Source organism: Miscanthus floridulus, chromosome 2 (genome assembly GCF_019320115.1).
Source record: "Miscanthus floridulus cultivar M001 chromosome 2, ASM1932011v1, whole genome shotgun sequence".
NCBI lineage: Eukaryota > Viridiplantae > Streptophyta > Magnoliopsida > Poales > Poaceae > Miscanthus > Miscanthus floridulus.
The window spans coordinates 158340112-158412200 of NC_089581.1; the positions used below are offsets into that span (position 1 = coordinate 158340112).

A 72089-nucleotide genomic window follows, 5' to 3' on the forward strand; every position below is an offset into this window, starting at 1 on the left:
AGGATTAGTCATTCACTTGCCATGCCACTCGATCCTAGCAACAATGCAAAGTTAGATCACTCGAGTGGCACTAGATGACCGATATGCAAATAAGTTTGCCCCTCTTGATAGTATGACCATCTATCCTAAACCTGGTCATAAACTTCACTACACACCTATGACTAGTGAAATGGAATGCCCTATGGGTCATACCTTTGCCTTGCGCATTCCATTCCATCTCCTCTAATGTCGATGCAACATATGCACCAACACGATCAATAATGAAATGATCCACTTCATATGATCATATGACCTTATTGGTTCATTGATCTTGACCTCACTTGCTCTTCACTGTTGCATCGATCCATCGGCTCCAAGTCTTTGCTCAAGCATCTTGCCACATAGTACAGCACTTCAAAGCCTCTAACTTGCCCTTCACTCTTGCAACCAGTCCATCAAGCCAAGCCTTATCTTGATCTTCTCCACCTTAGTCACATGACTCTATATCATGTCACAGATGCAATGAGCTCCTTCATTACATATTCATCTATGGGCTAATCTCCTGTGTATTCTCACATAACCATATATTAGTCCACCTAGGTTGTCACTCAATTATCAAAACCAAACAAGGACCTTTCACCACTCCAAATCGTATCCATAACGCAATCTCGCCAGATATATGTTATGTGTTTCTGGCCGTCCGATAGGGGGACACATGCCCCTTGGGACATTACATCCACGTTGAATAGAGGTGGTGATGGTGTGTGTCTGGCGCATTTGGCAGTGGTGGCACCTTGTGCGTGTCCAGCGCATTCGGCAGTGGTGGTGGTGGCACCGCTTGAACCACCACAACTCCCTAACGCATAGTAGAATCACCATCATTATACCAAAAGAAACTCTAGCTATAAGTGTGTAAATGTCATCCAACATGACCTTGGGGATGTGCATGTTCTAGCGTGGTAGAATCGAAGGTGACGGTGGCTACGGCAGGGTCAGCGGTGGCGGTGGTTGTAACACCCTCGGTGTTACACCCTAAATCATTAACTAAAACCCATCATGAGCATCATACTTATGGGGTAATGCATGTGATGAAATGAATAGGTGAAGCATTTCAACTAAAATGATCAATAAGAATGCAAAACAAAAAGTTACTCCACGATTCATACAATTATCAAGTATGGTTGTAAAGCAATTTTTGTTGAGTAAAATTACTAGGAGTGTGAACTTTGTAGAAGATGATGAAATACTTGCTGTTGAAAAATAACCTTGCTAGCTAATTGTCGGGGACCTAATACTAGGGGTACCCAATGAGATGGAGCTAATAACCATCAAGCGCTGATGCTCCCAATCAGACAAGAACATAGCTACACTTCTTGCCCAGAGGATTGAAGACTAGCTCCGCCTCACCCGATGGCTGAGGGCTGGCTCCACCTTGCCCAATAGCTGAGGGCTGGCTCTGCCTCGCCCGACGTCTACACCCTGCCCCCTCATGATGATGAGCATAGGGTAAGATAGGACACTCAGGTCAACCATAGTACCGAGGACCATGCCCTGCACACCTGTAAAAAGGTACCATTAGGATATGATGGGATGGGCGCTTTAAGCCCTCCCGGGCATGGTAGAACCTAAATAGTATTGTAGGCACCGACTTTTGTCCTACAGTGTTGTAGGCGCCGCCATCAGCCCTCGGCGCGGATACTAACACAGGCATACAACAACCACTATAGTATAGGAAAGAACTCACGTCATCTATAGTGATGGACGTATGGTCACTTCCCTGTCTACTCCCCGTAGGGTCACAGCTCAGCTCCCTGGCACACCGCACCATCTGCCGGTGTAGGATGGGATGTACCCACTTGCTAAATAACGTTAGGGCACGACCCTATGAGGATTAGTGAACATGCCATCCCTAGTATGGTCTGCCATGTCAGCAGGGTAGGCTCAAGGGAAAAGGAAGACCCAGCTCCTTCGAAGGATCTTCTCAACCCCTTATTTTTTCCTCTTTCATTCATCTGTAATCCCTGCTCCCTCTTGGTCTATAAAAGGGAGGGCAGGGCACTCTACTAAGGGGACGGATCGATTCCACACACAACACACACAGCTAAGCAGCAACTGAGCTCTTGGCATCCTTTTGACCTTTCCATTAGAGACTTGGGACCTGTCCCTCTCTCGACCATTTGTACCCTCTACTACGAACCTTTTTCGGTACTAATAACACGAGTAGCAGCAAATGGGACATAGGGACATTCTTCCTGAACCAGTATAAACCTTGTGTCCTTTAGTACACCATCCGAGCCTAACGCGTAACAAACATAAATTTACTAGTTGGTGTTTGTTTGAAACAACGATAGTTGGCGCGCCAGGTAGGGGCCTTTATGCATTGCAAATCAGGCCTTGGATGGCTAGCCACTCAATCAGCTAGGTCCCGGGCACACATGTGCATTTTGGTGACCTAGACTTCATTGTCACAGTGGGACGAGAGTTGGCATTGGCCCACGCCTCCATCCAATCTCTTCCCTCCATCAACTTCAACTACGGAAGGCTTAAGGGCTAGCCCGGTGCCTCCCTTAGACCCTAGCTATCCAGGGAGGACCCGCGCTGCCTCACCCTCTCTACAGAACACTCCACATGGAGCACCCTGATGGTGCTTCGGTTCGGTCTCCGCAACACCACGGCGATCATTAGCCACCTTGTGGCGTAGCGCATGATCCTGTCCCCTGTGAACAACAAGTTTGTGGGGATGATTGAAAGCATCATGGAATCCTTCCACGGCCTTCTCACGGAGGGGCCAGGGTTGGACTCTGGCTCTGACTCTAGTAGGGGGAGCATCACCCCTCCTAGGAATGTTTCAAGGTAGGTACCCCCTAGGGACACGTCGAAAGCGTCTCCGCAGAGGAGGCCACCCTGGCAGGCAACCTTGGTGATGGAACCGAAGGGGGGACAGCGGCCCCACCTCTTGTGGGGATGGAGCAGCTAAGAGCCCAAAAGTAGGAGATCGATGAAGCCAGACTCTAGCTTGTGCGGGAATACGTGGAGGTCGATCGGGAGATCGAACGGCGTGGAGACGGTGGGTGCGCATGCGCCATGGCCCATGATGTGAATTGTAGGATCATCACCGATGATGAAACCCTTCCTCACTTCTCTTGGGCAAGCCAAAACATTGCCGCTGCAATGGCCTTACTCCATGGCCTTCTAGAGGCTGCAACGCCCGAGGATCATCGGGCCCACCATGAGATTTGCACGCTGCTCGAGCATGTAGCGGCGCAGTAGGCGGAAAGCTCGTTGTCTCGGCGACGTGAGCTCGACACCAGCCAGTGCATGCCCTTGATGCATCCCGCTAGGGCCACATCAGTCCACTAGGCACCGCAAGGCATCAGGCAGCGTGCTACGATCTCGATACATCAACGTCTTGGCCACAATCATGATGCATGCAACACTCTCGACGCCCGTAGACACACCTACAGTGACCTGAGAGAAGGAGCCTGCCACAGCTATCATCCTTGTCACGGTGGATGCTACGACAGCAGTGAGGACCAGAGCCCAAGCCCTAGCCTACCAAGCCCTCAGGCCTTCAGCCGGCACATCCTCAACGCTGCTTTCCTACCAAGGTACCAACCACCTACCAATATCCCTAAGTACTCTAGGTAGGCAAATCCTAGACTTTGGCTTGAAGACTATTGGCTTGCCTATCAAGCTAGTGGTGCGGATAATGATGACTTCATTATCTGCAACCTTCCACTGTTCTTGGCTAATTTGGCACGAGCGTGGTTGGAACACCTACCATCCAACGTAATTCAGAGTTGGGCGGATCTAAAGGATATCTTTGTGGGAAACTTTCAGGGCACATACAAGCGCCCTAGGAACCCATGGAACCTCAAAAACTACCATCAAAAGGCCGGTGAGACCCTCCGTGGGTATATTTGGCGCTTCTCCCGATAGTGCAATGAGCTCCCTAATGTCGCCGAAACTGACGTGATACGAGCCTTCCTGTCTGGGAAGACCTACGAGTCCTTGGTTCATAAGCTAGGACGCAAGGGCCCATGAACCACCAAAGAACTCCTAGACATCACCACCATCCATGCCTCAGGAGAAGAAGTGGTCGAAGCGATCTTCGATCGCCTCAAGGGCAAGGCAAGGCAAGACGAGGGTGCCAGTGAAGGCACCTCTAATCGTTTTGCCAAAAGAAAGAATAAGAAGCAATGGCATGAGGACTCGCTCATGGACGCTGCTGACCGCAAGGGTGGTCAGAAGCCCATGGAGGGCACTTTGAACCACTTTGAAAAATTACTCGAGGGGCCATGCTCAAACCATGCCTTTCCTGTTAGGCATCTGCTCAAGGACTATGGCCTCATGCGGCGATTCTTATCTAGAGGCTCCAACAAAGGTGAGCAGGGGAAAGACCCTGCCCCCACTATGGATGACACCGAGGAGAAGGATGATGGCTTTCCAACACCGGATGGTTGCCTTATGATCTTTGTAGGATCAGCGGCCTATGACTCCAAACACCATTAGAAGGTCACACGCCACGAAGCCTACATGGCCTAACCGGCCACACCTCCCTTCCTTCGGTGGTCGGAGTCTGCCATAACCTTCGATTGGACCGATCATCCAGATACCGTCCCACACCTAGGGAGATATCCGCTTGTGGTCAACCCAATAGTCAGCCCAAAGAGACTCACCAAAGTACTGATGGACAGAGGCAGCGACCTCAACATCATCTACGCCAAGACGCTTGATGAGATAGGCATCGACCGGACATGCCTCTGCCCAACCCGAGCGCCTTTCCATGGCATCGTGCCTGAGAAGCAGGCCATGCCACTCCGGTAGATTGATCTACCCATTACCTTTAGGGATCAGTTCAATTACAGCACTGAGACCCTCACCTTCGAGGAGGTTGGGTTCCCCGGAACCTTCCATGCTATCCTGGGACGTCCATGCTATGTGAAGTTCATTGACATCCCCAACTATACATACCTCAAGCTGAAGATGTCAGGCCCCTATGGGGTCATCACCATCGGCACCTCCTTCTAGCGCACCTATGAGTGCGAGGTCGAGTCCTGTGGCCACGCCATGACAATCATCACCTCCAGAGAACTCGCTGCCCTCAAGGAGGAGGTCACCAAAGAAGCGCCTGATGCGAAGAAGTTGACTGGGTCGTTTGAATCGGTAGAGGGTTCAAACACCACCGGCGGTCGTCGATCAAGAGTACTGGACGATGTACTTCGACAGATCACTGATGAAGAAGGGCGCCGACGTGGGGCTAGTCTTCGTATCACCCCTCGGGGTTCGCATGAGGTACATGGTTCGTCTCTATTTTCCCTCATCCAATAATGTGGCTGAATATGAAGCGCTCATCAACGGCCTATGAATCACCGTCGAGTTGGGCATCAGATGCCTCGACATTCAGGGCGACTCCTAGCTGGTCGTTAACCAAGTCATGAAGGAGTTGAGCTATCATGATGCCAAGATGGCTGCATACTATCGAGAAGTCCGATGGCTAGATGACAAATTCGATGGCCTCAAACTCAATCACATCCCAAGGCACCTCAATGAGGCGGCCGACGTGCTTGCAAAAGCGACGTCTAGCCAAGAACCAGTGCCAACAGGAGTCTTTACCAGTGACCAACACAAACCCTTGATACGCTATGAAGGGTTGGAATAGGTCGACGATGGTCCGTCTGATCTAGCCTTGGGGCTAAGCAACCAACGACTCCGTCCAGCGACAGAGCCTGACCCTCTGGACAACTGGAGAACACTCTACCTCGACTACCTCCTCTATGACATGCTGTCGATGGACAAGACAGAAGCTCAATGGCTCGCACATCGTGCCAAGTCCTTCACTCTTGTGGAGGGTGAACTCTACAAACGAAGCCACATCGGGATCCTACAGCTCTATATTCCCGTCGAACAGGGAAGCATCTGCTGAGCGATATCCACGGTGGGGTCTATGGTCACCACACCATGCCTAGACCCTTGGTTGGGAACACATTCCGATAGGGCTTCTACTGGCCTACTGCAGTAGCTGATGCTGAGCAGATCGTATGCACCTACGAAGGGTGCTAGTACTATGCTCGGCAAACTCATGTCCTGGCCCAGGCACTCCAGATGATCCCGATCACGTGGCCCTTCATGGTCTAGAGGCTCGATCTAGTTGGGCCTCTCAAGAAGGCGCCCGAGGGCTACACCCACTTACTTATCACCATAGACAAGTTCACAAAATGGATCGAAACTCGGTCGATCTCCATGATCAAGTCCGAGCAAGCTATGCTATTCTTCCTCGACATCATCCATCGCTTTGGAGTACTGAACTCCATCATCATGGATAATGGCACATAGTTCATCGACAAGAAATTCCTTTGATTTTGCGATGAACAACACATCCGAGTCGATTGGGCCACCGTCGTGCACCCCCGAATGAACGGGTAGGTCGAGCGCGCAAACGGCATGCTCCTATAGGGTCTCAAACCTAGGATCTTCAACTGGTTGAACAAGTTTGGTGCATGCTATGTCGCTGAGCTCCCCATGGTGCTCTAGATCCTAAGGATAACTCCTAGCCAAGCCACTGGCTACACGCCTTTCTTCATGGTCTATGGTTCAGAGGCTGTCCTCCCAATCGACCTCCACTATGGAGCGCCAAGGATTAGAGCATACGATGAATAGGGAGCTGAGGCATCCCACGAAGACACCATGGACTAGCTAGACAAAGCTCGCGATGTCGCCCTCCTCCACGCAGCCAAGTACTAGTAGGCGCTGCATTAGTACAACAGCCGATGGGTGTAGGACTGAGCCTTCAATGTCGAGGTCCTAGTTCTCCACCTTGTGTAGAGCAACAAGGACCGTCACAAGCTCTCCTCACCCTGGGAGGGGCTATACATCATCGCGGAAGTACTCTGACCAGGCGCCTATAAGTTGAAAGCCATCGATGGCGAGGTCTTCACTAATGCCTAGAACATTGAGCAGTTACGTCGTTTTTACCCTTAAATAAACACATACTTTCTCTTATCAATTTTTGTCATCAAAATCCTTGACCTTTCATGACATCTGACCCCTACAAGTGCAAGGGGTCAGACCTCACTCGAGGGCTGGTATAAGTACATTTATCTTGCAAACACTCTTTGTGTTATCTTTGCAAACATTCTCTATGTTTTCCCTCTTTTCGCATAGCAAGTCCTAAGGGCTAGGATTTCAGGAACAAAATATGAGTATAATTGGTAGGACTATGGAAAACCCATGCCCTAGTGGCTATGACCTCCTTGCTCACTAGCATGATCAGAATTGGCTCACCCGCACTCTAAGTTTTTTGCGACCATAACTATGGGAAGGGTCGGAAGGCACCAAACCTCTTTTACAAAAAGAGGGAGAAGAGCTAAAAAGCTATTTGTCGTAACGAAAGTTGAAAACTTGTTCATTTTTTGCACAAATTCATCGCTTACAAAGTGATTTCATCATGACATAAACACAAAAGACTGTTCACATGAGGGCTCCCCCACAACTTATTCGATTATAGTTTCTGACTAGTTCTACTATAAGCACTACTACGGTTGCCATGCCATGATCTTCATCAGCGACGTCCTACCGCTCTATGGGATCCTTGAGGGCACCGTCATCTGCAATGTCGAGCACCATGTCGGTGACTATGGTGCCTTCGCTAGGCTGTCCAGGGACTATGTCATCGTGATCAGCCACAACCCTAACAATGGCACCTGGACGAGGGGCGCTCTTTGCCGAAGAAAGGCTACCATGGTTGATGGATGTCTCTGACATCTCATCAAGCTTCATGAACTGGCCGATCGGAGCAGCTACAAGGGTGCCACCCCCTACCGAAGTAGTCCTAGGTGCCTTCCCCACCAACAAGGCTCACCCAAAGAAAATTCATCGAAAGAAGTCCCCATATGGCTCCATTCCGACGAAGGCCTCACGGACAACGACATAGCTGACGATGCTCGGCACACTCTAGTGCGCCTCCTCCTTCGGTAGCAGTGGCCCCTTCTCGACAAAGGTCGATAGCGCCATCTCATCTATGTTGGATGACCTCTAGCTCGACATCACACTCTAGAATCATGAACGGATCTGTGAGTTCTCCTCTCCCTCACATTACCCTCTCTCACTTAGGAACCACTGCGACATGCGAACGCGCTCGGTGAGAATGAGAAAGGAGGAGAGGTAGTGGCTCAGGAACAGGCGAAGGAATGGGACGAGAACTCCCCTCTCCCTCCCTATTTAAAGAAGAGGCGCAGCAACTGAGGAAAGGCGAAAGGTTGGGATGAAAAACTCTCTCCCTTCCCCTATTCAATGCAGATGGGAATTCGATGCTGATGGGAATTTGAGGGGACACGCCTTGACCGATGGGACGCACCCTACTCAATGAGATAGCGCATGGTCGAACGAGACATGGCCTAGGCTTGGCCCACCACTACCACGCACCGGGCATGAGAAACAAGGCACACCCGCATACAGGTGACTCTCTGCTTCCCCAGACAGGACCTGGAAGGACCCAATGATGGAACCCCCATTAGGGGGAGCCCATCAGGCCTCCTAGGTTGATTGGATGGCCCAGGTAAAATGCCAAACGAACGGCCACCAAAAGATAAGCACCTTTGTTTGCTTACTTTGCGTGTTGATTCCATTACCGACCCTCCAACCCCAGCAACGGTAGGGGCACGAACATCGCTCGGGGGCTGTCGAGAGTGTCTACTTGTTTAGACATCCTCTTCGCCCAACCCCTCCTTATGTTTAAAACTGAAGGCGCAGTGTGCGGGTGTAAAACTTTGAGTAAATCTGGACGAACTCTAGACCCTATACCCCGGTGGCTATAGTGTTTTTGTTCACCAAAATAATCGAATTCACAGTTCCCTGCACCCTAAGCTTTAGCATCTGCCTTCTCGAGAAGGGTTTGGAGGGGTCCACCTGCAGAATCTCCTTCAAGGAGAAGCTATCAGGTCGACTAAAGTCAATCGAATGGCTCGGATCACCGCCGAGAGACAGAAATGAAAAATTGCAATGCTCATGCAGGTCATGCTGGCCCTGTCACAAACGTCCGACCCGAACCCTACATGGACATGCCTAGTAAGAGCTTCTCATCGCTCATGCCACCAAGGTAACATTACTGACCCCCACTTTCATTTTAATTAAGTCATACATTAATCCCATACATCCAAAATATTACATATGCAATTGCTGCATCTCAACGCTTCATGCCACGTCATGAAGCGATAGTCGCCTCATTTGATATGAGCGACAACTGACCAAGGTTCGAAGGCCAGCCCGCAAAGGGCTTGAGGCCGTCTTGCGTCAAATAGAGCCAGGGGAGAAAAACCAAGATGAGCCCCAATAGCCATGCTCGACCCCGCTCGGAAGCGGATGGGGACATCTCGACCTTTCTTGTTCGATTCTAACCTCGAGCCAAACCCATAGAATCTCCATCGAGGAGAGGCCAACGGGCCACCTGAGCCTATTGAACGACTTGGGCATCTACCAGGAGGTGGGTTAAGTAGTAGTGGAATGCCACCTAAGGGCTCTGCCGACCCCATCAGCAAATGATGGACCCGGATTCCACATGAACATGCCCATTAGCGAGCTCATTGAGCGCGACACTCGAGCCGCCAAGGCAAGTGTCGTCAGCTCAGCCCCTTTGGTTGTGGAAACTAAGGATAGGGTGACATGTGAAACATGGCCAACCCCTATCAGACCCCAAGGGGCTTGGGGGCTCAAGCCGCTTGATCTGAGATCGAGAGACCAAGGTTCGAAGGCTAAACCACGAAGGGTCCAAGGCCGCCTTGCGTCAAATAAGAGTTAGGGAAGAAAATGTAGATGAGCCTCAGTGGCCTTTGCCCAACCCGCATTGAGGCGGATAGAGTCATCTCAACCTTCTAGTTCAATCCAGCCTCTAGCCGAGCCCATGGAATCCCCATTGAGGAGGAATCTATTGGAAGGCAGGTCAAGGAGCAATGGAATGCCACCCGAGGGCTTTGCTGACCTTGTCACAAACCAACGGGATCAGATTTCATTCAAACATCTCCGTTAGCGAGCTCATCAAGCACGTCACTCGAGCTGTTGAGGCAGGTGACATCGCCTCGACCCCTCTAGTTGTGAAAACCATGGACAGGGCGATAGTCACAAAATGCGCTGACCCTTGACCGAATCTCCGCCACGCGTGGGAGCTCAAGGAAGGCCAGACTTGTGATGAGACCAAACACACAGTCGCAGAACGATAGCTAAAAAACTAAGTAAGGGGTACGTACGAATACAAGAGTAAGTTTGCTACCCTCACTTTGGTCTCCAGTAACATTTGGCCCCAACAATCACAAGGGTCAGATCTCACTCGGGGGGCTGATAAAGGTATGAATACCTGTTTTTTCTTTTGAAATAGTTGTTATGTCAGACCTCTTCCTCGTGTTAAGGTTAGCGACAAGGTTTGTGGGAATAGACAAATGAGCATGCCTGATAAGACTGCAAAAACCCATGCCCCGATGGCTATGGTAACCTTGCTCACCGGCGTAATCGAAATTTCCCCCTTATACACCTTGGGCCCTACATTCTTAATGAATGGAAGGATTAGATCACATAAACCTTTTTTCTCAAATACAAAAGGGATGAAAGTAAGTTCAGATAAACAAAAAAATTACGAAACAAAATTATGAATCTATTTTTGGACACAACAGCACCGACACTTGTCCATAGATTACAAATAAATGTTTATCACACTCATTCGACTAACTACTTCCTCAGAGGGAGAACTATGTCTTTTAGCCTATCTGCCAGGTTCCACGCGATAGGAGTCACCGCCTTCTCAATCTCATCTAGCTCAGAGTTTTCATAGCTAGGCGCGAAGCCAAGGCTCATTGCCTCCAAGTTAACTTCCTGATCATAATGAGAGCGGGCAACAACAAAGGCTTGGGTGATCCTAGTGTAAAAGGTGTTCTCTTCAAGCTAGTGCATCCGCGCCGTGATATCTATGGCACGAGCCACAAGTGAGCCGGTTTTCTTCGGCCACGCCACCCTAGGTCATAAAAAAAACCGATGGTAGTGCACAGGAGATCATGCTCATCACTCTCAGACTGAAGAATCCCCTGCACCTCGGCAAGCTCCATGCCTAGCCTGACAGAGATGCTCTTAGCCTCCATCCTTCGGGCCACCGCGGCTCCAAGATCCGCCCAGAGGGAGTTGACCCCCTGATGCACCTCATCGCACTCTCGGACGGCTTGATCGTGCTCCTCGTGGGCCATGTTGTGCTCCAAGTAGAGTCTTTCAACAGTTTGGAGTAGCACATCTCACTCCCTACGCAACTGAGCAATCACCTCGGCATCCAGATTTGCCCTCTATTGCCAGGCCACAGACCTGTCCTTGGCTTCTAGCTTGAGATCCTGCTCCGTCTCCAGCATAGCTAGGAGGTCGACGGCCCACTGGTAGGCCTCAGCATCCTTCTAGAGAAGCTCGTCTCGCTCCTTTCGAACCCTAGCGGCTGCCTCCTTGTCCTGCTGCACCCTCACCGACAGATCCTAGAATATCCTATGGATCTCCTCCGCGTCCCGATGTGCCTTAGCTTCTCGCTGTTGGGCGGCAGCAAGCTGGGCACTCACATCTTCATGCAGCAAAGGCCTCCTCGGTGAGGCGGTCCCATTCCACCTTCTGCTCATGGAGGAATTGGGATTTCTCTCGGCTACAAGCAATGAGGGACTGAAAAGAAGACCAGTGTCAAAAATGTAAAAATACATGGAGAAACAAGAAAGCGAGAGGGGAGATCAAGCGGATACCCAGCCATTGGGAACGATGATGTCATATAGGACACCCCTAGCCTGGTTTAGGACATCCATCATCGCCGAGATCCCTTCGTCGAGACTCGCCCGCTCTATGCTCTCGGTAGCATCATCGAGCGAGAAGAGAGTCGACGTTGGGTCTTGGGGATCCATCCACTGGAGCAGCGACTCACCCCACGTAGGTGAGTGGCTGCCCCCTGGTACTAGGGCCGAGGGCAACCACCCGCTGGTCCTCTCCACCACTACCATGATGCCTAGGGACCCTCCAGCCGTGTCCTCCTCCATCTAGTCTGCCTCGAACTCCGTCGCCTGGGCCGCCTATGGCACAGATCGTGCCGCTTCCTTAGACACCACCGTGTCTACGTCCGGCTACCCCTGGCTTGTCACGGTCGCAGCCACCTACGCTTGCAATGCTAGGGCCTTGGCTTGTGGTGCCATGCCCACCATAGAGGGTGCCACATGCATGGGCGGCAGCTCCATCTGCTCCGACGTAGGTGGCGGAATCACCTCCATCGTTGTTTGCTTGGTGACCCTCGAGGGAGCTCCTCCAACCTCGGTGTCTGCTTGACCTCGGCTGATGAGGCCGCAACATCAGCTCCGCTCCTGCCTAAAACAGGAGCAGCGTCAGGCGATGGCACCCATCCCGCCTAAAGAGCAACACTCTTCTTGGGCGCCAGCACCAAAGAACGGCCTCGTCTCAAGACTCTACAAAAGTTAAAAGGCACAAGGTCACATAGAAAAACAAAATAACAGGAAAAACAGAGGAATTAGTGACTTACGCTAGCGCTGTTGGGTGGTAGAAACATTTTGGGGACGAACCCCTAGATTCTAGCTCCAATTCATCTAGGCGGGACCGTTTCAAGCCTGTCCCCTGCTCCTAGGCTAAGGGGATCATCTCCCTTGCCTCCAAGGGCACGGCAGCGGAGCCACCCCTCTATGTTAGCACCTCAGGCATGGCGACAGATCCACCCGCCCCTATCAGCTTGTGGGGCATGGTAGTGGAGCCGCCCCCCTCCACCGGCACCTTGGGCATGGCGCCAGATCTGCTCGCCCCTATCAGCTCGTGTGGCGCGGTAGTGGAGTCACCCCCCTCCATCAGCACCCTAGACGCAGCAGTAGATCTGCCTACTCCCACTGGTCTTGAGGACGGGCCAATGGTTTGGCCTGTCTCTGTCAGCCTCACGAACTCACTTCCCCCCGCATGGAACGGGAAGGGTCCTTGCATGGATGAGTGGGTATCTGTCAGTGTATCCTTGTCCTCTAGGACATTCCACTCCACATTAGTAACTACCTCATCAAACTCCTCCTCATCATTGTCACTGTCTGTCTCCTCTCCTTGCTCCCGTGCTTGCTGCTTCTGTAGCATCTTCTTCCTCTTGAGCTCCTTCATCTTCCTATTCCACTCGGTCGCAATGCAATTCATTATCGCCATGAGCCGATCCTTCAGCAGCTGAGCCATGCTATCCATGAGGATGGGTCTCTTTGGCTGGTCCCGCTATCCCTAGGTCAGCATCAAGGGGCCGGGAATTCAAGTAAAAAGGAGGCATGGGGAAAGAGAACTTATGAAATGGATGAACCTCGGTTCCAACTGCATTGGGGGATGCTCCAACACTAGATACATGAAATCAAGGACAACGCTAGTGTTGTCCATCGAAGGCTCCATCGCCTCCTTGATGCGCTGCACCACTTCGATGGGAGGGAGCGCTTCGTCGACAAGTGCCATCCCATCAAGCGATGCCCCGGGCACCATCAGGTATAGAGGAAGCGTGTGGCTCATCAGCGGCGCCACCCTCCATGTATGGTAGGTGCCAATGATCCCCAATCCCTTCACACCTCTCTCCTTTAGAATTTGGAGGGTGGCGAGATGGTCCTTGATCTTATTCTTGTCTTTGTCTGGGACACCCCCACTTCCACGACCCTGGGACCTCTTCGATGATGCACTCAGAGAATGCTGGCAAGGGGGCGGCGGTGGTGTCACAGAACCGATCAATTTATAAGAGTACAAGTATAATAGCAGCCCGCAAGCGGTCGCACTGTCATACTTGAACCCATATAAACCCGGTAGTCCGTCGAGTACCACGATAGGTCTCGATAAACGATTTACAACAACCAAGATCGTACATAATTCAACATACATATCACATATTACATAAAGTTCACAGATACATTTTCATCACCAGAGTACGAAACCAAGTTATTACAAACCAAGTTGATAATCAAAAGCGGAAGCAAATTAAGTTTGAAAGTAAAGTTTTCAACATAGTTTAATACAGTGCCAAAATAGGATCATAGTCCACAAAGGCAAATAGAGGGATTAATAAAGAAGCCTGCCCAAGGCTTACTCCTCATCTACAGCGGGATAGAAGCAACTTTTGCAATAACCATGATACACAGTGCCATCTGCAACAATGGGAAATAAAACCCTAAGTACGAGAAGGTACTCAGCTAGACTTACCCATCATAAACTAGAAATAAAATGACTTCAAGGATCATGCAAGGTTGTATAAGTGGAGATAGCTTGACAACATTTTGCATAAAAGCGATTAACTCAGTTATACAATTATAGCTCCATTATCAAGTTAATTATAACTATCCATCTCTAAATTAGCAACTATCCTGTGCCAGACATGTAGTATATCATTTTAAAAGCATACAATAATAACCATAGCCGGTATTGTAATTCCATATTCATTCGAACCATCATGTTTCATAACACAGTTACTACGATGCTGGAGCTAGCCAAGTTTCTCACTATCCGGGAGAGACGATGATTCGAATCGATTTCAACCAGCTAGGAATTTATTCCTAACACAAACCCAAATAGACCAAATCATTAGTCACCTTAGGTCACCTTTGGTACAACTCAGATACACATTTCATGGGTTCGTACCGTGCCGCACAGTCGGGAACACCAAATGCCAGGACGTTCAGGACTACCCTGCCCTTGGGCTCAGTTTGGTTTCCTGCAAGGAGCGCACAACAGAATGGGGCCTGGCCTGAGTTGAGCTGCTCAGCTTCGCGGTCGGAACGAGTTATCCGGCCAGCTAAGTGATAGGCATGCGTTCAATCTTGTCAGAAGTTCCAACAATAGTACGATCCTTAACTGGCACAGACAGAATCACATGAGTCAGCCTACGCATAGACTCCACCCGACCTTGATTTCCATCACCCCATGGTTCTGTTCTATGATAGCAAATATAGCTAACCGTGCTCCGGTATCTACCTATATCTCGCAGGTGACAGAAAATCACCCGACTTCTACCAGTCTAAGCATGGCTAAGCATATGTTTGATCCTGGACCTACACAAGGTTAACTATGTATATATCTAGACAAGGGATTTATATGCATCAGGTGGTTCTATTCAATTCTTATAACCTAATGCATCAATCATAAGGACTTAAGTAATTATTTGTAAAATACTGGGAGACTTAGAATGCTCCGGGGCTTGCCTTTTAGAAAGGACATGGGGTAGTGATCAGGGCACTCTGGAAGCTCTTTAGGGTTCTGCTCCTCGCCTTCGGGAGCTGCGGCTTGAGGATTCTCCTGCTGGTCCCCTTCCTCTACTTCGTTGAATTCCAGCAATGTTATTTCTTCCTCCGATCCTCGATGCATGAATATGGCATAAGGTATTACGAATGCATATATGTTGACAAGTATAATATGATGATATGTGATGAATGCATTCTTGTACATATTCTTAATATCATGGTGCTGAAGTAATAACAAGTCTATTGTGTTTTTACTGAGTAGGTGCATATCTCTTCTTAATGATTCAATCAAACATTTCAGCAGTTCATGTACCACACTACAAAACAACAGCTACTTATATTACTCATAACTGCAGTTCTACTTATCCAAATGTGGTGATCTTGGACTTTCTGGAAAGCTTACAAAATTTCCCACAACTCTTATGTAATCACCAAAAGCTAATTCACAATTTATCTTAACCAAAAGAGACAAGCAACCCAGTGCTATCCAGAAATTCCAGAGATTAAGCAATTCGGAAATACTAACTTTGAACAGCCATAACTCCCAAACTATTTGGCCTATTGCTCTGAAATTTTAACACAAGATACATGGAGAAGTTTTCTACAACTTTATTATTAACCATTTTTACAGCAAATGCCATTTTTACCATGCAACACATCAAACTATAGAATCTATCCTAAATCCCGCTCAATTCGAATTATAAAGCAACATTACTTCTACTTCATATAAGTATTTAAATTTTTACAACACAAAGTCTACCAACAGTGCAAGCATACCAAATACACTCAAGAGAACATAATGGGAAAGCCCAAAATATTTATTTAAATGCCTTTATCATTTTATTTAGATACTTAGGTTAAATAATAAATCTATACTAAATGTGTAACATAAATTCTTAAAATTTTACAGTGCCTTACTAATGCTACCAAATGACTACTGTAAAAGTTTCATGCCCTTTTATCAAGTAGAACATTCTATATAAAAAAGACAAGACAGAAAGGCTTACAATAGCAAAAATAGAAAACCCTAGTGAAAAGTGTCAAGTAACAGATTTTATATTTTTCTTATCATCCATATATAACCCCCAACAAATTTCATGAATATTGGATTCATAAATAATTTATAAAAATTCATACAAGGATTACCTATTTATAAAAGAAAAAATCTATAACTACAAATCTATATATGCACTGATCCTCAAATTTTTATCAGAGCTCATACATGTCAAGAATAGCTTACCACAAATATTTCATAATTTTTGGAGCACAGAAACTCTAGATATAAAATAAACAAGTTTGCATGTATTCAAAAACACATTTCAAGTTTCAATTTAAATCTTCCAAAAATTCTACTGTAAGTGTCAATATTATATTTTTCCTAAATACTATACTTCCAAAGCAACACTACCAAATTTATTTCACAATTTTTGAAGCTACACAACTGGAGATATAAATATTACAAAATAGCATGAAATCTTGAATCAAATGAACTATCCTACTCTCTACTGCCGCTGACCGGTGGGACCCGCCTGACAGGGGACCCCACATGTCAGGGACACAGAACAGAGCAGCGGCGCTGCCGATGCTTGCGTGTCCAGAGCTCATCGCCGGCGGTGTCATCTACATGTCATGACCCCCACTACCTAGCGCATCGATTGGGTTACTTGGCTGGGCCTCTCGTCGGTGCTAGCGACGATGGCGGCGACCATGGTGGCTTGGAGGAGCTGGACGGCGGCGCTACGCTGGTGGAGACCATGGCGAAGCAATCTAAAGCGCGGATGAGCTTCTATGGACTTAGGTGAACCTAGCGCACAAGATTGCACGACCAATGGTGGAGGGAGGTGCTCCAGCCACGGTGACGGGCGCGGCGGTGATGCTCCGGCGAGCTCGTGCGCAGTGCTGGGGCTTACCGAGCACGGTTAGCGAGCACTGGTGGATGCGGTGAGTCATAGGGGTGCTGGTGGAGCAGCTGTGGTGGTGGAGAAGCGGTGAGGGCAAGCTGGCGTCGGCAATGGCGCCGGCGGCGCTCAGTGCTGAGGCGGCTGCTGCTGTGGGTGAAGGAGGCTGAGAAAAGCAAATGGCGTGCGTGGCTTAGTGTGGGCGGGTGCTGGCGATGATGTAGTGCGCATTGGCCTGCCTTGGCCATGCTGGGCAGGGCGCTGGTGACGCGCGGCCGTTGCTGCCTCCACGCGGCGCGCAAGGTCTGCTGGTGTCGGACACTGAATCGGTGTTGTTCAGTTCATTCAGTTAAGCTATGCAATGCCTGACAGCAGGTTTTGACAACGATTTAACTGCTAAACCGTAGCTCCATAGTGCAAATTACCTAAACGACTTTTGTAGACCTATGTACCAGCTCCATTTGTTCTTAAGGAATCATGCGCTAATTCACAACCAAAACTGAGTTACATCATCCCCAAAGTCAGCTTGTCAGTCTGTCAGTTCCAAATGACCTAGAAAAATTGTTAAGTGTTGAAAATGTTGTTTTGCTAATTTTTGTGAGCCAAATTCAAGCATGTTAAGAGCTAAACCAGTCAATGACCCAAAAATAAAAGTTGTTCCTCTTGTCAAACACTATGACTTTGCTTTAGTGACCACCTCCATGCAAGGTCTCTAGCACATAGTTCAAACTTGGTCAAACATGTTACATTCAAATGATGGTATACCTTCAAACTAGGGCTTAATGACCTATTTACCCCTAACCATGAATATCAAAGTTGTTCATAATGATACTCTAAACATGTTTAAGCTAATTGCAAGGTCACACCATCATTTCATGTATTAGTCACACATAGGGCTATCCAGGTCAACACATGTAACATTACTTAAGTGCTGGATCATGAAAGGTGACATTCATGAACCATGTTCTCTTTGCTAACCTAAGTGCTGCTAATATGCTTTTGTGACTCATATCAACTAATTACCTATATACACTCATGATCATATGCATATACACATGAAAACATGAAATAATAAGAAATGTTGCATATGTTTCAATCGAATGTTTCAAGTGTAAATGCTTATATATGAATGCTTGATGATCATGCTCATGCTATGCAAGTCAAGTTATGCAAGGCTAACACCTAGGGTGTTATAGGTGTCATCCTTGACATAAAACCAATGCGAATGCCACCCCTTGTTGGAGGTCGATAGACGCATCGATGGGTATTCATTCACTCGGTTGTTGTGGAGATGAATGTCGGTGCATCCCACCGGCACGCTCAGCTCTTGCTTCCCGACCCATTTCTTCAAAAGGTTGATGACAAAGAGATACTGCCATAGGTCGAAGTGGGGACTAATCCCCAAGAACCCCTCACATAGGGCGATGAATGTCGTAATGTGTTGAACCCCATTGGGAGTAAGGTGTTGCAACTTCACCTTGTAGTAATCCAATAGCCCACGAAGAAACTTTTGGGCAGGTATGGTGAATCCCCGCTCGTGGAAGTGAGTGAAGGACATGGCATACCCTTCAGGCGGCGATAGCTCATCCTCATTACCGGGCAGCCGCCACTCCTCGGTGGTGGTCAGAGGGCAAAGGAGGCCACGGCGAACGAGGCCCTCCAGGCGCTGAGGGGTGATGTTAGATCCACACCATGGCTCCATTAAACGATTGAGAGCAGGGTGGATGTGAGCTTGACGGCGGCTATGATGCGGATGCGAGCTTGATGGTGGCTGCGATGCGGGTGCGGGAGGCTTAGGCAATTGGCGGTGGAGGTTGTAGATGCAAAGGCGAGGAGGCAAAGTACGGAACCCTAGGAGCGAACCCCTTAGTTTTATAGGGGCGACGGGTGCGAGAAGAGCAACCACCGGCCTAGGTCTCTGAGCCTACCATGATACGCCACCACGTCACGTCATGGGATATGCGTCCACGATCCCTATCCTTTCCCACCAAAATCACACCAGATGTTTCACCTTCCCAAGCAAACTAGGACTCTTTTCCCATAGAGGGAATACGGGTCAAAAAGTATTTCTTTGGCCCACCTAGGCCTAGGACTTCGAGGGCTGGCCCAATAGTTTCGACGGTCATCCCAACGAGGGATGGGCCCATGAGCAGCCAAAACCCAGGCGCACGAGCCTCAAAGGAGTCTCGATCCACAATCAAGTCTCAACTAGGCTGACCCTGGACGAATCCCCATGAACAGGATACCAGGGTTCCCTTTAAACTGTCTAGTTGACAAAAACCAAATCTCACAGCCATACCCACGAAGGGTCCAAAATTATCCCCCGGACAATTCTATCTGAATCACCCGGGGGCTCAGGGGCTACACCCGACGGGTGTGCTCGTGCGCACCCTCTGGCAAATCAAAATACCCCTCGAGCAATTCTACCCAAATCACACGGGGGCTCAGGGGCTACACCTGTCGTGTGCGCTCATGTCCACCTTCTAGAGAATCAAAATACCCCTCGGGCGATTCTATCTGAATCACCTAGGGGCTCAGGGGCTACACCCGTCGGGTGCACTCGCGCGCACCCTCGGGCAAGTCAAATCACTCCTCGAGCGATTCTATCCAAATCGCCTAGGGGCTCGGGGGCTACTATCGAGGACCTAATACTAGGGTACCCAATGAGATGGAGCTAACGACCATCAAGCGTTGATGCTCCCAATCAGACAAGAACGTAGCTACACTTCTTGCCCGGAGGACTGAAGATTGGCTTTGCCTCACCTAACGGCTGAGGGCTAGCTCCGCCTCGCCCGATGGCTGAGGGCTAGAACCGCCTCGCCCAACGGCTGAGGGCTGGCTCTGCCTCGCCCGACGGCTGAGGGCTGGCTTTGCCTCGCCCGACGACTAAGGGCTGGCTCTACCTTATCCGACGTCTACACCCTGCCCCCTCATGATGATGAGCACAGGGTAAGATAGGACACTCAGGTCAACCACAGTACCGAGGGCCATGCCCTATGCACCTATAAGAAGGTACCGTCAGGATACGACGAGACAGGCACTTTAAGCCCTCCTAGGCATGGCAGAGCCAAAATAGTGTTGTAGGCGTCGACTTTTGTCCTATAGTTTTGTAGGCATCGCCACCAGCCCTCAAGCGTGGATACTAACATAGGCATATGACAACCACTATAGTCCAGGAAAGAACTCATGTCATCTATAGTGACAGACGTATGGTCACTTCCCCACCTACTTCCCATAGGGTCATAGCTCGACTCCCTGGCACGCCTCACCGTCCACCGGTGTAGGATGGGACGTACCCACTTGCTGAATGAGGCCAAGGCACGACCCTATGAGGATCAGCGAACATGCCATCCCTGGCATAGTCTACCATGTCAGCAGGGTAGGCTCAAGGGAAAAGAAAGACTCGGCTCTTTTGAAGGACCTTCTCAACCCCTGGTTTTTTCCTCTTTTATCCATCTGTAATCCATGCTCCTACTTGGTCTATAAAAGGGAGGGCAGGGCACTCTACTAAGGGGACGGATCGATTCCACACACAACACACACAGCCAAGCAGCAACTGAGCTCTTGGCATCATTTTGACCTTTCCATTAGAGACTTGGGATATGTCCCTCTCTCGACCATTTGTACCCCCTACTACGAACCTTTTTCGATACTAATAACATGAGCAGCAGCAAACTGGATGTAGGGACATTCTGCCTGAACTAGTATAAACCTTATGTCCTTTAGTATACCGTCCGAGTCTAACACGCAACAAATATAAATTTACTAGTTGGTGTTTGTTCGAACATCGACACTAATATTTCCAATAGCTTAGAAATGCAATTTGAAATAGAGTTCAACTCAAAACTTAGAAAATTTTCCAACTCTGTTGACAGTTAGACATTGCTATGTTTAGCAAACTATTTTGAGGAATTGGGTTAAAGAGCGATGTAGTGTTATAGCTTGATTAAGTAGCCTCATATACCATCTTGAGTGTAGTGAAGACCATTTATGTTTAGGAGTAACGGTTTGGTCGCGGTAGAAGCTTTAAAATCCATGCACAGCATGTTTCTGGTTTGCTTCCCCCACGTGGACGCGGTCACCGCATGTCAGTGGTCGACATCGCCATGTCGGTGCCCCTCGCGTGTGCCCGCGTGTTGCCACACTGGGCTGGTCGTGTGCTATGGGAATAGTCATGGGTGCTGCCGCGTGAGGCCACCACTGCTGCCACGAGGTTGTGCTATGCTGCCACCTGCCCTACACGCTGCCATGCTGCCAAGTCCATCGTGCATCGTGACATGCCTACTGTCGCTATCGTCACACCCCCACGCTTATGTCTATGCCGCAATGCTCTATGCCCTAGCCCGGTTTGATTCCGTGCATGTGGTTGCACCCACCGTCGTCACGCCATTGATGGCGCTATGGCTCATGGGCTAGGCCGGCGTCAACACACGTGTGCTCGTTCGCTAGTGGCTAGACTGGGTCGTTGCGGTTACATCAACCGTGTCCCACTAAGGTGTGTCATAGCAGAGCCTTCGCCACACTCCACCGTCCTTGCTCTACCTCCCATCTCTCTATCATCGCCATCGCCTTGCGCCCACGAGTGCGCTAGAGATAGGTCACCTCTATTCAATTTGGCTCGTCTGCACCTTCGTCCTCATGTCTCCTCGTCGCCCGACCCCACACCGCCTTGATGACGGCCCGACCAACACCAATTTGGTGTCTTTCTGCTAGTGCGCTGTTAAGGCCGTGCCACGGCCATGACCGAGGGTAGACCTCCCCACTGCTCCACCCCGCTGCTGACGCAATTGTGCCACCATGATGCGATGCCACATGGCTCGACTGCATGTGGCCAGCTCCTCTTCGCCACTCTATTCGCCAATGGTCACCTCAGCTAGGCTCACGGTAACCTGTTAATGCTCACTCGCTAGCTAGATGGGTTCGTTGATGCTTGAGTTTGCCGGGGCGGTCGTGCCACCATCGTGAATAGCCGCATAGCGCCGTGGTTGGCTCCAGCGCATCCCGCCACCCCATGCTGCCGCTAGGTGTAGCTGGTTGAACCGGGGATGGAGGCCGGTCCAACCGTTGGGCCAATGGTTGCCCTAGGTGGATGGCACAGCCATGCTAGGCCACCGCTCGCTGCGCTGCCACGCACTAAGCCGCCAGGGTGTGCACTGGTAAATTAGAGAAAGGCTGGGGGTTAAGTGAGAGGGTCTGTGAGTAAGTAAAATAGTGTTGGTCTTTGGTTGCGAATTAGGGGAAATACAAGGTCTCTTTTGCAAAAACGCTGACGTGCTTGGGACTCTCCCGCCGAGGGCCGCCTCGCGTGGGCCGCGCCTGCGGGCCACGCGTGCATGCGCGCTGTGCACGTGTGGGCCGTGCGGATGGGCCGCACGAGAATTGGTTTTCTTTTTTCCAGCGAGTTAGCAAATGTTTTTGTAATTTAGTTTTGAGCTGATCTTTTGAAAATTATAGCAAATTTTGTAGATGTCCAAAAATTGTGAAACCAGTTTTGTTAGGTTTCTAAAATTGTGCTCTATCTATTAGTGTATTTAGTTCATATATATATTTATTGATACCAGTGTCTATTGAATCATTTGAGTGTGCATAATATGATTAGGTTAAATAATTATAGGAATTTTTGTGGTAGATTGGTGATAGCAAAAACCTTGAAATTATTACAGTAGGTTCATTGTATTATTGTGTGCTCAGTGTAATTTTTGTAGCTTTAGAATAGACTTAATATAAGGGTAGTTAAATGCTCTATGTTTTAAATATACATTAAATCATTAGTAGAAATAAAGATATATTCTTCATTTGTAAAGCTAGGTGTTTGTTAGTTGAACCCAACACTTTACTTGATGAAGATGATAGTTAGCTTAGTATCCTAGTTAGTAGAGCTAGCTTAGTAGTTTACCATATGTATTCTTATTTTAAGAGTTGTTGTTGCCGAAATATTAAGTGTTGCATCATCATTGCATGCATGTAGAGCATGAGTTGGCGGAGATCGTGACCATCAGAGATCACGAGTTCGAGGAGGTGATTGAAGAGTACAAGGAGGTAATTGAAGAGTACGAGGAGGGGATCCTCGTGCAGGAGGAGGTCCCGAAGCCGCCACTGACTGACTCAGCTGACACCGCACCTACCCAATGCAAGTCCCAATGCATAACCCTTATTTTTTTATAATCACTGAATATATATATGTGATGTGCATTTATGTTACATAATTTATATTGAAACTACATGCATAGATATACCTACCTATGAGTCCTACTAGCTTAGGTCGAGTAGCTGCTATGCTTAGGTTTTGCGGTAGCATGAGTAACCAGCCGTTACTCACAATAGGTGATTATTGTTATCACTCTCATGATAAAATGGTGAAAAGAAATGGAGACCGGGCAGGGATATGGTACGGGTATTGGTGGGTGTAAGAGGTTGTGTCCCACGGCCAATGGGGTATAACTTGGTTACACTGTTTTCCCTGTCCGTGTCGGTTAAGAACCGGCCGTTGCATTGGGTTCTAGTCAGGTCATAGACTTATTATCCCGAGTACATACTTGTTTATGGGAGCAGGGAAGGCTCGTTGCTCTTTTGTCGTGGGTTCTGGCTCTTTCCGGATCGACTGATTGGGGGCAGGGATGATGGAGGTCTAAGCACCACACTGAGTCTGTGACTCCGACGTGGGGGCTTGGAGTCCAAGTTTGGACGGAGACCTGGACCCCTTGACAGGAGAGTGATGGGTTGGTCCTGCTTGTTCCTGGGGTACAAGCATGGCGTGTGTTTCGGGGTACCCAGCTGGGCACATTGATTCGCGAATCGCCGGATAATTTGATATGACTTGTCTATAATCTAACACTGTAGTAAAAACTGGAAGATGAAAGATGATGAAATAGATCTGTTTGTTGAACTCTTGCTTGAAAGTAGAACAAGTGTTTACCTAGAATGGTTAGATAATGAACTAATCATGACTGCTAATAAGAAACATACATAAGGATTCACTACTAGTATTGCTTTCCGCAAAAAGGAAACCCAGCAACCCATAAAGCTTGTTATATCCTTTGGAGTCGGAAAAATTATTCTCACTAGTCGGGTAAGTCTTGCAAGTACATTGTGTACTCAGGGTTTATTTATCCCTGTTGTAAGTGTAGCTTGAAGAGTAGCTGTTGGGTGAAGGATTCTTCTGATGGGCACAGACGGATCCTTGTATTCTACCGTTAGATGTTTTATTGTAATTTCGCTGTTTAAATTCCGCACTCTGAACTTGATACTGTAATAATGTATTTCTAAGAACTCTGGTGGTATGAAATGAACTAAGTATTGTAAATTCGTTCTTATTATTAGATCCTGAAGGAAAAACGTGGATTATTGTAGTTCTCCTTTGGGGTGTGCTCGACGAAATCCATTCGATTTAGCTTGCTTTCGGGGTGCTTAGTATCTGATGAAAGACGAGCGTCTCTAAAGATGTGTTATTTCGGACGGTTCTGCCACAGTGGCGGCGGCTGCGAAAGGGCCGGTGGTAGTGGTTGTGGTTGTGGTGGCGGCGGGAGCGGCAAGGTAGGCAGGGGTTGCGTGAGGGCATGTGGGGGGCAGGGTCGGCGGCGGCCACGCTGTGCCGCAAGCGTCAACGAGGCACGCCACAACCGCAGCCACAGCTGCGCCGGTGACCCTGACCCTCATTTGCGCTGCTTGGTAACTCAGCTCGAGGAGCTAGTGTGACTCTGAGGCTTGTATTTATAGAGTGTGAATTACTCAGTTGATTCATATTGTTACTTATTACTCGTATGGTTACTTATTACTCATAAAAAAGACTGAGTAGTTGACTAATCATAATAAGCTCAGTTTTGGTCAGTGTATGATTGGTTTGTGTCGTTCCTGGATCGGTAAATAACGCGTTAGGCCATGAATCTCCTCGCTACGCTTGGTCCGATTAGTCGCGTTGCCCTTCCGAGATCGGTAAGGATAACGAAATGACGTATGCCATTTGTGTTGGCCGTCAAAAGCAAACTTGCGTGGCTTGAAGCAGCAAAGTCGATTCAACAAGCCTCACCTCTCCAATATAGGAAAAGTAGCACAAGAAGCTACAGCAGGCCAAAAGCTCCAGCTACGCCAGATCCGCCTTGGGCGCCATTGCTCGCCATCCAGAAGCCGCATCCAAGCCGGCCGCAGCGAGATCCAAGTGGCAGGCAAGAGGTTAGCGTGGACTGCTGGCAAGTACGCAGAGACCTCCAAATGTAGAAGCAAACCAAAAACTATAACAAGACAAAGAATCAATAGCTGATTACTGCGTTGCACCGTGGTGACCAGGAGAAGCAATTGAAATGGGAGAAGAGTTACCACACCCATCTCGCCGGACGGACGGGGCAGCATCTCGCGTGTGGTGCGTGGAACCCGGTGCGTGGAAACGTCGCTACGTGAAAAACGGTTTTCAGCAACGTCTTACTTTTTTTTTAATGAGCGGCTCTATATTGAGCCACCCCTACAAATGGTTGTCAAATGAGCCGTCCTTACCGGTGTTATTAGCCGCCCCTATAAATGACCCGATTTGTAGGGGCGGCTCTATATCCAACCGCCTCTACAAATCGGATTTGTAGAGGCGGCTCAATATAGAGCCGCCCCTACAAATAGACGCCGAGTAGTAAAAATTAAGCACTAAAATTCAAATTTTGTAAACGACCTCGGATGGAGAAACAATCAAAATGAAAGTTGTAGATCACAAAAAGTTATGAAACTTTGTAGTTGACAACTTTTTCAGTTGAGATCATTTACTACTTGAAAATACTGTTTGAAATTAAAATTTGAAACTGTCGAAGAACTCTTATTTCTCTTTTTAATCTCTGACTAAAACTTGTAACTAGTCTTTCTCCCTCGTACTAACTTCAAATTTAATGATTTTTTTTTCTAAAAATTTCTAAAATCATACCCTATCAATTTATTGTGTTCTTACCACTATTATTTTATCCATATTTTCATTTAACTGTGTTTTATCTATTTGAATTTTGAATTTCAAAAAATGACAACTTCAAACGTTATTTTAGAACACTAATTGATTTCAGATGAAAAAATCATGAACATAGAAGTTGCAGAATTTATCAAGATCTACAAGTTTTATTTTGGTCATTTCTTCATCCGATAAAGTGGTAATAACATTGTTCACAAAATTTACATCTCTCTTGTAGTTTCATAAACAATAAGAGGGATATATAACATTTGTGAATAATGTTACTACCACTATATCGGATGAATAAATGATCAAAATAGAAGTTGTAGATCTCAGAAAGTTATGAAACTCTATAGTTGACAACTTTTTAATTTGAAATCATCTTGTCAAGGAAAATTACGTTTGAATTTCTAAAATTTGAAATTCAAATTTTGTAAACGACCTCGGATAGAGAAATAACCAAAATAAAACTTGTAGATCTCGAAAAGTTATGAAACTTTATAGTTGACAACTTTTTAATTTGAAATCATCTTGTCAAGGAAAACTACGTTTGAATTTCAAAAAATTTAAAATTTGAATTTTTTAAACGACCTCGGATGGACAAACAGTAAAAATGAAAGTTGTAGATCTTCAAAAGTTATGGAACTTTGTAGTTGATAACTTTCTCATTTGAAATCATCTTGTCATCTAAAACTACGTTCGAATTTCTCAAATTTAAAATTCAAATTTTATAAGTGACCTCGGATGGAGAAACTACCAAAATGAAAGTTGTAGATCTCAAAAAGTTATAAAACTTTATAGTTGACAACTTTTTCATTTGAATTAGTTTAGGGCCTAAAACAATCAATTTATGCTTCGTTTTGTATAATATGTGGGAAACCAAAATAGATGGTAGACACAAGTGAATGTGAGGTGTAGTGGTAGAGGAGATGGCGCGCGAGGGAGAGGTCATGAGTTCGAATGCCAACCGACGCAAAGTGTGCAAAAATCTTGAAAAAATGCTACACTCATAGAGTGAGGTGTGTGGCTGCTGGTGGGGTCCTCCTTGGATTAAAAAAATTGCTATTTTTTTGCCCTTTTTTGTGATTTTTGAAAATTGATTTGTAGGGGCGGCTCAATATCCAACCGCCCCTACAAATCGATTTGTAGGGGCGGTCTAGGAACCGTCCTTACTAATACATGATTTGTAGAGACCCTTGCATAGGGGCAGCTGGGGAAACCGCCCCTACAAACAGTCTTCACCCGCCCCTGCAAATCCTTTTTTACGTAGTGCGTGAGGAGGGTTGGCGCACCATGCTCCATCCCGAGCTTGCACCCCCGTCCCCACCTCCCTGGGCCTGGCCGTCCGCCGCTGGATCACGCCTCGCTCACCGGATCAGGATGCCGGGATCCTAGATCCGCTAGCCCCTACCGCGAGGAGTGGCAAGAGCTAGCGGTGGCGCGGGCGACGATAGGCAGGGGCGGGGTGGCGACGACAAGCAGAGGCGACGAGTCGATGTGGCGAGCGGCGCCGGGGACTCGATTTGGAGTGTGCGGCTAGCTAGGGTTTGGTAGTTTGGCACACTGCATGTCTTTCGCACCTCTCAACTTCACAACAAATGCATACAAGAATCATATGTTTAAGTTGAAATTAACCTATAGTCAAAATAACATTCACAACTATGAGTCAATCTTTAGTCAAAATCACATATATAGAAATAATAATATACTTAGGCCTCGTTCGGCTTATCCCATATTCGACTTGTTCGGCTTCTTTTTCAGCTGAAACCGTGTTTTCCTCTCACAGCAATTCAGCAAGAACGGTGTTTTTCAGTGAGTTTGAGCCAGCCGAACGGGGCCTTAGCATTTAAATATGAGCTTAAGACTTATTTAACTTTGATTGAATTAAAATAAGTCACGTCCAATTAAAATCCAACTTCTACCACGATTACGAAACGGCTTGTGCCTTGGAGATTGAGATTCTATTTGGTTGCACCGTGCCAGCAGTGAAGGGAACTTGTGGTCATGTTTGCGTGCACTCATGGAGAATGCCTGCATTGCAATCAAGGAGGGACTCTACGTACCAAAGTGTGGTGGACAATAATATGAGCGTACGTCCCTCGCTCCAACCAATCACGAGCAGCCACGCCGCGCGCAGCAGCAGAGGACACCCCTACCGAAATGAGATTGACACTGCGCGCGTACGTGCCTCGCTCCAACGAAACACGAGCAGCCACGCCGCGCGAAGCACCAGAGGACACCCGAGGCCGCGGAGCGTGACCCACGCCGCCGACACGGAATTATGGCGATGGCGAGTGCTCCAGCACCAAGCTGCGCCGGGGATCTTGTGTCTTCCTGACTCTGAACAACAACCTGCTCGCGTCCGCTGCCCGCGGATCCGCTTTCACAGAGGGAAACGTAAGAGAGGACCCCCAACCCGGGAGCCTACTCACGCTGCCACCGCTGCCAAACTAAAACTAAGGAGCTGTTCGGTTTCTCCTCGAAAACTTTAGTTGTGGTCTCATCGAATATTTAACACATGCATGGAGTATTAAATATAAACTAATTACGAAACTAATTGCATATCTTGCGACTAATTTGCGAGACGAATCTTCTAAGCCTAATTAGTCCATGGGTTGATAATGTAGTGATACAGTAAACATGTGCTAATGACGAATTAATTAGACTTAATAAATTCGTCTCGTGAAGTACTGACGAATTCTGTAATTTTTTTTATTAGTGTCCAAACACCACATACGACACCCTCACGTGACACTTTCTAAATTCTAATCACCGCATCAGAACACTCCCTAGCAATGCTTGCGCTGCATGTGCATGTGCAACATTTACTCCTTTGTTTGACGCATTTCATTGGTGGCGGGGTACTGTTACTGTCAACGACCTAATAATGCACTGCTGCTACCTAATCCGGTGACTATGGTTATGGTTGATGCGTCATTCACCGATCTGATGTCTTCCTAATTATATTTTTCGACGAAACTTCATCAATGGTTTTGGACCTACTACTAGTACATAAACTTAATTAGGCTATGGCTAATGACCGAGAGGTCACGGTGCTTAACCCCTGCATTCATAGTTTCATGGTGTAGCGTAAGTTGTGCAATCAACTCAACTGGTATCCCCACTGCAGGACCTACATCGATTATTTTTGCATCTTTACAACCAATCCAGCTGTATGGGAACGAAGCCAACTTCTATATTTACTCTCTCTGTTTTTTTTTTTTGGCATCAGAGTTGACTGTAACATTTTCTCTCTTTCTTTTTTCTCAATGGCAAAGTTGACTGTGAAAACCTGTCAAAGGTATCAAGCATGCCAAGTTCTCAAGTACACAGGCATAATATAAAGTGCTTTCAGTTATTCAGAAATTGAAAGCAATCTCTATCAGCTATACAAATACTACAGGGTAGTAACAGATGTGGGTGCCTCTTCGTCTTGGTGTACTTCCGGTGGCCACCAACCAGCAACCACGCACAAATTCACGCCGAAATCGACCCGCGGGTAAATATAAAAAGGACACAGAAAAGAAAAAGGACGGCCAACTTGTGTAGCTATCCGGAATTGAACGAGCTCGGCACTAGTATGCCCGTGTGCCGGGTCTACCCATCGGTTGGGCGTTGGTGAGCTCGCCAGTCGCCGCTCAGCATTGTAGCATGACGATGATGATATGATATGATATGATTGAGAAGTGGCCCTTAAAAATCGGTTCAACTTGCACCGAAGTGCCGTACAGCAACCTCCACTGCGGCCCGATCGGTTTGACCATGTGTCCGTCACAGCTTGCTCATACCAACCACGTCGCCGGCGCCAGAGGAGTGGCGGCGAACGAAGTCGGCCACCTGCGCGGTGAACTCCGCGGCGCAGTTGGCCTTGAACAACTCCATCGCGTGGTACCCGGCGCCGTCGAGCCGCGCCTCCACGGCGACCCCGGCCTTGCGCAGAGCGTTGACGAGCGTCCTTGTCCGGTCCCGCGGCGGGTCCTTGCGCCGCCCGAGCACCAGGCAGGGCGGGAGCCTCCGCAGCCGCGCGGCGCCCACACGGGCGAGCATGGACTCCGGGTTGCAGTACTCGTGGTCCCGGTCCGCGCCCACGGGCAGCGCGAGCTCCCAGAGCAGGTCGTTGGCCGGCAGCGGCAGCACGCGGTCGTCCAAGGAGGCCGCCTCCGCGGGCGACCTCGCGGCGCCGCCGAGGTGCGGCTGGTTCAGGATCACCCCGCGCAGCTCCACGCCGCCGTCCGCCGCGGCCAGCGCGGCGCGGAACGCGATGCTGGCCCCGTTGTGGCTGCCCATCACGAACACGGGCCTGCCGGCGGCGGCGTGCGGGCGCGCCCACAGGACGGCGTCCGCGGCGTCCTCGAACGCCGCGGGGAGGCGGTGCTCGGGGGCCAGGCGGTAGTCCACGGACGCGACGGCCGCCGGCGCCGCGGCGGCGAGCGCCGTGCAGGTGTTGTGGAACGGCTCGGAGGCCGCGCGGAAGAGGACGTACCCGCCGCCGTGGAAGTAGACGATCAGCGGCAGCCGGTCGTGTTGGCCGCCGGACCCGGACGGCACGAAGAGGCGGAGGCCCGTGCCGGTGGCGTCGTTGAGAGGGACGTCGTTGGAGTGGACCGCAATGCGGCGAGACCCCTGGTCGTCCTCGACCGACACGGGCTCCCCGGCCGGCGCCGCGGGGAGGAGCGGCGCCTCCCCGTAGCGGCACAGCGAGCCGTCCGGGTTGAAGCGGATCTTGAGGTACTCATACGGGTCCATTGCGCCCACTGCACTGCACACCAGAGCTCTACCTCGGTGGCGAGACAACAGAAAAGTGCGTGCAGGTGCAGCGTGCGTTTACTCACCGGAACTGCTAGCGGCTGCTGGCTGAAGCTGAACTGCGGAACTGAGCTAGATCGTGGCGCTTATATACCGCGAGCGGGGGCGGGGGCTGGGCGCGCTGCGGGCCGCCTGAGTGTCCTTGCTCTGAGAGCGACGGCCAACGAACACCGAGCGCGTGCAGCGCCATACTGTTTGTGGCGCGAGTGGCCGCGGTGCGACCACGCTGGTCCTCCGTGTGGTACAGTACACCGGTACGAAGATGATTGCGCTGATGCCGCTTTGAGCTCTGCGACCTGTACTTTAGCGGATCGGAGGCCAGCAATTTTCCTTCCGTGCAGGAAATGTGGGTTTGAACACCTTACTTGTGCGCTGCCTGCCTCACTGAAAGTGGTAACGTAAAGTCATGCAGACCTGCACGGATGTACGTAGGAAAGAAAACCGTTGCAAATTCGGTTCATTTGTGCATCTCTTATGGTCGCCAGTCGCCACTCCCACCCTACCCTTTAAGCTAATGCAAAGCCGCAACGACGTGATTAGCGATCAAGATTCAGGTGACAGAAATATCTACGGATCAGACACTTGCCACTCTCTCTTTTTTTTTTAAAGGTTAGCCTGGCAGTCTGATTCTTTTTCTTATATTTTTGGGAAAAAATGACTCAGAGATTAAAGCTACCATCATAAACTCTGTTCGTTTGAGTTTATTCAGAACTACTTTTCAGTCATGGAACAATATTTTTCTCTCACAACATTTCAGCATAAATCAAATTTCAGCATAAGCGAACAGGTGATAGCACGGAACAACCACCAACCAGGCAACCACAGGACCCTACGGGGGCTAAGCTCCAGGAAACACGTTAGGATTGTCGCGTAGCAATGTCAAGTTGTTTTTAAAGCGAAACTACGTCTTAAGTTTTCAACTTAACATGAGTATTTATATTTTTTTTTATTTTATTATTTTTTTTGTGAGACCCAGAGACGCAGACGTTTGATATTTTTTTTAAGGATAAGTGACGTGGTTCGAGAAAAAAAAATAAGCGACGTGAATTTAAACTTTCAACTTGGCGCAGATATTTATATTTTTTAGATTTTTTAAGAATTATTGTGTTATTTTTAGCGAGAAGCGATTTGTTTGTCAATAGCAAAATCTGTTAATTAGTCCAGTCTTTCAATGCGTTAGTATGTATAAGTGAGTGTGCGTGCATATAGACCATCTACGCCCTGTTCATTTCGCTGAAAAAAAACCGAAACACTGTTATGATTGATTTGCTGTGAGAGAAAAATATTGTTCCAATTAAAAAACAAGTTGAAAAAGACGAATTAAAATAGAAGGGAACATGGCCTACATCTGCACTTTCGGGGGGGGGGGGGGGGGGAGTTGTTTTAAGAATTTTATAGAATGATTCCAAAGCAGACCTGCAGTACGTGGTAGCGTACCGCGCGGTGCGCGCGCGCCCGCACCGGGAACCCACATCGCATGCGGTACATATGCCACCGCTAAATCCAGCAAGCACGCCCAGGCACGCTAAACACTGTAGCGAGAGAGAGAGTTGGTGGGAGAGAGAAAGAGGAGTGAGAGGAATAAAATATGAAATAGTATGTATAGAGTATAGGATAGAGATAACACGTGTGCGGGAGAAATGAGTATAGAGTAGAGAATCTCGATGACTAAGATAGAATATTCCTTTTAAGAGATGGAAATATAGGTCGACGAGTGCGGATAGCCGAAGGTCCGGGTAGCTGACCTGGACACCTTTATATTTTCTCCGGCCACTGCTGAAGACAATCAGTCTCGAAAACCAATCAGCCTGTTCGGTTGGCTGGTTCATATCGTTGCTGATTCGTGAAGAAGTACTGCTGACTGGTTTGTGTGAGAGAAAAATACTATTCTAACTAAAAATTTATAATCGTTTACGACGAGCCATAGCCAAATGAACCGGCTGAATAACGCGACCGACAGCTCGTGAGCACGATGTCTGTACTTGCACGATGAGCCCCGATCATCTACTCTACCCACTGATGGAAAAAAGAGCCGCCCAGATCCATGCGCCTACGGACGGAGTGGAGGCGCCACTCACCGGCAGTCTTCACGGCTCCGACCGCAGAAGCGACGCCCGGCCGTCCCCATTTCTGGCATGTGGCCGGATGCTTTTTTACTGGATCGGAAACGACGGGCGTTTATCTGCGCTTCCCCGTGTCCACACCGGGGAATGAGTGGCTGCGATCGAGACCCGGTTCCGGCGGTTGGGTTGGGCGCCCTTTATTACCGGCCGCCAGGAGCGGTAGCGGTGTATGGCGGCGCGCGCGAGGACGACGACCCCCGCCGGCCAAACTCGTGCGCCGTGCACGGAGGACGGTTGACGCAGCGGCTGGCGGCCTGGCGTGAAGGACTGGAGGTGTTCAATGTTCGACGACCCCCGCCGGCCAAACTCGTGCGCCGTGCACGGAGGACGGTTGACGCAGCGGCTGGCGGCCTGGCGTGAAGGACTGGAGGTGTTCAATGTTTGTCCAGGTCTCTTCCGCATGTGGAACAATGCAGGGTCGTTGTCGAAGTCGGGGCCGACCGGCCGAGGAGGGCACCACGTGCTGCCCGGGGCCGGACCGCCGGAGCCCTGAGCCCGGGGAAATGCAGCGGAGACCGGAGCCACAGGCATATGTCTATACGTAATTATGTATGCATGTAACATATATGAGTAAAATTTAGAAAGAAAAAAATTACGTATAAATTTAAGAGGATTACAACTCTCGGCTACGTTCAGCTGTCATTATAAACCGGCTTATAAGTTGACTTATCAGTCCCTACAATATTTTTCTCTCCCAACAAATTAGTCGTATAAATCAGCACAAATAATTTATAAACCAGCCGAACATAGCCCGTGTGATAGTAAATTATATATGCGTAAAGATGGTCTCGACAGAACTTTTTTCTAAGGTCGGCGCCGGGAGATGCGAGATCCATTTTTCCCATGTGCAGCGTCGTAGCCTGCTGAGCAGGCCACATGCGCATTGCCCATGTGTTTGGTCAGCGAACTTGGATGAAAAGTCTCTTCTTAAGTTCTTTTGTCCTTTCTTGCGAGTTGCCCCTCATAAAAAAATCACAAGGTAAGTCGTGAGCTATGGTTCATTCTCAACATCTAGTTTTAATTTAACTATGTGAATGATGGTCATTTCAAACTCCTGGAGAACACACAAAAACGTTTTACAGACACGCCTAAGTGCTTGCAGGATGCCATTTAATAAGCGCATGTGCGGGTTATCTGTTTTCTGACTAAGGCCTGGTTTAGTTCTAAAAAATTTTCACCCCAAACTATCATATTGAATCTTGCGGCACATGCATAGAGTATTAAATATAGACGAAAAAAAACTAATTGCACAGTTTGGTTGAAAATCATGAGACGAATGTTTTAAGACTAATTAGTCCATGATTAGCCATAAGTGCTACAGTAACTACCATACGCTAATGACGGATTAATTAGGCTTAATAAATTCGTCTCGCAGTTTCCAGACGAGCTATGTAATTAGTTTTTTTTATTAGTATTCGAAAACCTCTTCCAATATCCCCGAAACATTCGATGTGACATCCAAAAATTTTCATTTCGCGAACTAAACGCAGCTCTAACACTTGAGTCATCTCAGTCATTCAGTCGATGAGCGTAAATAATGGGCTTCCAATAAAAAGGAACAAACAGCTCGTACGTGGATTCAGATACTCCAAGATGGCCACTCAGCCACTGTCAGGTGAGGTTGCAGGAAAAAATCATTACTATATACTCCGAGATGCCGAGATGTACATTACAGCACACACTACTATTCTCCAACATCACTGTTCTACAAAAATTTATTTTGCAAGTACGGTAGGTACGAGCAACAAGGTGAATCCAAATCTAAACCAAACACACACATGACACAACCTACGGGGTACGGGCCTAGACCACACAGCACGAAGACAAAGAGGTCGCTTTCGTCTTCCAATGGAATCCGGCATGGATAAAAAAAGTAAGCCCTTGTTTAGTTGGATCTCAAATTCCAAAAAAAAAATGCTACAATACTTGTCACATCGAATGTTTGTGGTCCGTGTACGGAGCATTAAATGTAGATGAAAAAAAGCTAATTGCACAGTTTGGTGGAAAATTGCGAGACGAACGTTTTGAACCTAATTAGTCCATGTTTAAACACTAATTGCCAAATAAAAACGAAAATGCTACAGTAGCCCCAAATTCTAACTTCCTGTAACTAAAAAAAAGGGCTAATCTGAAAGAACCAGCCTCGAGGATTGGGAAAGCGAGGAGATGTCTTTTTCAAGTATGGCCAGCAGATATAAATGGGCGGATTCCAATGGGAAGTTGCGGATTCCAATGGGAAGTTTCCACCTATCCAGATTCCGCTCCTCCGATGTCACAATGAAAGAATGTGCATGAACAGGATTGTCATCTTGCGCCCTGTTGGTTTGGGCTTGTCTAACTAATAAACCATGACTGAAAATACTGTTAACTAATTTGGTGTAAGAAAAAAATACTGTTCGTTGACTAAAAAAGTACAACTTATAAGCTAAACATGCTCAAACGAACATGGCGTTGGTCAATGAGACAATGGGTCTAATTAACAACACAGCTGAGGTGGGTGTTGCAATTGTTTGAAAATGCAAGTCCGTTCATATTCCGATAAAAAAGAACAGCTCGTATGTGGATTCAGACAGGCAAGACGCGTGGCATAATTTGTGGGTGAGGTTACAGGGGAAATCATCACTGCATGGAAATTAGCAAGATGTACAGCACAGACTCACTATTCTTCAACACCACTATTCTACAAAAAATTATTTTGCAAGTACTATGGGTATGAGCAACAACAAGGTGAATTCATAACATGTAGAAATGTGCAGGTTATGTACATTTACCAAACACACACACACGGCCAAGAGTACAAAGCGCGTAGAAAATGGAAGGCTTTCGGTCTTCAAGGGAATCCGATGTGGATCAATAGTCTGAAAGAACTGATGCAGAAACCCTCTTCAAGGATGAGGAAAGCCTGGAGATGTCTGATTCAGTATGTCCAGCTGATACAAACAGGCGGATTCCAAGGGGAAGTTTGCACCTATCCAGATTTGACTTCTTTGATGTCACAATGAAGACTGAATCTTCCTTCAAGACCTGTGGGGGAAAGAATGTGTAAACAGATGCTTGCGAAAAGTCATATAAACTGCAGCTTGAAATTCTATTAGAGTTGATTCGAACTTACCTTGTCAGCAATAGTTTCAAGAAGATCTAGATCAGTGGTAGGAGAACCAGTCGATTTGTTCAGCTTAAGGAAGATGATAGGCGACAGAACATGGCTGGAAATTTCAAGCCCTGGAGTATCTGATAGTTCTGCAGAGTGAATACAAAGAGTGTTGAGATGGTGGCCACCAGTTGGTTACGTAGTAAGTTGGAAATCGTGTTGACAGTAGTTATGGCTTGTATTTGTTTCACAACTTAATTACGTTTTCCCTGGTATAGGAACCTAGAGCTCAGACGGAAAATAAGTTGCATTGTAATTCACTATGGCTTCTGTATACTTTAAAAGTTAGCAGTTAGTTGCCTCGGTGTTATGCCCATATTTTTCCACATTAACCCAGAAAAATGAACAAATAAGTACGGCCTGGTCAAAGAAATAGTTAATTGACAATAGAATCAGCTTACTTTTATGCAAAAGAGCAATATTGCTCCTTAGGTTTGCAAGAACTGAGGGATTCTCCTCCAGGTAGTTGACGGCAGAAACAGCAGCACTGGCAAGATAAGGTGGCAGAGATGCAGAGAAAACATACCCAGAGCTGCTTAGACGCTGCAAAATTTTATATATCCTTGGTCAGATAATAAAACACTAAACTACAAGAGTTTCTACATAAGAAAGCAACGTTCCATCAATCTGGAATTGCATCTACCTGATGATCAACAACTCTGACACTTCCTGAACAAAAGCCACCATCAGTAGCTAATGCATTTCCCATTCCAGCAGTGATGATATCAATTTTTTCAATCTGCACAAGCATGAGAGTTTCAGAAAAGGGAAGAATGTGCTTAAGAAATCCAGTAAGTACTAGATCCATATTCTATGAACCAATTGGTGACTGCCCAGAAAACTGTGCAATATAAAGCTTGTTTTTTATTTTACACCATTCCAGTATCACGGTGAAACATTTAGAACAGCTGAAGGCAAAACACTCACAGGAACTCCATAATGTTCAGCAAGGCCACGCCCAGACTTGCCAAGCACTCCAAAAGAATGGCTCTCCTCCAGAATAACACGGAACCGATATTTCTCCTTCAACCTGACAATCTCATCCAAGGGGGCAATTTGGCCAGAATTCTGTGTTCACAAACCATGACAACTGTAAGAACGAATTGCCTAGGTTGTATAGGTTGAATTGACATCTTATGTTCCAAACTTTCATAAGGACATATGAAAAAAGCCAGCACAAATCGACACAAAACAATCAAAAAAGGCACTGCACCTGGTAAATGGATTCTACAACAATGTAGCGTCTAATCTTTTCAGCACGTTTATTTCCACAAGTAAGTTTTTCCAAAGTGCTTGCAAGTGAAGCCATATCATTGTGCTTGAAGTACACCACAGTGCTTCTTGATAGATGGAGACCATTTTGCACTGCCCAGTGAACACCCTCATCACTGCAATCACATCAAATATTGGTGCAAATTTAGCAAGGGAACAGTCGAAGAGAAAGAAAAAAAATAACAGAAAAAACTACCCAGGTATAATTAACTGACAGAGGAATATCAATTCATCAATAGAGACAAGAAAGACGCGACAATGTTGTGCTAAAGCTGAGCTGGATAAATTCATATGTCTAAAAGCCAAGCATGCGGATATCAATACAATAAACAAGTCAAAGTTTCATAAATACTTGTGAATTTCATAAATTTTTAATAAGGTGAACTTACGCGACTATGATATCTCCTTTCTTACAGAAGGCAGGTATCACACTGAATATTGTAGAAATCCCATATGAATACAGAATGGAGTCTGGAGTCCCCAGGAAATTAGCTATTTTTGACTCACAGTCAAGATGAACATCTGCAGGAATACATTGAAAAGTTAAGTTCCTCCTCTATACTTGCAACCAAGGTGATTGTCTGTGGATGATAGTACAAACCAATTGTTCCATAAAAGCCACGTGGACCACAAGACCCAACACCATATTTCTCCAGTGAACCAATGCAAGAATCCTGAAAGCCATTCACTTTGTTTAGATATTTCAAAAAAAGATGTTGAAACATTGTCAAGCAATAGACTTGTCTCTTACAATAATCTTTTCGTTGCCAATTAAACCGAGGTAGTTTGCTGATGCAAAGTTCACAACTTCTTTACCATCAACAATCGTATGTGGTCCAGCGGCACTGTATAAAAGCAGAATAGAAGGGTTCACTCTGATCCTCAGAAGTTAATAAGATGCAATCATAACTACTTCACACCATAAACATTTGCAATCTATACTGCGTGCATATTTGTAACACAAAACTAGAAATGCCTGAAGAAAATTCTGGTGAATTCAATGATATACACAGATAACTCAAACGGATTTCAGGGGATATTCAACAAAAAAAATATTCCATGTATAGGAGTGTCTTCAGATAGAGCACTGTTATCACAAGGGATGTTCAATAGCTATCCCTATAACAGAGAGATAAAATGCCATCATAGTATGCACACTGGTAGGAACTACTGACTAGGAGAGCATATCATTGATGAAATTCCTGTTTTATTAGCGCAATGCATCCTAAGAAACAACATTACATTGGCAACTACATGAAGGTACAAGCTTATATTGTGATGTCATGAAACCCTCCTAAGAAATAAGATTAGCGATATACATCTGGCAGCATACATTAGATGCTTTGATGATCCTACTGATATCAGAGAAGAGAGAATACAATCCAAGAAGCATGTAGCCATGTAGGCATTTGGGTAGCAAGGGAAAATGATACCCTATGTGATTCAAGGTGTCCCTTGCTGCTTATTCATGAGTACATGGTCTAAATGTCATATAACCTAGCGAGTAAATGTTCCAGATCAATAGGTCCCACACATGGCACTATTAAGTTAAGTGAAACTAGTATAAGAACTGCACTAACAGTCCCACAATTTCAAGAGTGAGACCACCCAGTTAATCCATAGATATGAAATGATATGTAGGATTGCTCATGCAACAGCAACCACATTGTACCCTATTTATTTGTGAATTTATTTTAAGCACAAAATACTTTAGACTGATATAAGTTTCCAACACCAATGGGTCAACAACTGGTTTGAAGTAACAATCTAGTATGACTCCATTGGAAACCAAGCTATAGTGCAAACTGCAAACCTTTCCAACATTGGAGTATCTATTCTGGCCCCTTCCTTGATTGGAGGGCATAGCGGCTCTGGCTCCCACTCATCACATAGCTCATCAATCTCCTGCAGAGACAAAATGCTAGCATTCAGTGATATGATTCATGAAGCGACGACAAGAACTATATTTTCCACTATTAAGTAGTAACTGGTTCTAGTAGTTAGGAACGAGCAGAAGAACACCTGACCTTTTCAGTGAGTGGTTTCTTTGGTGGTTTGTAGCTCTTCCTGGAGAGCTGAAACACTATGACTGCAATAAGCAGCCCTTCCACGACCAAGTGCCCTGAAAAATCACGTCGCCACTGAATGTGAGACACTAAGCCCAACCAACCCATCTTATGAATCGATGTGAAAAGAAGGATTACCATCAATATGGACCCCAAAGACGACTGCACGGGCAAAGGGGGCATTGAACGCAGCCGAGACACGGGCGAGCGCCGCCGCTGTGGCATTCACAACGGGCAATGCTATGTCCATGTCCCCAGGAGCTTCCCTGAGGAACTGTTAGCGCCCTGAATCTGCCAACCAAGCAGTTTCAATCAGTCAGATCGATCGCCGAACCAGGTACGGCGGGCTTAACAGCTGAACCCCTTTCGAATTCTCGGGAAACAAACAGACCACCATCTACTGCTCCCCTGCGCACAGCAAGGGAATCCGCGACGAATTGGACGGCCTGGAGAGACCCCCCATCCCAGCAACAGAGATTCGGGTTTGATCGGCAGCACTGGTAAGATCCAGCAGGAGAACACCAACGACTCATCCAAGCAAAGCTAGGGCTTCCTTACCGAGAAAAGGAAGGAATCGATCCCAAGTCCGGTCGGATCTCCGCGCCGCGCTGTCGAGAAGAGGAGGACAAACAGCTACAATTTCCTCCGATGTGGCGACTTCGCTTCAGCGGGAGGAGCTTGGAGGCGCGCTTTCGCCGGCGACGGGTCGACGAATGGGCCCGGGAGCCAGGCGGGGAGTAGGCGCCGGTGAGTCGGGTTCGAGCAGTGGAGCGATGGATTCGAGGCGGTGGTGGTCAGTGTAGTCCCGACGGGGTTGCAATATAAAGGGGGGCGGGGAGGGAGACGACGACGCGGTGGACAAAGAGAGGGAGGAGACCAGTGGGTTTGCGCGGGCTGCCTCCCGGGCGGCGGTCGTCTTTGGCTGGCGGCTGGCTGGGCTCGACTTCTGGCCTTGCGGAGCTCGTCCCTTTCGTTTCGTTCAACCTGGGCGTCCGGGCCAGCCAGCGTTGATCCAATGAGGCAATGATGATGATCCGTGTGGTGTGGCAGTGGTCAATCCTGGCTGATGATATCCCTTTTTCTACATCTTCTGCTGGGCTTGGCTTTTTTAGTTTTAAAAACTTTTAATTAGTGGTTAGTTAACCGCCTGGCTTCAGTTCAGAGGTAGTAGTACTACTCCTTCAGCAGCGTCGTAGCCTCGCTGGACAGGACTTGCCTGATGTCATGTCGTGTGGTGTTTTGACGTGGTTGCATGGGGCGGACTGATTCAACTAGAGGGGGCAGAGGAAAATAACGTGGAACGAACGATTGATTAGTCATTGTGCGAGAGCAGAGCTCGCTTGGGTGATAAGCCATTACTGAAAATATTGTTGACTGATTTGTTGTGAGAGAGAAATATTGTTCGTTGGCTGAAAAAGTATGACTTATAAGCCAAGCGAACAGGGCGTTGGATTGCTCGGTCAATTTTGAAGCCTTGGAGGCGTTATAAAAAAAAAATCCTAAAGCACATATCTATGACCTCTATTATTTGGTTTTTGCAATAGCATTGCTGCTATGTTAGCATTCCAGACATTTGTTTAAACTGACAGGTCATATTAGTGGCACATTTGTTCTGTGTCTATGGCCTTTCTTTAATCCTGAACGGATGGTTATTGGAATTTCGACTTGTTTTTGGAGAAATTTGACACAACATTTTTCTTTAACAAAAGTCACTAGTTGACAATGTTACCAGTACATATACTCGTACGTTGCAATAGGACATACAATTTATTATGTGTTGCTTGTGCCAATAATAGTGAGCTAGCTATTGTTGGATTTAATTGGACTTGGCTCAACCTTAAATAAAAAAAAGTTCAAAGCCCATAATAAATGCTAGTATAATAAAGGATTAGTTCCATACTAGAAATTAGAAGATGATTTTAATCAACTTAAATACATGGTTATTGCATGCATCTATTATGAGTTTAAGAAAGATAAAACATGAGCCACATGCCCACGTACGCGTCGTAGTATAACGAACGAGTTTGAATGGCCATGCCAAGAGATGAGTGATGCGCAACAACAATGAAAGTTTTGTGGCTCCAAACTCAAGTGAGAAGTGACTAGTGCGGGAGGGAGGGAGGGACTAACATACAGGGGAGAGAGGTTCTTTCTTCGCTCTTTCATGTCAGGTGGAGTGAAGGGTTTGACTTTACTTATATATTTTTTTAGATAAGGGAGCAAAGTTCTAGACTGACTTTATATATATATATACCCTATTTCAAATGCGTGGATACATCAAACGTCTTATGAGGCCATGTCCAATGCGCCAGCATGGTTGGTGACTCTGTCATGCCGGTAAGAAGAAATCTGACTTGGAGCCTTTGAAGTGAGAGAAGGAAAAATAGTAGCTTACAAGGTGGTAGTAGTACATGCAGAGGCACTCATAGCCTCAGGAGAGAGAGAGGGAGAGAGAGAAAGAGAAAGAGAAAAATGTAAAAGACTGTTGTATTCTTACTTTTTTTTTATCCATCCATGTGACTTGTATTGTAGCATTGCGGTCTTATTAGTGGTTTGTAAATACATGTTGTCTTCTCTCTTCTAAGGTCACCACTTCGCATTGGACATGGACTAAGCGACCAAATTTTTGGAAGAACCTGAAGGAGATATTCCTACACTCCAAACAATGTTTTAATCCGAAATAATCAAATAATGTAATGGGGAATCCTTTTCACCCCGATCGTTAGCCCATTCTCATAGGCTCTTTGGTTTGGGAAATGAGTGAGCTCATCATTTATTCATTCCTACTTTTTTCTAGTTTGTGAAATAGAATGGGTTAATGTATTATCACCTCATTTCTCACAAGCTAATAATTAATACTAGTATAAGAAATCAAGTTATTTCACCAAATTTAAGGAATCGACTTATGATACACCACCTCATTTAAGATGGAGATATTCCTCAAACCAAACACTGTATAACTAGATGGCTAGCTGACTCTGTCATTGAGTATTGCAGTACTGGGCCGAGTGGGTTGGAAGATTCTAAATGGGCTGGGCTCATGCGCGTTTCACTGATCCGTTTGCAATCTAGTTAATACAATTTTTTTTATTATATATAGGACCAGAAGGCCTGATTCGAGGCCGAGCTAACAGAGCAGTAGAGCACCTCCTTCAGCCTGCAGGAGATACCCCTACGACTTGCCTAGCCAAACAAACAATTGCCTCCAATTCGCAATCGCAAATCAAGAGAGGAACTACCTCGACAAAGATTTATTTGCACTGCACGTGAGTTTACCAAGACGCAAAAGGTGAATATATAATGTTGACATACTTCACAAAATATGTCTCTTTCTGCGGAAATGGCGAATCCTGCTACATGCGCTTCACACTTTCGCTAGCTAAGCTTGTGGTGTGGTGCAGACGGCGACGGTGAAAAGATGGCCTGGCCGGGAGCGAGAGAGATCATCCTGCATCCTGTTTTGTGGTGTCTATCCAGTAGTGTATCTGTAACATGGAATATGCGAGTGTCATTGCATTTTTATTACATATTAATTTTCAACCTTTACCTTTTGTATAAGATCGATAAAGATGGAAAGGTGGTGTTCCCAGCAATGAAAAAGAAAAGAAAAGAAAAGAAGGCGAGGTGCTTTCCTGTTAAGAAAGGAGTAACGAAATAACCAAAAATACTGGGGCAAAATCTTCACTCAAGATTCTAAGAACGATATATCGCAACTCGCAAGACCAGTCAGACAATTGCAAATCATAGCTGATTGATTATGAGCATCAAACATTACAAGGGCAAATTAAGGAGCAGGCTTTACATGTAGTGCAATACGCATAAGACGATCGAGGAGCACTACTGCATCCCCGCCCCGCCCTTTTCTACATGGCATCAGCAGCAGCTACTAGCAGGGGCTATGCGCCCGTGCTCCTCGCACTCACAAGTCACAATACACAAACTGAACAGAAAGCTTAATTCTGCACAACACCACATACTTGTGCACACTTGCATGCATGCCTATATATCCATAATTACACACAGGCACACGAACACACATATCTCAGGATTCACGTACGTACATGACGAACAATCATTGCACGCGCGCGCGGCGTGCTGGTGTGGCGGTGTTTCCCGGCCGGCTGGCGCTCATCTCTGCGGCCGGTTGGCCCTGCCCCTGCGAAATCATATCGAACCACATGTACGTGTAAATTAGGCAGGCATTCATATGCACGCGAAGTGACGACGCACCTGTTGTTGTTCCCGTTGTTGCCGTTGCGGGCGCCGGCGTTGGGGTTGGGGTTGGGGTTGCCGTAGCCGCCGGACTCGATGTCGCCGACGTCATTGACGAGGTAGGCGTAGTGGCGCCTCGCGTCCTCGGCGGTCTTCCCGCCGCCCACTGCGGCGGCCACGAGCTCCCATCGCCTGGGCGTGTCCCGGTCGTAGGTGGCCAGCGCGCGCTCGAACACCGCGTTCTCACTGTCGCTCCAAGACATGATGATAGCTACTAGATCCCTCCTCTCGCAGCTCTCTCTTCTTACTGCACGCTAGGTGATGACCACGTCTAGCTCGCCTCAGCTGGATCCTGCTTAGGTTGATCTGTATGTGTTGCTTCGAACCGGGCATTCGGTGGTTGATGGTATTTATAGAGGGACAAAGATAGGCTTTCTCGCAACATGGGTCTAATTAATTAAAACCTCCACCTCCTACATATATGCTAATATGCATGCTACATACGCTGCAACAATGCAAATCGATCGGCATAGCATAATAGTCATGATGCTATGCTACTACATGTATTATTGTAAGAGGCTAGTTGCTAAAGCTCAATGCGAAGAGGGTTCGGGAAGTAAAACAAGTGCAAATTGTGGGATAGGGGCTTGTAATGGCAGGTATCCGATGAGCGAGCTGATTGGCGGACGTTTTATTCGGCAGACGTATCGAGGCTTTAGGCGATGGCATTATTTTAACAGCAGCTTGCCTTTCTGTTAAATGGTTGCCAGATCACAGGGATCGATGCCGCCCTTTCTTTCATGCTTTACCTGCCGGGCAAATAGCTTGCGGCCTTCCACAGTTCCACTAAAGTTCAAGGGCATCTTTGAGGGGGAAGTTGACGCGTGACCCATCGCGCTGTCGAGCGAGTGCGCGAGCCAGCCGCCGTCGCCACCGCCGCTGCCGCCCACCGCCCCACCACGGTGCGGTACGGTATCGCCGGAGCTCCACGGATCCTGCTGCGCCCGCGGCGGCCTCCTCCTTCCCCTCTCACTTCCCGCCGCTGCCATGGTCATGGGCGCCCCTGCCTCAATCTGGCCTCGCTACCTCCTACAATGTCGGAACCTAACCGCCACCCTCACAGTTAGAATTTTAGGCGTGTTTTGGTATATTTCAATCAATTTAGAAAAATAGCAGGACGATCGTGACAATTATATAGAGATGTGATTTTATTATTTCTAAGCATATATGGATAACACAGTCATGCTGGCCAAAAGGAACTTTAGAAAAAATGATGGTTGTATTGTATCTCGAGGCGGAACCAGTGGGCACCGGCGGTACCCCTCCCACTAGTCGACAGAGTAGGCTATTCGATATAGTCGTTCACACTTACACGTGCAATGCAGAAGTGAAGTTGTGCCCAATGTAGTGCGAATCTTGCTATACCTGTGCTTCAAACTTTCGCACCAGGGAGTGGAAGTGCTAATAGCTTGGAGGAGTCATCGTTGTGGGAGTACTCCCTCTGTACCTAATAGAGTGTCATCCTCGCTTATCGAGAGGTTAAATACTTCCAATTTTAATCAAATATATAAAAAATATTAATATTTATAGTACATACTTAGTATCATTACATAAATTATTAAATATATTATTGTAATAAACTTATTTAGAGATACAAATATTGTTAATGATTTCTATAAACCTAGTGAAACTTAAGAAAGATTGATCGACACAAACACCATAGCGATGCTGTTTATCGAGAGAGAGAGAGAGAGAGAGAGAGAGAGAGAGAGAGAGAGAGAGAGGGAAGGAATGAACAATCATGCAAAGATGCGCTCCAAAAGAAAACGTTATGCCCTGTTGCGGTACATGTTCGCAGCAGACCTTGATTTTGGAGACCTGCTCTTTTGCCTATGCACGCCCAAGAACCCTGGGATGGAGAAGCCGAGTAGCCGCAGGAACAGAGAACGGTGATGGTGAGTTCCGCGCGAGACTGGAGTTTTTTTTTTGATGTGTCCAATTAGTAATAATAAATTTATTAGTGTTACGATTAGAAATCAGAGGGAAATTACATCACAAATTAGGGAAAACAAATGAGTTTTGAAAAGTCTCCGCGACACCAAAGGGCATGTAGTCGGCACCACATGAACAATATTTTGCTTCCATAGTCTACATTTTTTTTCCTTTCCTTCCGCATATACTACTGGTTAAAGCAAAAGTTCCAACAAGCTAGATTTGCATTCTGGATTGCTTGCCTTATATTGAAAAATAGGATAGGCCAATCATGTCCCATCTCACATATTTGGCTTATCATGACTAGCAGTCTATAGCACATATAAAATGGCTCCATCAGAGGAAAAAGGAATTGGGTCAAGTTGTGCACCTAACTTTAATGCTTTAATGCCCAACATTTGTATATGCACACTGCTTGGGGATCATGAACAAAAAGCAAATGATAAGGAATAATGCATTAGTTATATATGTAACACAGCGAGGGGGGGGGGGGGGGGGGGGGGGGGGGAGACTTAGATTCCTGCAACATTGTATTATGCGCACATTAACAACTTCGCTCACAAGTGGGTTGTTATTGTATAATTCCGTTGCACGGGGATAGATACAAACTTAACCTGAGACAACCACGCACCAGATAGCACATTAGCATCAAGGAATAGTTTCAGTTTACAGTGTTGTGGCACCGGATTTGGACATACGGACTTGCTAGCGTTCGGACGTCCGATCTGGGGCGCTAGCGCCCAAACAGTGCTCGCACGGCGAATGAGCGAGCGCCCTAGTGCGTCGGCCCCCGAGCGACCCAGCAGCGGGCCCGTGCCGTCACGTACATCGCCCACGCCGCCAGCCACTTCCCACACACATCCCATATGCAACACTTGATCTACTTTTGAAACATCCAAATACAACATTTGAACATACAAAAAAAGACAGATGAAACACTTGAAACAAGCGTCTGAAACACTTGCGAAAACACTTGCAAAACATATGCAACATCCAGATGAAACATTTGCAACATACGTTTGAAACACCTAAAACACTTAAAACATATGCTTGCAACAGCATGTATATGCAATATCCAGATCTACTTTTGCAACATCTAGATAAAACACTTGCAACATACGTTTGGAACATACATTTGAAACATATGTGTATAGCCATTACAACACGTGCAACATCCTGATCTACTTTTGTAACATCGTTATACAACACTTACAACATACCTGTAAAACATCTTAAACACTTAAAACGTACTCTTGCAACATACGCTTTTAGCATAGCATCTACTTGCTACTCGGAAGAACGGAGGCTCGTCGACACGGAGCTCCACGCTGACGGGGAGCTCAATGCCGCGGAGTGGCGCGGGGGGATGCCAGCGGACGGTCGGCTGCGCAACCCCGGTGAGCGGCTATGCAGCCACTGACGAGCTGCTGCGTGGCTCCCGACGACAGGGGGGCGGGTGCGGTCCCCTGCGGTGGAGGCAACAGCGCTGCCCACGGCGAGCGTCCCCCGCACTAGGAAGGTGAGCAACGGGCGTGGCGCGCGTGGTGGAGTCGGCCGCAGAAGACGCATGCGTGCGGTGAAAAGAAGGCCGCGACGGGAAGGAATGGGGAACCGACAATTTTTTATGGAGAAGCCAGGAGCAGGCTCTGTATTGGGCTCCGTAGACCCAGGAAGAGCGTGTCCGGAGTGTTGAACGCCATGAGGAGAGCGTTTCCTTTTGGACATATGGATCATCGTCAGCCTCAGCCTCCACCGTAGCATGTATTCACGCTTGCTTTGACAAGTAAATATTGTTCCTCCCTCCCTCCATTTCCACAAGGCATTATTTAGCTTGCAAAGCCCTCTAAATTAAATTTTGACCATATATTGTTACTGACTTCTCAGATCTGAAGAACTTGTAGAGTTGAAGTATACATGTGAGGCTATCAGCCTTACAGTAATCGGGATATTTTAGCACGTCAGGCTCGTGAGCGAGTGCCCCAGCAGCAGGCCCGCGCCATTCTGGACATCGCCCACATCGCCAGCCACTTCCGTCGCGCATCCCATGCGCAACACCTAATCTACTTTTGAAACATCCAGATGCAACAATTGAACATACAAAAGAAGGCAGATGAAACACTTGAAACAAGCGTATGAAACACTCGCGAAAACACCTGAAAAACACTTGAAAACAATTGCAAAATATATGCAACATCCAAATAAAACACTTGCAACATACGTTTGGAATTGATGAAACGTTTGGAACATACATTTGAAACATACGTATATAGCCATTACAACATGTGGAACATCCTAATCTACATTTGCAACATCGATATACAACACTTGCAACATACCTCTGAAACATCTGAAACACTTGAAGCATACTCTTGCAACATACGCTTTTAGCATAGCATCTACTTGCCACTTGGAAGAATGAGGCTCGTCGACACGGAGCTCAACACCGGCGCAGTGCTCAATTTCACGGAGTGGTGCGGGGGGGGGGGGGGGGGGTTGCCAGTTGGCGGGCGGCTGTGTGGCCCCGGCGAGCAGCTGTGCAACCACTGACGAGCTGATGTGTGGCTCCCGGCGATAGGGCGGGCAGGTGTGGTCCCCTGCGGTGGAAGCAACAACGCTGTCCACGGCGAGCGTCCTCCGCACTAGGAAGGTGAGCAGTGGGCGGGCGACGCGGTGGAGTTGGCCGTGGAAGACGCATGGCCGCAACGAAGAGGAATGGGGAATTGGCATTTTTTTATGAAGAAGCCAGGAGCAAGCTCTGTATTGGGCTCCGCAGACCCAGAAAGAGCACGTCCGGAGTGTTGGACGCCACGAGAAGAGCATTTCCTTTTGGACATGGATCATCGTCAGCCTCAGCCGTCCACCATAGCATGTATTCACGCTTGCTTTGAGGAGTAAATACGGTTCCTCCGTCCATTTCCACGAGGCATTATTTAACTTGCATAGCCCTCTAAATTAAATTTTGACTATATATTGTTATTGACTTATCGGAACTGAAGAACTTGTAGAGTTGAAGTATACATGTGAGGCTGTCAGCCTTACACTAATTGGGATAATCAGGATATTTTAGATGGTTTCTTACTAGAGGAAATTTAGAGGGCTACTGAATATAGAAGTTGATTATTTAAGAGGATTGTTGATATAGCAGGCTACTTTCTTTCCTTAAATAGAAGTCGTTCTGTTTTCTGAAAAATCATTTTTTAAACTTTGATTAATTATATATAAATGAATATTTATATTTATAATACATAATTAGTATCATGAGATAGATCGTTGATATACTTTTATAATAAACTTATTTGGAGATATAAATATTGCACGAATTTCCTATAAACCTGAGAAAATTTGATCTACACGTATCTCATAACAACTTTCTTTTTGGGACGCAGTGCAGAGACAAAATAGGCATCATAAGGCCAGTCTCAGTGGAGAGTTTCATCGCGTTGTTTCCAAGACTGCCACATCACATATAATGAAATGAAATATAGATGAAACATTCACTCTCAATGGAGAGTTTCATTATATAGTTTTATATACATTTAATTTCATGACTCATAGAGAGTTGGTATTTGTGCCAATAGAGTTTCATCCCTATGAAACTTACTTTTTCTTTCTCTTCTTAAAAGTCTTGACACATCATCAAAAATGCTTATGTGGCAGCTCATTCGCAAAGTCAGGTGGAACTGCCAATGCAGCTGTTCGCTACACCTACTTGCAGCCTGCAGCTGCTGCTTTGGCTGCAAAAAATAAAATTAGACTACACTATAGACATAACTACAAATAACTGCATCCACAATCAAATAATACAGCGATCAGGCTGGCTATTTTATTAGGTAGGTAAACTGGTTTGTCCATAAATCTGTAAATAGATTTAATTTTGCAAGAACTTGTAAAACTAAGGTTGTTTGTGAGTTCACTGACAAGTCTGCTTGATCTCTACTCCGTACTATTTTTTTATAGAGTGATGGGGCCGGTGTTCAAGGAGCTGAGGCGTTGGCCTGGTTGGAAGATCGACACCCACATTTCTCTGCCTATGTTATGTGAGGCCAATATCTTTTTTTTTTTATAACAGCCAATATCTTATCCTTGGCGTTGGGCCCTGCCCTGACGTCTCCAACCCGTTCAGCGAATCGTGACGTATCTTCTCTAGAGGTCAGAAGAATCGACGAGGAAAGAATCTACTCAGCTATTGGATTAATCATATGGAACAAAATTATGGCACTGAAAGGCCGGTGGCAGGCATGCTTTGGAAGCTCCTAGATAGAGAATTTCACTGCAGTTCGCTATCCTGTGTATGGTACCATGGGTCCTGTTCGCTTCTCTTATAATTCGTCTTTTTCAGTTTATTTTTTTAGTCAGAACAATATTTTCTCTCACAACAAATCAGCCGGAACAGTATTTCGACTTATTTTTTTTCAGCGAAGCGAATGGGCAACTGCTCGACAACGCTGGACCTTTCTTTCTAATTTTAATTGTGGGTGCACGCCGAGTCGCCGAAAGATTATATGCTCCCAACTTGTAGGATTTTGTGTATCGCATCATCGTTCACATGAGCACACTCAAACGAGTGCTTCAGACTGTTAAAATTATCGGGGGCCCTTGCTTGTTACCAAAATTTTCATATATTGCAGCATCATGCTTTAGAATTGCATTAGATTATTATTATCCTTGACATGGTTACTAGAGTTAGCTACAGATATAGTTTGCTATTCTATCAATTTATGTTCGCTAGAATTTTAACGGATATAATAAGTATTGAAGTTTCTCGATAAATTTATTTAGAATCCACAGCTCATCGAAATTGTTTATATTTTGCTCTCCCTTTGTTAATTTCTAACAAAATATCCATATATTGGCCTGACAAACTTTGATTAGTAATTTCTCTATATTTTTCTACCATATTCAAAGTTTCCCTTTTGCATCACACCTCTATCTCTATGGCTCTCTGTGTGTCTTCAATAAGTGTTTAGCAGAATATTTAGCTTGAATTGTGTTAACTCTTGTTGTAGCTCATGACATGACTTCATGGATTTAGATTTTGCCTTTCCAATTTTGATCTTACCTATATATTATATTGATTTTACTCTACATATTATGTTATATCTCAGGTTTATTGAAAACTCTCTTTTTTATTTTTTTGAAAGCATGGATTCTACATCTTAGATAAATTTCTTATAGCTCGTACCATGACATAAACACTCAAGATGCCAAATTTTCTCAATGCGAAATATTAGAAGTGTAGTGATATACCTTTGAGTTAAATGCACCAGAGGTCCTTTAACTTACGTGGGGTTTCGATTAGGTCCATCAACTCTAGAAGTTGATTTTCAGGTCCATAACCTTTATAAGTGGTTCCCTTCGTTTGGCTCTTAGATTCAACTTCTGAGTCCCTAAACTTTTTCAGTAATTCACGACAGATCCATTCCACTTTGTTTGGCTCTTAGATCTGACATGGATATGGAGACAACCGCCAACATGACATGAAATTTGCAATTAGCTCATCCCCCCTTCTCCTTGCTCCGTTTCCTAAGTGGTAGCATGCGGCACACAGGGTGGTAAGCGCAAGAACCGAGAAGCAGCACGAGCGTGGGACCATGAGCTTTACTACTTACCCACGCACCTGAGGGTGCTTTTAATTTTGCCCGATGGAGGCTAGCAACGGGCCAGCCACAAACATGCCAATCCAGCGGTCAAAGGTCGGTAGAAGGGAAAAATACTATACAGAAATGGTGGTTCGGCATAGACTTCCGAATGCATGCGCATAGGTGAAAGATTCTAATAGTTACAGGGGATGAATAATTTATAAAAATTTCTATAACAATACTTAAGCCAAGTCGATATACAATTATTAAGCGAAGCGAGTGTTGTGCTTGCCTACTCAAAATACAAACCTCCTATCCATAATTCTAGTTATTTATGATCTTTATATCACACAAGAGACTATGCCACTATTACTAAGTTAGTGAGCTCTCAAAGACTAACTAAAGAGCCTCACTAACCACTAGACAAAACACAAACTAGCTCTCAAGACTAATTACACTAAAGAGCTTAGTTACACTAGGAAAGTAAATACATGAGAGGGATAGTGAGTTATACCGCCGTGTTGATGAATGAACCAATTATGAAATGATGTCAATTAATCACAATAAATACCAAGAAATCCTCGGAGACAATGATGACACAAGATTTTTCACCGAGGTTCACTTGCTTGTCGGCAAGCTAGTCACCGTTGTGATGATTCACTCACTTAGAGGTTCACGTGCTTATAGGTATCACACGTCTAACCCGCAATCGGGTGCCACATAACCAACGTAAGATGAGGATCATACAAGCCACGAGTAATCCACTATAGTACTATTCGGCTCTCCGCCGGGGAAAGGTCAAGAACCCCTCACAATCATCATGATCGGAGCCGGAGACGGGCACCTTCCTCCGCTCGACAATCCTCGTTGTACCAAGCCATCTAGGTGACGGCAACCACCAAGAGAAACAAGCGAATCCCACAGCAAAACACAATCACCAAGTGTCTCTAGATGCAATCACTCAAAGCAATGCACTTAGATGCTCTCAATTCTCATCAAATGATGAATCAATCAAGTAGGATAAGTGAGAAAGAGATGGCTATGCTCACTAGGATGTATTCTCAATAGAAATGGCCAAGAGAGTGAGCAAGAGCCAGCCATGGGGTTTAAATAGAAGCTCCCACGAAATAGAGCCGTTGGGCTCAAACTGCAGTTGGCTGCACGCTGACCGAGGCAATCGGACACACCTAGCCCAGCGTCTGGTCAACGGATGCACCACATGTCCCTGCCTTCAAATGAGCGCCGTTGGATCTCAACGGCTAGATTCTCCCACGCTAGCGTTAAAGAAAGATCGAACGCAGCGCACCGAGACTGGACGCACCACGCCCGCGTCAGATCCTTGCTCGCCCAAACATCACCTGCCAGTGACCGGATGCACCGGTCCCTTCTCCTGACGTCGAGCCAAGCCATGTCAAATCATTTCTAGAGAGCTCCCAGAGCGCTCGAAACACGATCGAACACGTCCGTTCGGCAACAACCGGACACACTCCAGCGTTCGCTCCTCACCTTCTCGCAAAACTGATTGCGTCAGCATACATCATGCATGACCGGACACACCCCCTATGCGTCTGATCACAACTTCGCACCAGCGTCTGGTCAGAGGCCGACGCCGCGCTCTTCACTGTGCTGATGACCGGACGTGCCCAACACCGAGTCCGGTCACTCCGGAACCAGAGTTCGGTCAATGAAAACAGCGCCTTCTCTTCTCCAACTTCGCCACCCTTGATAAAATGTGCCAGCCACCAAGTGTATCACCATGTGCACATGTGTTAGCATATTTTTACAAACATTTTTAAGGGTGTTAGCACTCACTAAATGCATATGCAATGAGTTAGAACATCTAGTGGCACTTTAATAACCGCATTTCGATACGAGTTTTACCCCTTATAATAGTATAGTTATCTGTAGGATCTCTGGTATGCCTAGAGGGGGGTGAATAGGCCTGTAAAAATTTAACTCAAACCGAAGTCAAATTCATCCATGGCACTGCTGCACCTGCAGGAGAGATTAGTTCACAGTTCAAAATCTTCTCAATAAAATTTAAATCGGGTATATTTCTTAGCTTCCTGTAGGGTAGTAGGTCACAGATCGATAACTGAAAGTGGTGTTAACACCACACACAAGTAGATATGCCTCAAACTCTAGAAATCACCTCAACAGAACAGAAACACAAGTGTAGCAACACAAGCACAAGATGACACAAGGATTTATCCTGTGGTTTAGCTCGCCACCAAGGCTTGTCTAAGTCCACGTCGTTTTGGTATACCACTAAGGCTTAGGGGTTTACAACTTTACCTCGTTCTCAAATCAAGAGAGTGGACTCTTAAAATGAGGGGTGATTTTACTCGTTGCAAGAGGTGGTTACAAACCTCCTGGAGTTGCCACACAAGTTGACATGCATCACGGGCGACGCTCTATGTAACACCCCTGGTGTTACAAGCTTGTTTAGCACCGCGATTTAGGCCTAGGAAAATTTTTTGAAATGAGTTCTCGGAATTTTTTATTTAAAATATACTTAAGGCGATAAGTAAATCATGCGTGACCCACTTTGGTGCACTCCAATAAACGCCAAGTTAAATTGCTCGGTGCATAAAAATATAGAGGGACGTCTGACGATAATTCTAGCAAGTAACGGGCGAATGGTTTGTTCTATTAGATTAAGCATGAAAAACAATTTTTATAAATAAAATACGATATGACTGGTATATAGTACTTAAGTAAAAATTTAGAGCATGATTTTTGTTGCATTTAAAATATCGAGTAACGAACTTTAGTGCTTTAGCTGTGTTTGAAAATATAAATAGTTGGCTTAGTAAATAAATAATTGAGAGCTGAAATAATAACGCGCCCCACCTAAATCGTCGGTACGACGCGCGTGTTTATGGATGAGTTGGCCGGGCTGCTGCTGCTGTGTACTGCTTTGCTTGTTTTCCCTTCCTCGCTGCCAGTTCCGTCGTTTCTACCTCTTGGCATGCTCTCTGCTCTCTGCTGTCTGTCGTGGCTGACGAGCAAAAACTTCAAGTCCGGACACACCAAGGCAAGTCAGGCCGGGTCACCTCCGTGTCGACAGTGTTGCTTCCCTCTCTTTCTCTCTCTCCCTTTCTTTTTCTATAGCCGAGGAGGAGGTGCCCCAGCCTAGGAGCGCCATTGTTGGGCCACCATCCCTGCTTCTCCCTCCCTCCCTTTTCCTCTGCCATTGAGTCCTAGTTGCTACTGCCGCGCTCTGAAGTGCCCGCTGCCGAGCCGTTTTGCCCCTGTCGTCCGTGGTGAGCGCACGCGCCAGGCTGTTGCGCCCTTGGCCCTACGCTGGACCACAGTCACAGCGCTGCTCCTCCCGTGCCTACGCGCCGGCGCTCTTGCTGCTCCTCCGTGCCTCCCAACCACAGCAGCATCGCCGCCCCTTCCCTGGTCCGCTTTGGGCCGTTGCCCTTCCGTGCGCCCATGCCCGGTCATGGCTGCACACCACTCCGTGCCAGACCAGCGGCCCCACGACGCTCCTCCTCCAGCGTCGTTTCTGCCTCGCCTCGCTCCTCCGCAGCACCGCCATGGCCAATCGCCGATGCACGCCATGCTCGTGCTACAGCGCTGCTCCGCCTCGCACTGCTCTTCCTCTCCCTGCTCTCCACTTTCCCATGTGTAGTACCAGCTGCTCCTTCACCGCTCCACCTCTAGCTCTGGACCACTGCCCTGCCAAGCGTCTCCTCTATAACATCCTAGTGTTACATTTTACTATTTTTTGCTAAAACGCTACATGAGCATCATACTTATGTGCAATAGTGTGTAACATGAAGTATAAATCAATGTTCGGCACTTGAAACGTTTATCCGAAACAAGAAACAAATGTTACATTGCATGTCGCATAATATCGTTTAGTACTCTAAGCGAATATTTATCAAACAAAAATGCTATAGCACGTTTATGCGAACTTTGATAGAGTTTGTAGTACATACTTCATAGGCGACGATGAAATAGGTGTGGTAGAGGACGAGGTTCACTAGCTAGTATACCCAGTAGGTCAGAATTGGAATTCGACGCGAAACCGTTCGAAGTTTAAGTCATTCGCGTAAGTTTAAAAAGGGGTCGACGAAGCCATGTTTAGCAAATTTTGTAGAGCGACCGGGTTAAGAAGTGGTGAGATGTTTTGGCATGATTGGCTAGCCTTAGGTACCCTTTTTTATGTAGAACAACTGGTTTGGCGGTGGTAGCATTCGGGTTTGAGTTTTGGGCCCGCTTTAAAAAGCGTGCACGGCACATGGTCCATCTCCGGGCACGGTCACCACCCTCTGCTTGGCCTAGCACCGCTGCTGGCTTGCCAGCGTGCGCTACCACGCTAGCCGAATTCCCACTGCCGCGCCTATGCATGTACGCATGTGCATGACCCTTGCGCCGTGGGCCACAGCCGACTGCCACCATGTGCTAGTGCACAGCAAGCATCGCCGCCGCTGCCTGCCGTGTCCTAGATGCCTGCTTGCGCCTTGCCCTCGCCCGCGTTGGCTGAGCCACCGGGTCCCGTGTTGCAGCTCACACTATCGTGGCTACACGGCACACCACGCACGCACGCGCACTGCGCCGGTAGACTAGCTGCTCCGTCCGTAGTTGCGTCTACTTGCGCCTTTCCGCTCACCATCGCTCACCGAGCTAGTGTCACCACTCACTAGGCGTGCTCACGAGCACCGCCTGCACGACACTATTGCTGTTGATGCCACGTAGTTGCACGCGTGTAGGACGGCCGCCTGCTCCGCTTTCCCTTAGGTGTCAACACTGTGCTGTTGCATTTCCTTCACCGGCGCCGCCTGCAGTGATGCAGTGCCGAGCTTCATCGGCTTGCGTGTTCGGTCATGCAGCTAGCCGCCTGGAGCACGCCTTGTGGTTCCCCTTGGCTCGTGTACACTTGTACCTTGCGTTGACAGCCACGACAGTGCTGGGCTAGGCCAAGCCTAACTCCCCTATCTCCGCTGTTGTCATGGCCGACGGGGCCGCTTCCTTTGATTCGCCATCATGGTAGCACCGTGATCCAATTAGTCACATTCTCAGCTCCGCTAGGTAGCCAGTAGCCCAACCAACCCTAGCTCGCTGCCTATAGCGCCACCCTATGCCTTAGTTTTGTAGTGCCGCTCCACTAGGTCCTTAAGACCAGGGTAGCCTGCGCCATCGGTAAGTCACGTAACCAAGGCATACCATTTCAATTCATTGCACTACTAGCCTCTCCTCCAGCTGCTTATCACCCTGCTCACCACGGTTGAAAGCTCTACCGCCGTATAGCATTCCCTGACATGGCCGTGCCATCACCGTGTGCCGCCGCACCACCCGGGCGCATGTGGCTAGTTTGGTTTGGGCCATCTCTGGACAAACCACCACATCATAGGGTTCCGTGGTGAGTCACTAGAGCTCACTAGCTACCTATTTTGCCCTAGCTTTACTGTCGTTCACCGAAATGCCATTGTCGTGGCTGCAGGACCTCCGCCACTGTGGTCAGACCACGCTGCTACATCCTGGCTCGCGTTTCCTTCGCCCGATGCATCGCGTTCACTCCTAGGTAAGAGTCGGCTTGGTATCTAGGGAGGGGGAGGTCGGCTATGACCGGCGTAGCTGCCCGGTGCCCGTGCCGTCATGCCGGTGCACGCACGGGTGCCACAGCGAAGAAGAGAATGGAGAGGGTGGTAGATGTAAAACCTATGACTCGGCATAATAGTGCTTAGGTTAGTTGCGCTAATAAGGGAAATAGTGGGGTTTTTTTTGCTAATGCGCCAGATGCGCGCGGCTCCGTTGTGGGCTGCCTACGTTGGGCCATGTCGCGCGATGCAGTATGGGCCGCGCCTGTGGTGGCATGCGCACACGGGCGGGAAGCCGGATTGGACCAGGCCGGTGCTAGTGTGGGCCGCGAAGTAGGAAGCAATTCATCTTTCTAGTGAATTTGTTAATGCTTATTTAATTTAGTTTTCAAGTTGAACTTTGGTAATTTGAAGTAAAATATGTAGTGGTCCAAAAAAGTGAGACTAATTTTGTTAGATTCACAAAAATACCATCTACTTGTTAGTATAGTTAGATTGCAGTTAGCTGTGACAAGGATTGGGATATAAATTCAAAACTAGAGAGCTAATATTATGTAGGTTAATATTTGTAGGAATATTTATGGAAGATTGTTGATAGCTATAGATATAAAAATTTTATAGTAGGCTTGTTAGGTTGGTAGGTACTTGCTATAAAATTTGTAGCCCTAGGGTAGGTTGATAAGTAGAGTAGATATTATCCTTGCTTTATTGTATATAGCGTAAATCAGCATTAGGAGTAAGGATAGTTGTAGTTGCGATAATGATAAATGCCATACTTCATACTTGTTGATAGCAATAGATAACTTAATAACGTGGTCGGTAGCACTAGCGTAGTAGTTACACTGAGGTACTTTATTTTAAAAGCTGTTGTTGCTAGATTACTTAGTATTGCATCATCATTTCATGCATGTAGATCACGAGCAGGTAGAATTCATGCCCGTCGATGAATAGGAGTACGACGAGGTCATCAAGGAGTATGAGGAGGAGATCCTTGTGCAGGAAGGAGCCCCAGAGCCATTTGGTGCTGACCCTACTGACCCATCGCCTACCCAAGGCAAGCCCCGGTGTATAACCCCTATTTTTAATGATCATTGAATATATATATATATGTGATGTGCATTTAAGTTACATGCATTTTATGAAAACTACCTGCATAAATATTTCTACCCATGAGTCCTACTAGTATAGGTCAAGTAGTTGCTATGCTCAGGATATCGGTAGCGTGAGTTACCTACCATTACTCGCAAATAGGTGATAAAATATGATCACTCATGATAAAATGGTGGAAAGAAAAATGGTGACCGGACAGGGATATGGTTTGGGTACTGGTAGGTGTAAGGGGTTGTGTCCTGCGGCCAATAGGGCATGACTTGGTTACACTTTTTCCCTGTCCATGATGATTAAGGACTGTTTACACCAAAATTTGAAAGGAGAGTCACAAGGACCCAGAAACCCCCAGGATCATCAAGGGATCAGTTGCGGGCAGATTAGAAACAGCTGATTAAGGTGTGAAATCCAGGAATCAGCTTTCTTCAGACAGCTCCAGCAGACAACGACAAGGCTATGCTCGATGCTAGGACGAAAACATGTTGGACTCTACAAAAAGGGAAAGATTAGAGTCCAAGTTATCTTAAATTTGGAATGTTTTCATTTTTATGCCAAAGTCTATAACAAATCGTGCTCAAGTAGGATTCATGTTTAGGCTCTGGGTATAAATACCAAACCCCGACTATTGTAAAGGGAACCAATCAATCAAATACAAGTCAATTACTTTTTTTTGGCTCCGGCCATCCCTTAGGAGTAGGAGTAGAGTAGATCTCGGTGAGTTCTTCAGCGAGTACGGCTGCATCAATCCGGTCGACCTGCACTGCTTGTTGTAAGTACCGTCATGGTTTATACCTCTATTCGTATGGCTGCATCGATCCGGTCGACCCCCACTGTGGCTCTGGTATAAGCTAGTTATCGACTCTTGCCTAATTCAAGTATGACCTGTGTGATTCTGCCTCACACCCCACTACTTGAATTAGATCGAGGTCAAGTTATCGGCTCTACCTTTGAATGGCAGTCTTTGATAGATTCATTAAGTTACCGATATTGCTTATTGCTTTCATTGTTTATTTAATTACAACAATATCACTCTGCCCGATTGAGATTGATCCGGATCGGCCTTATATCTTATTTAACCTATCATTTGCTAATCTTAAACTGATCTAATCTATATCTTAAATGATGAGTTATATTTTTATTGGCTGTTTTATATCAATCTTAATCGTGCATAGCGTGCGGTTAAGGCATGTTCGATCTTGAGTAGATCTATTGGTTAGCGAGAACCGTTCCATGACCCATCATCATGGCCTATGGGATTCTGCCTCTCACCCCACTATTGGCACCATGGAGTGGGGATCGTTAGTTGGTAGATCCATTCCTGAGAAGGCATGACCTTAACTGTGCGATATGCCTGAATCGGCTGTTTAGCCAATATCAAATGCTTTCATGAACAATTCACATCACGAGATCGTTGAAGTAGAGATGAGTTGAAAGATGTGTTAGCCCCATGATCTTGTTATTGTATTATGGCCTGCTTGATTCTGCCTCATGCCCCACTGATATTAGTAATGAGTTAGGGTCGTCGAGTCTATTATTGTTTCTACGGCCTGCATGATTCTGCCTCATGCCCCACTGGTCATGGCGATAGATGAGATCTAACATGTTCATTAGATTTATCTTTATTAGATGGTTGAGCGGTGTTGAATTGTTTTTTTTACATAAACAAGAGTTCGGTTACTTGTAATCATTGGCTCAGTATAAACCAATCATCATCGATATCTTATTGCCATTGATTAATGTTTGCTTAAATGATATTTGTTCTGAATGATAACCGATTCTTCTTCACATAACCCCATGAACTCTTGCTGAATTATTCTCATGAATATACTGGGATCTGCTATTTAGCCAATTTCCTTCCATATCGGCTCTCATAGTTGTACTTTCGGAACTATCTGGCAACATCGGTAAGTTCCGTCCTTAATTACTGATGAACTTTCTCTTCTTATCAATTATAGGATCAAATTGACGGGTATGCCTTGGGAGGATTGTGTAGGATTGACCACCCCTATGCTGAAGCTAGGTGGATTTGCTCCATCGAGCGGACCCTTCTGGCTTGCTGCATGTGTCCTCGGCACGGGACGAAATTCTGTGTCGACAAGGACTGGTCGTTGCAATGGACGCTAGGCAAGTCACAGATCTATTGTCCCGAGCACATACTTGGGTATGGGTGTAGAGAAGACTTGTTGCTCTCTTGTCGTAGATCCGGCTCTTTCCGGACCGACTGATTGGAGGTGGAGATGGTGGAGGTCCTAGCACCACACTAAGTTCGGGACTCAGGAGTGGTGGCTTGGAGTCCAAGTTTGAACGGGGACCTGGACACCTAGGATAGGAGAGTGATAGGTTAGTCCTGCTTGTGCCTAGGGTATAAGTGGGGCATGTGTTTTTGGGGCACCCAACTGGGCACATTGGTTCGCGAATCACCGCCAAGTCGGTACGACTTATCTTAACTCTAGCATCGTAGTAAGAACTGAAAGATGGAAGGTGATGAAATAGAACTGATTGCTCAACTCTTGCTTGAAAGTAGAATAGGTGCTTATATAGACTGCATAGATAATAACTTAATGCGGCCAATAATAATAACCTAAATAAGGACTCACTATTAGTATTGATTTCTGCTAAAATAAACCCGCAAGCCATAAAGCTTCTCATATTCCTTGGAGTCGGGAATTTACTCCCACTAGTCGGGTAAGTCTTGCGAGTACGTTGTGTACTCAGGGTGTATTTACCCCTATTGTAGGTGATGCATGAGATGTATCTTATGTGGAGGATGCTTCTGGCGGGCTTAGATGGATCCTCATCCCTATCGCTAGATATTTATTTTTAAATTCCGCTGTCTATCATTCCGCACTCTGATATTTGGTATTGTAATAATGTACTTTTTAAGAAACTCTGATGTATGAAATGGACAAGTATTATAACTTATTCTCATTATTGGATCCTTGGTAAAAATGTGGATCTTTTGGGTTCTCCCTTTGGGTGTGCCCGATGGATATCGCTCGTTGTAGCTTACTTTCGGGGTGCTTAGTGTCTGGTGGAAGACGAGCGCCTCCGTAAGTGTGCTATTTCGGGCGGTTCTGCCACATCCTCTATCATTGAGCCCACTGTTGCCCTGTTCCCCTCACGTGCGCATACCTTTGTGGCCATGCTGGAGCAGCAGCCGGTGGCCCTGTCCGCCGGTCCGCACACCTCTTGTCATAGTGTCACGCCCGCCGATGCCCTAGCGTCGATCCCCTTTCGGATGGCCACAACACCTTGCTGCCAAGTCTGTCGGCCGGACCATCCTCTGCTCCGCGCTCTGCTCCTAGGAAAGGAAGGAAGGTGAGAAGGGTATGAATCCAAGTAAAAATTTTGTACAGGGTCCTCGATGCAAAATACATGACCCAAGTGAATAGTGCTGATGTACTGCAGGGTGATTTGTTAGAAGATCAGGGGCCATTTCACAAATATGCCGCGCCACCAGCCCACCTGGGCCGACCTGCATTGCCACCTAGGCCGCTGGTGCTACTGGCGTGGGCCTACTGGGCCGCCTGGTCGGTAGGCCGTGCGTGCCCTATGGGCTGCACCACGTTGCCAGGCCTACGCGCGTTTGTGGGCCGCTCGTGCCTGCGCGCGCCCGCCTTGAGTTGAGCCGCGCCTGCCTCACCTAGGCTTCCGTTGCCACTAGTCCAGACGAGCTAGGCCGCTTTGGGCCCAAGGGTCTTTTCTTCTTTCTTTGGTATTTTGTTAATATTAGTAATCGACTGAATGTTTAGAAATTCATAGTAAATAGTAGAAAAATCATAAAAATGTCAAACTAGTTTTGTTAGTCTCCTAAAATCATGATCTACCTGTTAGTATATTTTGTTCATATAGTTTGATAATATTCTTGGAAGCTATATAATTAAATTGAGATACTTAATATTGTAAAAATATAAACTGGTAGGAATTGTTGTGATAAATTGATAATAGTGTTGAATCTAAAATTTTTACAGTAGGCTCCTAGAAATATTAGGTATTCATTGTAATTTTTGTGGCTCCAGAATAATCAGTTTGCTAGGTAGTTAATGATGCTCTATTTCAAACAAGGATTAAATCGATAGAATGAAATAAAGAAACAACTTGGGATTGTATAACTAAAACTTTAGTTGGGAAGTAATGCCATATTTGACAACATGGATATGTAGACTAGCGCAGTAGAACTATCTTGTTAGCTTATGAGATGTAATCGGATTTCTAAGCATTTCAGCTATCGTCGATTATTTACATCTATGCATTTGCATCCATGCATATCATATAGGTATGATGATGGATCAATGGATCAATTGAAGGATGATTGGGAATCCAAAGATGGTGTGATGGTATTCTCCCCAGGAGATGATGCGATGGGCTTTCTATTCAGATGATGGATGATCTGAAGATGCAGATACTAACTTTTTAATATATATCTTACCCAGGCAAGCCCCGATGCATAACCCCTACTTTTTTGCAGTTTAAATTATATTTGTGCATTAAGTTTTAAGGAGTTGAATGAAACCCACTTGCATAGATATATCTTTATTCTATGAGTCTTACTAGTATACTAGGATCATGTAGATTGCTATGCTACAGGACTCCGGTAGAAGTCGAGTGATGGCTGTCACTCGCAAGAGATAGGAAGTATATTATTGAATTATTATCACTTGGAATATATAAAAATGGTGGAAAGGAAAATGGTGACCGGGCAGGGATATGGTTTGAGTATTGGTGGGTGTAAGAGGTTTGTGTCACCATGGACGCAGGGCATGGCTTGGTTACACTATTTTCCCTACCCATGTCGGTTAAGGACCGGCCGTTGCATAAGGCTCTAGGCAAGTCATAGACTTATTATCCCGATCACATACTTGGGTATGGGCGCTTGAAAGACTTATTGCTCTCTTATCATGGGTTCTGACTCTTTTTGGACCGGCTGTCAGGGTTTCTTTTTGGTGGAGGAGGTGCTTGCACCGCACTAAGTCCAAGACTTAGGGATGGGGGCTTGGAGTCCCAGTTTGGATGGGGACCTAGGACCCTAGGATAGGAGGATAATGGGTTGGTTCTGCTTGTGCCTTGGGTACAAGCGGGGCATGTGTTTTTGGGGTACCCAGCTAGGGGCATTGATTCATGAATTGTCGGGTGATCCGGTACGACTTGTCTATGGTTTAGCATCATAGTAAGAACTAAAAGATGAAAGATGGAAAAGGAAATCTAATTGCTTACCACCGGCTTGAAAGTAGCATAGGTGCTTACATAGAATAGTTAGTTAATGAACCAATGCGGCTATTTATAAAAATCAAATATAAGGACACACGCTTAGTAATGCTTCCTGCAAATGCAATAAACCCGCAAGCCAGATAGCCTTGTATATCCTTGGAGTCTTTTCTTTCCTCCTATCGGGTAAGTCTTACTGAGTATAATTGAGTACTCAGAGTTTTATTCTCCCTATTGCAGGTGACAGATGGATGCTAGAGCTGACCCTTGTGTGTGGATACCTCCTGGTGGGCTCAGAGAGGATTCCTTTACGCTGTGATCGTAGTTGTTATTTATAACTCTCACCAAATGTTTTTATAAATGAAAGTTTTATAATCTATTGTCCTAGTTATTTATCAATGCTTCATCATGTCATGAATAGATATTTATTTCCGCTATGATAACATGTTTATATTCCGCTAATTAATTAAATTATCTATAACTCTGATAATATGATTACATTCCGTTGTTGTAATAATAAATATTATACTCTGATGTTGTATTAAAAGTGACATAAGAAATGGTTAAGAATGATGTAAGCTTTATTCTCTCATTTGTGATCCTGGTGGAAAAATGTGAATTTTTGTGTTCTCCCCTGGGTGTGCCCGATGAAACCGAGTAATTTGGTGTTCTCCCTTGAGTGCTTAGTGTCTAATGGAAGACGAGCACTCCCGGGAGGCATTAGATTAGGCGATTCTGCCACACTCTAGCTGGCTAAGAGCCAAGCTCTAAGACTAACAAACATAATCACTGGCTAAAATGTGAACCAAGTGCTCTTTAGAGTTTGGGAATCAATGGAGCTGCTCTCTAATCGAGTTTTGGACCATTATCCCTCAAGGATTGATGGGGAAATCAATGGATTTGCTTGGGGGCTTGAGGTCAATACTAAAGTGAGAGATAGAGAGCTCCTGCTCTATTTTGGGCATGCTGAAGTGAGGAAGAAGAGAGCAGGTTATCATTGGGGAGGAAAGGGAAAGGTATATATACCCCTCAGCCTCCAATGGTCACTTAAATCATAGATAGTCATTGGGGAGGAAAGGAAAATGTATATATACCCCAGCCCTCAACGGACACCGCACCCAAGAGGTCGGACGAGATGAAGCCTGCGACCTTGAGGTTGGGCGAGACAGAGCCCATGGCCTAGAGAATGGGAGAGACGAAGCTCGCACCCAAGGGGTTGGGTGAGACAGAGCTCGCACCCAAGGGGTCAGGAGAGTAAGAGCCCACACCCAAGGGGTCAGGAGAGCTAGAGCCTACGACCAAGGGGTCAGGAAAGATGGAGTTCACACCCAAGGGATTAGGAGAGCTGGAGCCCATGACCAAGGGGGTGGGTGAGCCTCTCTTCAAGTGCGGAAGTGCTGCACCACGCAAGACAACAAGGGTAATAGTGAAGTGTAGACTGTCTTAGTTGTGAATCTAAGGATGCATGTGGTTGTTTGAGCACTTGGTAGCATATATTAGCTTAAGCATCCTACCCCTCTTTATAGTACGGCTTTTCCTATACTCAAATTCAATATATAAAAGAATTTAAACCTCCTTTGAGTTTGAAGCCATCTACATTTATAATTGGTAGCTCCTCTATTTCGTGTAGCATTCTCGAATATAAATTCCTTGCTTGTCATCTCGATAAATCTTATTAGTTCTCTAATTGCGTGGTCATTATCACCAAAACCCACAATTAAGGCTTGATTGCACTTTCAATCTCTCCCTTTTTGGTGATTAATGACAACTCAATTAGAGCTTACAAAAGATATAAAATAAATACTGAGACTTTCGAGCCATAGGTGTAGAGCCTCCCCCTAAGTGTGTGAATAGAGAATTGAATTCTCAATTTGGTATAAGAAGCCAAGATTCATATTTTAGTGAAAGTGATGGGGCTCCCACTACATCCATACTCCTATGGGGTGCTGCATACTGTGTCAGGTATGTAAAACGTGATGCAAATGATAGTTTATGCACAACATGGTTTGCTCTTGCGGCTGGGTGCGACACTGCCACACTTGCTATAACAACATAGATCAGAACATACACCGCACAACACGTTATAAATATAAAGATATATATTTCTAGCACAATTGTATCACAAGCGACAGCATAGATTAATATATGTCCATATCCCACACAAAAAAGTCAAATAGTAGCATTATTTCACAATTTAGAGTTTTGAGCGACTCTCAAACTTTCCACCTAGCGAAGACTAACACTCATTGAATAGGACATGAAGCACAGCTGCTGACCATGGCGTTGAAAAGTTGTTGACCCCTCTAATTTTCTCCCCTTTTGGCATAAAGCATCAAAAAGAGAAGAAAAGAAGAAAGATCAATACCTACTCATCATCTCCCTGGATGTCCATCCAATCAATATCATCACCTCCTATAGCCCTAGCACCTCCTGCAGTAGTCCTAGCACCACCATCACCATCATCGTCGTTGAAGTCAATACGTGCATGACCCTGACGGTGAGTAGTGGCGGTGTAGCGAGTGGAACGAGTGGAACACCGCGGCTCCTGTCTCTGATGGTATTCTTCTAGGGTCTCATCCCAATTTGCTGCTCATCCCTACTCCTCCTCCTCCTCATCATCTAAATCTATGTCAGAGAGACTCAGAAGGTCATACTGTGGAGGAGGTAGAATAGGAGGAAGTGGTGGAAGGTTGTGTCCACGCTGTTGATGCTGCTTAAGCTGTGTCTCATACGCTCTATCAGCCGCATAGGTGCACTTGCCGAAGATTGCCTTCAACCACTTGCCAAACTTCTTTATCTTGCCTCCTTTGTGAGACCTAGAGCGGGAAGACTCAAGGATATCTACATGAGCATAAGAGCTCCCTGCTCCCTAATTAGCTGCAGTTGGCTAGGTCTTAATTTTGTAGACGGTGTGCATCCCATCTTCAGAAAATAAAATCCAATGACCCTCTCAATCATGAACATGAGGTAAGGGGCATAGGGTAGCCTCCTCCTCCCATCCACCACTGCAAATCTCAACTCAGTCTACATGAATCTAGGGACATTGAACCTATCCCCACTGGGAGCAAATCTAGCCAACACATTTCTCACATAGCCATTCATATATGAGGCTACTCCATCCTCTGGGTTGATGGTGTTCCTTATGAGGTTGTTGAGGATGTAATAGAAGTTGTGTAGACCACTCCTCTTGCCATCTGCAATCCTTCTATCTCTCCACATGTAACTGATGTCATGGATCTCAGCTCGAGGCTCATCATGAATGTAAGTGTGACATCTGTGCTCCTCCCCAAAGCTAAGAATCTAGCTAAAAGTGACAAAGTCAACTCGGTAGTGCTAACCATCAGTCATCTAGTGAATCTCATCAAAGGTCTGGTCATAGAAGTATGTAGCATGAAGCTGTGCAAGGACCTCCTCATTCTAGTTATACTCGAAACCCATGATGTCTGAAAGCTGGAACTTGTCACAAATTTTGATTACCTTGTCAAACTCAGGCTCCTCCTCCTACATCTTATCCCAATCAATATACCGCATCTTGATGATCTTGATTTTCTTGGATGCAAGAATGGCAGTGGCATAAAAGTTGGAATGAAACTCATTCTAGAATATATAATCAATGCCCAAATCCTTACGCACTACATAGGGATTAATCCCCCTTGCCTCTTCCACCAGCTTCCAACTCTTAGAATAGTTGACAACTACATGCTGGCGGGAGTCATCTAGAGGTCTCATGATGATCTCACCCTCAAAATCTCTCATGTATCTGTCATCAAACTTAGAGAGATGTTGTGGGGTGTCAGAAATGGCATAAGTGGTACAACCTATCATCTCCAGCCTCTCCTCATCTTCAATGTATTGCATGCGCCTCCTCCTATCACCAAGTCCCCTTGGAGCTACACTATTGCCTGCTGCTATTGACCTCCCTCGACCACGGTGAGGTGGATCCTTGTCTCTTTGCTCATTCATCTTTGTTTTCCCCCTTTGGTCATTATCCCCATGCTCCATCTTCTCAAATGAGGAATGGAGAGGAGAGAGAAGAAACTGCTTGGGCTAGGGGTAGTAGCAGCTGTCAGCAACATTGAGGGAGTGCTGGCAGCTGCCATGACACTGCTAGAGATCGGCAATGCACGGCCAAGCGACGGCGATGGCGTGGGCGCAAGAGGAGAGAGAGGTGTGGGCATCGGCGTTGGGGGGAAGAGAGAGGGAAAGAAGTTACTGTGGACCTGAGGATAAGAGAAAGAATAAATGGACCCTACAGTAAAACCATTTGGGCTAAATCTCAATTGAGATTCAAAGTACGACACTACTGCATGCCTAGCCTAGCACTGCCATAGAGTGGGCGCAGCACTGCCGCACTCCCTAAAAAAGTGGGAGTTAGCTATAATCTATATGACTCTCTCTATATAAGATATGGACACATATCACTTATATACCATGACTAGAAACAAATAATCAATATAGACCATAGTCATGATACATAAGTTGCCTTTTCTAAATTATTTTCATGCACAATATGAATTTTTCAACTCTTTTGCCTAGATACTAGTTTATCAAATAGAGGCATGCTAAAATTCAAACCACATTATGAGAATCAAGTATATTTAGCTCACTTTGCAAAGCACAAAACCTTGACTCATCGAGGGGCTTTGTGAAGATATTGGCTAGTTGCTTTTTGGTGCTCACATGGAAAATTTTGATATCTCCTTTGGTTTCATGGTCTCTCAAGAAATAATGATGGATGTCTATGTGCTTGGTTCTAGAGTGGCTTATGGGATTGTTTGCAAGCTTAATGGCACTCTCATTGTCACATAATAATGGGATTTTGGTAAAACGACATCTGAAATCATGAAGAGTTTGCCTCATCCAAAGTAGTTGGGCACAACATGCACCGCAGCAATGTACTTGGCCTCAGTAGTGGAAAGGGCTACATAATTTTGCTTTTTAAAACTCCAAGACACTAGGGATCGTCCAAGGAATTGACATGTCCTCGAAATGCTTTTTCGATCTACTTTGTAACCGGCATAATCAGAATTCGAATACCCAAGTAGATCAAACTTAGATCCTGTAGGATACCACAAACCAAGGTTAGGAGTGTGTACTAAATATCTCAAGATTCTCTTAATGGCCACCAAGTGACACTCTTTTGGGTTAGCTTGAAATCTAGCATACATGCACACACTAAGCATAATATCAGGTCTAGATGTGCACAAATAAAGTAGAGATCCGATCATGGAATGATATACCTTGGTATCCATGGCTTTCCCTTCAATGTTGAGATCAAGATGTCCATTGGTTGGCATGGGAGTTTTGATAGGCTTGGCATTCATCATGTCAAACTTCTTGAGCATATCATGGGTGTACTTCTTTTGACTAATAAAAGTTTCATCCTTCACTTGCTTGATTTGAAATCCGAGGAAGAACTTCAACTCACCCATCATGGACATCTCAAATATCTTTGTTATGATCCTACTAAATTCCTCATAAAAAGTATGATTAGTACTACCAAATATTATGTTATCGACATATATTTGGCACACAAATATATCTTTACCAACTTTGTGAGTGAAAAGGGTAGGGTTGGCTTTGCCTATTTCAAAGCCTTATTTAAGCAAGAATTCCTTAAGGCATCCATACCATGCTATTGGTGCTTGCTTAAGCCCATAGAGCACCTTTTGGAGTTTGTAGACGTGGTTGGAGAACTTGGGATCTTCAAAACCTAGTGGTTGCTCAACATAGATAAGTTCTTGAATGGGGCCATTGAGGAATGCACTCTTCACGTCCATTTGATATAGCTTGAAATTATGATGAGCGGCATAAGCTAGAAGCATTTGGATTGCTTCAAGTCTTGCCACCGGTGTATATGTTTCCTCAAAGTCCAAGCCCTCTACTTGAGTGAAACTTTGAGCAACCAATCTTGCCTTGTTTCTTGTCATCATGCCATTCTCATCTTGCTTGTTGCGGAAGACCCACTTGGTGTCGATAATATTGGTATTGGGTTATTCCACCAAAGTCCACACTTAGTTTCTTTCGAAGTTATTGAGCTCTTCTTGCATGGCCATCACCCAATCTAGGTCTCCAAGTTCTTGTTCTACCTTAAGAGACTCCAAAGAGGAAACAAACAAGTTATATTGGCAAAAGTTTGCTAAATGTGAATGAGTTGTTACCCCCTTTCGAACACTCCCAACGATGTTGTCAACGGGATGATTCCATTGTATTGTTTGCCTTAGCCTTGGATGATCAATGGCCTCTTGTCCATCTTCTAGATCTTCATTATCTTCTTGCTCGAATATGGGTTGTAGGTTCTGTCCTTGAATTAGAGTTGGACTTGCTGCTGCTGTTAGTGGGAGTGCGGCACTGCCGCTCTTATGTGCGACACTACTGCTCTACTAATTTGTAGCAGGAGTTGGCTCCCCTTCAGTATCAGGTACATCAGCGGAACTTTGTTCATCAGCAACTTGAGGAACCTCCACTTTAGTGACTTTGTCTTCTTGTGGTCTTATATCACCAATAGTCAATTGCTTGTTTGCTTCACATGGTGGATCCGTCTTTCCTACAACACTTGAATCAACTTGCGCCACTTGAGAGCCATTAGATTCCTCAAATGTCACGTCTACTGCTATTTCAACTCTCCTGGAGGTTTTGTTGAAAACACGATAGGCATGCTCATTTGATCCATAACCAAGAAGAAAACCTTCATCAACTTTAGGTGCAAACTTAGAGGTTTTGGGTTTCTTATTAAGTATGAAACACTTGCACCCAAATACTCTAAAGTAGTACACCTTTGGTTTGTTACCGGTTAGAAGCTCATATGAAGTTTTCTTCAACTTCTTGTGTAGATAGAGGCGGTTGATGGCATGGCAAGCGGTGTTGATGACTTCGCACCAAAAGAGGTCCAGCGTCTTGTACTCATCTAGCATTGTCCTTGCCATGTCAATTAGTGTACGATTCTTCCTCTCTACTACACCATTTTGTTGAGGGGTGTATGAAGTTGAGAACTCATGCTTGATGCCTTCTTCATCAAGAAGTCCTCAACTTGGGTGTTCTTGAATTCGGTCCCATTGTCGCTTCTCATTTTCTTGGTGGGGAGACCGAACTCCTTTTGAGCTCTTCTAACAAAAGTCTTCACTTTATCTCTAACTTGACACTTATCAAACAATAAAAATACCCAAGTGAAACGGGAATAATCGTCAACAATAACAAGACCATATTTGTTACCCCCGATACTTAGGTAGGCGACCGGTCCAAAGAGATCCATGTGTATGAGCTCCAATGGTTGTGTCGTGGTCATGATGCTCTTTGGGGGGTGAGGTATGCCAACTTGCTTTTTGGCTTGACAAGCGCTACACATCCTATCTTTCTCAAAGTGAACATTTGTTAGCCCAAGGATGTGTTCATCCTTTTGAAGTTTGGCCAAATTCCACATCCCAACATGGGCTCATCGGCGATGCCAAAGCCACTCCATGCTAGATTTTGCCACTAAACAAGTGTCAAGATTGGCTTTACTTTTATTGAAATCAACTAGGTAAAGCTTGTTCTTTAAATGACCCATAAAGACAATAGATGAATCCTCCCTTCTAAAGACTTCCACATCCTTATCCGTAAAGTGACAATGGAAGCCTATCTCGCATAATTGAGAGATGGACAATAAATTGTAACCTAACAAATCAACATGTAAAACATTTGTAATTGAATGCTCAAGAGTTATAGCAACTTTACCAAGACCAATCACACCCTCCGTAGAGTTGTCTCCAAAGAGAATATTTTCATTTAAGTCCATCTTCGGGGTATATGATGAGAACATACTCCTTTCTCCGGTCATATGATTTGTACATCCAGTATCAAGCACCTAACTTGACCCACCGGAGGAGTATGCCTGCAAAATAGATTTAGTTGCTTGATTTAGGTCCCCAATTTGACTTGGGGCCTTGCATGTTAGTTACAAGAAATTTAGGAACCCAAATAGAAGTATTCTTATATGTGTTGGCTTCCTTTCCAACATATTTGGCAACCACTTTTCCACTGCTATTGTTTCTTAAAACAAAACACAAAGTCAAGCTTTGTCGAGTTGGTTGAAACTTTGGTTGGTATGCATATTTGTTCATAGTGCCCCACACTAATTCCTTTGGCTTCTACAGAACCTGTTTTTGCTGGGACACCTTCTTCTTGCGCTTAGTTTGATTAGGAGCAGAATTGGCAGCCTTCCCATTTTTACGGGGAGCGGCACAACTGGCCTTCACTGTGGCACTATCGCGGTGCGGCACTACCGCTTTGGACTATGGCACTGCCGCTATCTATGCAGGTTGATCTGTACCAACTCTTTCCTTCCTCTCAAACTTGACACACTCATAGCCATTTATGATCATTCTTCCATTTATCTTGGCTCCTGCAGTGTGCCCAAGCCTATGCTTGATTGAGGGGTGTCTCCCTTGCTTGAATTGTGACCCTTTTGATTCATCAACCTTCTTGTCATTGGATTAGGTTATCCACCCTTTTCCAAAGACTTCATTGAGCCTAGCAATCTCCTATCTCATAGCTTCCATGTTAGCAAGGTTAGTGGAATAGGCATTCAAATCAAGATTAAAACATTTTCCACAACTTTGACTAGTGGAGGGAGTAGAGGTTTCCTTTGCCTTAGTGAGATGTGAGTTGCTATCCCAAAGAATGCTATATTGCATCTCAAGTTCTTTGTGCTTTTCATCTAAGTCACAGTTTTTTTTCTTGAGAGCTTTATTTGCTTTCTTTGTGATAGCATGGTCCTCTTACTCTTTGGCCAAAGTCTTGCGTAAGGATTCCATCTCACTTCTCTTTAATGCAAGAGCTTCTTTGCTAGCAATATAGAGATCCTCTTGTTGGATAAGAGTCTCTTCTCTAGATTCTAGCTCGGCTTAGATACTCTCTAGATCCCCCATTAGCTTAGTGATGAATAATTTGGTCTTTCCATCCAAATTTTTAGTTATCATGTTTATTTCTTCATCACTAGATTCATCA

General features: G+C 46.1%; 3 protein-coding genes across 3 annotated transcripts; all 3 read right to left on the reverse strand.

Moving 5' to 3' along the window:
- Positions 1 to 29375: 29375 nt before the first annotated feature.
- Positions 29376 to 30900, reverse strand: LOC136540294 (probable carboxylesterase 8). Its single transcript, XM_066532297.1, has one exon. The coding sequence runs from the start codon at positions 30783 to 30785 to the stop codon at positions 29811 to 29813; it is 975 nt and encodes a 324-aa protein (XP_066388394.1). The 5' UTR covers positions 30786 to 30900; the 3' UTR covers positions 29376 to 29810.
- A 4583-nt stretch (positions 30901 to 35483) lies between these two features.
- On the reverse strand, positions 35484 to 40410 carry LOC136540296 (long chain base biosynthesis protein 1a-like). Its single transcript, XM_066532298.1, has 13 exons — positions 40016 to 40410; positions 39596 to 39748; positions 39419 to 39513; positions 39205 to 39296; positions 38143 to 38236; positions 37993 to 38065; positions 37781 to 37913; positions 37333 to 37507; positions 37047 to 37187; positions 36763 to 36858; positions 36521 to 36662; positions 36081 to 36208; positions 35484 to 35992 (listed from the first exon to the last, which is right to left on the reverse strand). Exons 2-13 carry the CDS (start codon positions 39705 to 39707, stop codon positions 35819 to 35821), a joined length of 1455 nt encoding a protein of 484 aa, XP_066388395.1. The 5' UTR covers positions 39708 to 39748; positions 40016 to 40410; the 3' UTR covers positions 35484 to 35818.
- A 2776-nt stretch (positions 40411 to 43186) lies between these two features.
- On the reverse strand, positions 43187 to 44114 carry LOC136540297 (protein RADIALIS-like 3). Its single transcript, XM_066532299.1, has 2 exons — positions 43688 to 44114; positions 43187 to 43613 (listed from the first exon to the last, which is right to left on the reverse strand). The coding sequence occupies exons 1-2, from the start codon at positions 43930 to 43932 to the stop codon at positions 43586 to 43588; spliced, it is 273 nt and encodes a 90-aa protein (XP_066388396.1). The 5' UTR covers positions 43933 to 44114; the 3' UTR covers positions 43187 to 43585.
- Positions 44115 to 72089: the final 27975 nt, after the last annotated feature.

What these genes read in the sequence shown, in the direction of transcription:
- LOC136540294 (XM_066532297.1), bottom strand. Translation starts at nt 30,785, where the DNA reads ATGGACCCGTATGAGTACCTCAAGATCCGCTTCAACCCGGACGGCTCG.
- LOC136540296 (XM_066532298.1), bottom strand. Translation starts at nt 39,707, where the DNA reads ATGGACATAGCATTGCCCGTTGTGAATGCCACAGCGGCGGCGCTCGCC. An exon ending in AAAGGAGATATCATAGTCGC is followed by an intron (nt 37,508 to 37,780) that starts GTAAGTTCACCT and finishes ATGTGATTGCAG; the next exon opens with TGATGAGGGTGTTCACTGGG. An exon ending in TTGAAACTATTGCTGACAAG is followed by an intron (nt 35,993 to 36,080) that starts GTAAGTTCGAAT and finishes TTTCCCCCACAG; the next exon opens with GTCTTGAAGGAAGATTCAGT.
- LOC136540297 (XM_066532299.1), bottom strand. Translation starts at nt 43,932, where the DNA reads ATGTCTTGGAGCGACAGTGAGAACGCGGTGTTCGAGCGCGCGCTGGCC. An exon ending in AACAACGGGAACAACAACAG is followed by an intron (nt 43,614 to 43,687) that starts GTGCGTCGTCAC and finishes ATGATTTCGCAG; the next exon opens with GGGCAGGGCCAACCGGCCGC.